General features: G+C 45.7%; 1 protein-coding gene and 1 long non-coding RNA gene across 2 annotated transcripts; one reads left to right on the top strand and one right to left on the bottom strand.

Annotated features, from left to right (window-relative positions):
• The first annotated feature begins 5,849 nt into the window (after nucleotides 1–5,849).
• On the top strand, nucleotides 5,850–6,691 carry LOC147691788 (uncharacterized). The gene is made up of 4 exons (XR_015299792.1): nucleotides 5,850–5,941; nucleotides 6,038–6,124; nucleotides 6,234–6,325; nucleotides 6,629–6,691. It is a non-coding gene; the product is annotated as an uncharacterized LOC147691788 (long non-coding RNA).
• Nucleotides 6,692–21,198: 14,507 nt separating this feature from the next.
• On the bottom strand, nucleotides 21,199–48,112 carry FOSL1 (FOS like 1, AP-1 transcription factor subunit). The gene is made up of 4 exons (XM_086938080.1): nucleotides 47,605–48,112; nucleotides 33,198–33,428; nucleotides 24,297–24,404; nucleotides 21,199–23,628 (listed from the first exon to the last, which is right to left on the bottom strand). The coding sequence occupies exons 1-4, from the start codon at nucleotides 47,761–47,763 to the stop codon at nucleotides 23,074–23,076; spliced, it is 1,053 nt and encodes a 350-aa protein (XP_086794206.1). The 5' UTR covers nucleotides 47,764–48,112; the 3' UTR covers nucleotides 21,199–23,073.
• Nucleotides 48,113–72,089: the final 23,977 nt, after the last annotated feature.

The raw sequence follows: 72,089 nt of genomic DNA on the forward strand, positions 1-72,089 counted from the left end.
TCTGAGTCACTCTGTCTGCCTCTTCCATATGTGTGAGTCTCCCTGTATTGCTTGTTGCATTTCGCAAAGTCTGTCTCTTCTGCTGTCTGCAGGCTCTGTCGTCCATCTGTCTATTGGTGTTTGTGTCTCCCAGTGTCTGTGAGTCACTCTGTCTGCCTCTCCCATGTGTCTGATACTCCCTGTGTTGCATCTGCCAAGGTCTGTATCGCCCACTGTCTGCGAGTTCGATGGTCCATCAATGTTTCTCTGTGACACAGTGTCTGTATCTCCCGGTGTCTGTGATACCCATGTATCTGCCTCTCCCATGTGTCTCTCTCTTCCATGTATCTCTCTCTGCCATGTCCTGGTATCTACCATTTGCATCTCCCAATGTCTGGCTCTTCCAGTGTCTGCGCGATCTGTGGCCCATCAATGTGTCTCTCTCTCTTAGTCTCTGTGTCTCCCGGTGTCTGTGATACCCATGTATCTGCCTCTCCCATATGACTCTCTCTCCCAGTATCTGCGGGTTCTGTGGTCCATCACTGTGTCTCTGTCTTAGTGTCTGTGTCTCCCATTGTCTGTGATACCCATGTGTCTTTCTCTCCCACGTGCCGTCATATCCCATATGCATCTCCCACGGATTGTCTCTCCCAGTGTTTGCAGGTTCTGTGGTCCATCTGTGTCGCTCTTAGTGTATGTGTCTCCCATATTCTGTGTCTCTGCGTTATGATTCCTATGTGTCTGGTCTCCAGTGTACATCTCCTATGTGCCTGCATCACCCAAAGTCTGTCTCTCCCAGTGTCTACGGGTTCTGTGGCCCACCTCTGTGTCTCCATGTGCTTGTTTCTCCCATGGGCTTGTTTCTCCCATGTGCATCTCCCATGTGTTCGCATCTTCCATGGTCTGCCTCTCCCAGAGTCTGCAGGCTCTGTGGTCCACATCTGTATCTGTGTCTCTTAGTGTCTGTGTCTCCCAGTGTCTGTGATTTCTTGTGTCTACCTCCCATGTGTCCACATCTCCCATGGTCTTTCTCTCCCAGTGTCAGCAGGTTCTGTGGTCCGCCTCTGTCTGTGTGTCTTAGTGTCTGTGTCTCCCATTGTCTGTAACTGCCTGTGTTTGCCTCTTCCTGCGTTTCCATTTCCCCTACATCTGTGACTCCCTTCTGTCTCCCAGTGTGTGTTCCTCGTGTCCATGCCTTCGCCCTCTGCTGTCTGTCTCCCAGTGACTCTCTAGTGGCCCCTTCTGTCTCCACACATGAGTGGGTATAAGTGAGGAGAAGAGCTGAAGTGTGATTGAGGACTGCACTATCAGATGTATGTGATTGGCAGCTCGGCAGACACCTCTGATGATCTTGTAAATGCTGCTTGGCAGCTGCAGTGGGTCCCTGCCAGTGCTTTGATTCTGGGGTGAATGCTCCTGTTAGAAGTAGGGAAGGGGGTGTGCGGTGTATTTGTGGCCCTGGGGAAACGTTCTCTTTAAAGCCAGAAACTTCAAGGTTTTTCTCCTCCATATTTGTTCATAATTATTGATTTTTTTTTTAGCTGTTAGATCTATGCAAATCTCTTGTTTTGTGGTTATTTTTTGTGGCAGCTAGTCTGAGTAAACAGTCGGTGTGTCTTTTAGATGAGGAGCGTGTGGCAGGGAGGTAACAGATTTGTCCAGGATCACAAGTGGGAAAGCCAGCTCTAAAACTTCAGAATCTTGGTTTTAGTGTCAGCAACGAATTTGTGTATATATTTTTACATCTAACTTAATCACTGAGCCACGTGTCCTGGCGTTATCGCATTTCTTAAAAACGACTATCTAGTTTTTTTTCCTTCTTTTGCTTTGGTAAGCTATGGCACATTTTTTTTCTTATTTCTATTGTTTGTTCCACATTTCCTGTAGCCCTCACCAAATAAGATTATTATTATTAATTCCAGATTTACATCACTGTGCTTCTCCTTTCTGGTCAGGCGAAATCTTTTGAGAAGCAGTATGTGGCTTTGTCCCGCCTCTCTCTTCCATTGACTAGCTCCATAAATGGAGGCTAGCCATTGGAAGAGAGATCTGTCAGTCATTGTCCGAGGCGATTCGTGGGCGTTCCGGTGACTTTTTCCCTCTCCGCCCCTTTGTTGCCTTCATTGCGGCGGTGGGTGTTGTCTTATTTTTTTTTTCCCCAGGATGTTTGCGGCCAGCATTTTTTTCTAGGAGCTAGGGCGAGCGGGTGGGTTCACGTAATGCTCCTTTCTCGTCAGGAACCTCCTGCAGCCTCTCCCTGCCCTGCCAGAGCCGAGGAGACACAGCCGTGGCATTTCTCCCCGTTCTTTCCACCCCCCTCCCAGTCCGATGCCTTCTCTCTGATCTTGCAGCCGTGGCATTTCTCCCCGTTCATTCCACCCCCTCCCAGTCCGATGCCTTCTCGCTGATCTTTTGTCATTAGGTAAATGCAAAAATGTGTGCTGCGATTGCCCCTCTTGCCACGAAGGACGAGGAAAAGAGCTGAAGCCGGTGCCGCGCCTGACGGTGGGCGAGGCCGGCCGGGACATAGAGAAGAGCCTCGCAGGCTCCATTTCCACTTCTCCCGGCTGGGAGGAAGCTATTGGCCAAGAGAAAGGCAGGAAGTCCACGGGAGCCTACCCAGTGCTCCTCCACCACCGGATTGTAGCCAGCGTCTCTCCCCGAGGCTCCCCCAGCGAGAGGAGGGCGAAGGAAGCAGACCAGCAGCCAGAGAGTCCCGCATGCCGGCAGCAGAGTGACCTTATCGGAGTGGGACCGGAGCAAGGAGAGGCTCAAGGGGCATAATTGAGTGAGAGCCTGAGAGGCTCCCAGGGGCATTTCTGATTTAAAGCCCACAAGGGCTCCACCTGGGCATGGTTGGTACCGAGTCCCCTGAGGAGGGACTCCCACATCTGGGCATAGTTGCTTTAGAGCCTGCTGGCTCAAACACAAATAAGACCCACCTGCACCCTAAGCCAATGAAGACTTTTACACTGAAGGGCATCCTGAGGTTCTTTACTCCTCCCTTCGGTACATAGGTGATGATGATGTTTTTACAGTCATTAACCAGTGACTGGGTGATGGTAACTTTAATTGCGACATGGAATATTTTATTTTTAGTATTTTACTTTTAGTTCCCTGCCCCCTCGCTGTGCTTGCTCTCCTGTGTGTGTGTGGCTCTGGGTGGGTGTGTGTGTGGCTCTGGGTGGGTGTGTGTGTGGCTCTGGGTGGGTGTGTGTGTGGCTCTGGGTGGGTGTGTGGCGCTCTGGGTGGGTGGGTGTGTGTGGCTCTGGGTGGGAGGGTGTGTGTGTGGCTGTGGGTGGGTGTGTGTGGCTCTGGGTGTGTGTGTGGCTCTGGGTGGGTGGGTGGGTGTGTGTGTGTGGCTCTGGGTGGGTGTGTGTGTGTGGCTCTGGGTGGGTGTGTGTGTGTGGCTCTGGGTGGGTGTGTGTGGCTCTGGGTGGGTGTGTGTGTGTGGCTCTGGGTGGGTGTGTGTGTGTGTGGCTCTGGGTGGGTGTGTGTGTGTGGCTCTGGGTGTGTGTGTGTGTGTGGCTCTGGGTGTGTGTGTGTGTGTGGCTCTGGGTGTGTGTGTGGCTCTGGGTGTGTGTGTGGCTCTGGGTGTGTGTGTGGCTCTGGGTGGGTGTGTGTGTGTGGCTCTGGGTGGGTGTGTGTGTGGCTCTGGGTGTGTGTGTGTGTGGCTCTGGGTGTGTGTGTGGCTCTGGGTGGGTGTGTGTGTGTGGCTCTGGGTGGGTGTGTGTGTAGCTCTGGGTGGGTGTGTGTGTGTGGCTCTGGGTGGGTGTGTGTGTGTGGCTCTGGGTGGGTGTGTGTGGCGCGGTGGGTGGGTGTGTGTGGCTCTGGGTGGGAGGGTGTGTGTGTGGCTGTGGGTGGGTGTGTGTGGCTCTGGGTGTGTGTGTGGCTCTGGGTGGGTGGGTGTGTGTGTGTGGCTCTGGGTGGGTGTGTGTGTGTGTGGCTCTGGGTGGGTGTGTGTGTGTGTGGCTCTGGGTGGGTGTGTGTGTGTGTGGCTCTGGGTGGGTGTGTGTGTGTGTGGCTCTGGGTGGGTGTGTGTGTGTGTGTGGCTCTGGGTGTGTGTGTGTGTGTGGCTCTGGGTGTGTGTGTGTGTGTGTGTGTGGCTCTGGGTGTGTGTGTGGCTCTGGGTGGGTGTGTGTGTGTGGCTCTGGGTGGGTGTGTGTGTGTAGCTCTGGGTGGGTGTGTGTGGCTGTGGCTCTGGGTATGTGTGTGGCTGTGGCTCTGGGTATGTGTGTGTGTGTGGCTGTGGCTCTGGGTATGTGTGTGTGTGTGGCTGTGGCTCTGGGTATGTGTGTGTGTGGCTGTGGCTCTGGGTATGTGTGTGTGTGGCTGTGGCTCTGGGTATGTGTGTGTGTGTGTGTGGCTGTGGCTCTGGGTGTGTGTGTGGCTCTGGGTGTGTGTGTGTGTGGCTCTGGGTGTGTGTGTGTGTGTGTGGCTCTGGGTGTGTGTGTGTGTGGCTCTGGGTGTGTGTGTGTGTGGCTCTGGGGGGGTGTGTGTGGCTCTGGGTGTGTGTGTCTGTGTGGCTCTGTGTGTGTGTGTGTGTGTGTGGTAGTAATTGCTGTCTGCTGAGCTCGTCCGTAGGGTACAATAGGTCTCACATTTGCGAGAGATTAAGCTAATGGCAATGTAAATGACAATGCCATTTATTTATCTGTTTTTAAAACCAACACATAAATACAAATTTTGTCATTTACAATGCCAATAGCTCTAACTTTTCCAAAGGCGAAACCATTGCATTGTAAATGCTTGTTTTGGACTTGCGATCACAGCTACAGATTAGGACTTTCGATTTCAGTTATCTTGCTTTTATCACGTCTTTAGTACAACAGCGGTTACCTGGAACGGAGGAATTCTTCCGGTTCACTTAATGTGGGTTTCTCGCATTTCGGCCTCATTTACACGGAGACCTTGTAGTATTGTAGTTTGTTTATTTTAGCATGAACGGGAGTTCCTTTTCAATTAATTATGCAACTCATGCTTGTTTCTATCGTGAAAGACTAACAACTACCATCAAGCACTACGTCCAAATTCGAGTGCCTCTTTATCTTTAAGCGCCATACATTTTTAACTGGTGGAAATTAGTTAAGCACGGAACGAGTTCTTTTTGTAATATTTATGTAAATAACGCCTACTACCATCAAGCACTACGTCCAAATTCGAGTGCCTCTTTATCTTTAAGCGCCATACATTTTTAACTGGTGGAAATTAGTTAAGCACGGAACGAGTTCTTTTTGTAATATTTATGTAAATAACGCCTACTACCATCAAGCACTACGTCCAAATTCGAGTGCCTCTTTATCTTTAAGCGCCATACATTTTTAACTGGTGGAAATTAGTTAAGCACGGAACGAGTTCTTTTTGTAATATTTATGTAAATAACGCCTACTACTATCAAGCACTACGTCCAAATTCGAGTGCCTCTTTATCTTTAAGCGCCATACATTTTTAACTGGTGGAAATTAGTTAAGCACGGAACGAGTTCTTTTTGTAATATTTATGTAAATAACGCCTACTACCATCAAGCACTACGTCCAAATTCGAGTGCCTCTTTATCTTTAAGCGCCATACATTTTTAACTGGTGGAAATTAGTTAAGCACGGAACGAGTTCTTTTTGTAATATTTATGTAAATAACGCCTACTACTATCAAGCACTACGTCCAAATTCGAGTGCCTCCTTATCTTTAAACGCCATATATTTTAACTGGTGGAATTTAGGCAAGCACGAAACGAGCTCTTTTCTTTATAATTATGTAAATAACGGCTACCACTATCATGGATAATTATCATCAGCTGCTGCATACGGTTAATTTGAATGCTCCTTTATTTACTAGCGCTGTATTTTTCCCTTTCTTTCTTCTATATTTTTAGCCACTATCCTGCTAACTACAGAAACCCCTTTGTCCTTATCATCTCAACAGTTGGTCTCCGACATATACTGACCACGTCTATTGATCTCAGGTAGCTGTTCACGTTCACAACCTCTAATAATACCGATAACCTTCAGCTGTGAGTGCAGCCACTGAAATCTGGTAATTTCTCTTTTTTATTCCGCAGTTCCTATACTACACCATATCTTGCCGCTTTAAAGTGGATTACACGTTATCAACATCAAGAATTATATCCCATGATATATTATAAAAGGTAAATAGTCTGTCACTAACTGCCCTTGGATCATAAGTAAGCTTGTCTCTGCTATCAAACCAGATCTAGTTACATGTATCGACCATAGACATAATTTTATATTTTCCAGGTCTCAATCAGATCACAACTAAGGAACCTGTGACAATCATATCTCTATTTCGTACCAGTTCAATCAAGATTATTGTGCACCTACTCCAACAGGTATTTTCACAACTGAACATATTCAGTTTTGTTTCTACACTAATGTGGTTTGATCGTTTAGAATATAACAACAACATATTGATCCAGTTATCTTTTCAAACAGAATGTGACTTTTTTATTTTAGACTATATGACAGCACTCCACATGTCTCTGTGTCGTTGCGGCAGCTTTTGTATTCATGTGACTTATCATAATATTTCTCATCATGTCAACAATTATTAAATGTATGTCAGTTTCTGTATTCATATGATGTGTCACACTAATTTGTAGGTACTTCTGACATAGAGATTATTTGTTCTCTAGGTACATTGTGATCTCACCACCCACTACAAGATAGCAGGTTGTTGCGTTATCCTGTTGTTAGTAGTAAGTCGACATCAATTTCTTTCACAACAACATCGTAGGTTACACATCTGACCAATAAAGTTGTTATAAATTATCTGTATATATAGAGATATGTCCTTAAACATTACTTGATCTTCTGAGTACTCTGCAATCTGTTGCTTTGAAATATGTTGATCTCTCAACTTGTTAGACACAAAACATGAATGTTGGACCTTGTTTGTTCTAGGCTATAGGCATTATGTGATGTAACCGCTTATGTTTTAACACTGCATAACTTTTCTATAGGCATTATGTGATGTAACCGCTTATGTTTTAACACTGCATTGTTTTGTATATATTGCATATATAAAGTATTTTATTTGACAATACAGGTCACTTCGGTATTATGTTTTTATAATTTTCCTTGTATGTAATTACAGATTTTAATCTTGTGGCTCCTGAAGAAGGCGTTTTCGCCGAAACGTGCGTCGAGTACTGTTTCCTCACCCTGGTTGTGGGCACCACTGGAATTCAGATGGTGTCCTTTTTATGTATAAAGACTATATATTGTGTTAATGTATGTATTGACTGCATATAATTTTACTGTACTGTCATATAAATTCATTTTTCTTGTTCTTTATATGATTTTTATCAAGTATATTAAAAACATGTTTATTTTTTAATGATCGTTTGATTATTTTTATATTGTGTGCCTTTTCCTATTACCACTGGGTCCACATAATTTGCCGTCTACCATTGAGACTACCTAGGAATTTTTTACATATATGTTTCAGGAGCATTTCCACGCTCTTTCCATCAGCATTTCCCAAGGCTTAGGTTCGATGGGAATTCCCAAGTCTATCTCCCATTTGGCGCGCAATCTCTCCAGTGGGGTTCTCAAGCCCTGTGTCAATCTGCGGTACAGACACGTGACTGCCTTAACCCGTCCCGCAGAGGTGTCTACATATTGGCAAGGAAGGAAAACCAGCGGCTCCTCTAGTCCACCCTTCCAGTGTTTGCGCACCGCAGTCGTCAAGGCCGCGTGAAGAAGGAAGTCCTGCGCCGGTAATTCATGTCTGTCCACCAATTCTTGGAACGGCAGGAGCGCACCATCTTCATACAGATCCCCGAGGGTGGAGATGCCGAACTCTTCCCACTCATGCAGCCGCTGCCAGTTCCCCCCATGCGGGGAGTTCCATGCAGAACCATATCGGGATCTCAGGCGAGTACGCCAAGCCACCTTTCTGGTGACGTAGGGCCCTATTCCAGCAGAGTCTCAGGACCCAGAGGTCCCCAGGGACCTCTCCCATCCGTGGCGGGAGACGAAGAAGGATCCGCGCCAGATGGTGCATCTCTGCGTCCCAGTCTCTCTGAGCTACTTCCAGTCCTAATCTCCTCGCTAGTCTTTGGGTAAACCATTGGAATTGGGCAGCATGGTAGTAGGCCTCAAAATCAGGCGCTGCAAGACCCCTCTCCCGTCTTGGGTGCAACAGGGTAGGCAGAGCCACCCTGCGCCTCCCCGAACCCCAAAGGAAGCCAGAGATCAAGGAGTTGAGCTGGGCAAAGTATCTCCCCGGTATCCAGAGAGGCAGTGTCCCAAAGTAGTAGAGCAACCGGGGAGGGGGGGGGGGGGGGGACGGTGGTGCTCATTTTCAGAAGTGCCACTCGCCCCGCGACCGAGAATGGAGGCTGGGCTCTAATAGACTGACTTACAGAACGGAGCATGTTATTGGATCGCTGAAATAATCTTGTGGGAGGTGGAATGACTGTATTGTCTTTGTTTTTGTCTAACACTTGGGATGTATTTGTTCTCAAAATGAACTAAGCGGCTGTACACTGCAGACATTGATTTTGTAAGGGGGATATTGTAGACACAATTTAATTGGGGACCCTGATTGGGGTCTATGAAATTAACATATACATGTAAGCTCTTGATTTATTGTGCTTTCTTTCAGTATGTTGCTTCCTGTGTTGTTGGGATTTTCTTCCACACGTAATTATCAAATTTTGATCTAGAGAAATTTTTATACCTCATTGACCGAAATACGGTTGGGCTGAGATCTGGACTGGGAGAGATAGACGTCCTGAGGAAGACCGGGGTGACCTTTTTGGCACAGAAAGTCGGTCAAAACATGTTGACATAAGCAGTACCAGGAGGGGTGTTTTGAGAACATAATTTCTCTCCTAACACGACCCATCCATATTTCTTTTAATCCTGGCTGTGGCACCTATCAATAAAGGTTCTGTTGGTATCCACAAGCCAGTTTTAAAGCACTTTTCAACACTGCACCCTGTTCTATCACTATTCCCAGTCACTGGGTGATATCCAATGATTTATCACTGTGTTTGTCATATTTATGTTGTGTTTCGTCATTGTAAACATTTTTTTTATTTTTCCCCCTCCCCTATGCTCAGCCCTGAGCGTGGCTACGCCGGGGCGTTTTGTAAGCAGACCCGATGATGAAGCATGTCACACACTTTTGTGTGTGAGTGAGGGCAGTTTTCAAAACAGATTTGTTTTGTCTGTTGTGTTGTTACACACATATTTTGTCCTTCTCACCCCTTTTTTGTGTGTATACATTGCTTCAGGGGTTTCAGGTGGTGGAGCGGTATTTATTGACCCTCACCCCTCATTTGTGAGCAGTGATACTTCCCCTACCTACTTAAAATGCATTAATGGTGTCACTGGGCTCAGTTACGTTTACTGGGGTCCACAGTTCTGGCCTCCGGAGTTTGGCTCTCCCCAGCTCTCCCTCAGGGCTCAAGTCGGAGCGGTGGTCTCCTCCTGTATGTATCAACTTCGGAGGATCCGTAAGGTTCGCTCCCTTCTTCCCCCGGCGGCACTCACCCAAACCGTTATTTCGCTGGTACTTTCCCGTTTGGATTTTTCTAATGCCATCTACCACGGTTTGCCGCAATTTCTGATACAGCGTCTCCAAGTTGTCCAGAACCAAGCAGCCCGCTTGATTCATGGAACCTCCAGATGGCAATCAGCCAAGCCTCTGCTTTTGAGCCTCCACTGGCTCCCAGTCGATCGAAGGGTCGCCTTTAAGGTGGCATGCCTCACTTTCAAAGCACTTCACTGTCCTGGTCCCGCCTTCCTAAAATCCCTCATTCACCCTCACTGTCCCACACGCAATCTGCGATCAGCTCATCGCGATCTGCTGATCACCCCCAAGAGCAAAACTAAGAAATTCGGCGGCCGCCGTTTCTCTTACCTAGCCCCTGTGCTTTGGAATCTCCTCCCTCTCCCAATTAAATCCTCCCCCTCCCTCTTGAACTTCAGGAAAATGTTAAAAACCCATTTCTTCCCCATCTCTGGTTAGATCTCGTCATCTATGCTCCCCCCTCTTCTGTTCTGTCTATCAGCGCCAGGAGGCTTCGGTGTCAGTGCGCTTTATAAATTGCATTTAACATAACATAACATAACTTCCTAAACCGGATCGAGTATACGTGGAATGTGGCCTCTTCCATACCCATGTCTATCTTAAACACAGACTACAAGTTTGTTAGTAAGGCTATTGATAACCGAATACTTAACAAACTGCCCAAAATTGTAAATTAAGATTGATCTGGGTTTGTAAAACCTCTGTAAATGTATGCAGCAGCGGCTTGTGCAGGTAAGAGCGGTGGGGTGGGGGGGGGGGGTTTCGACAGACGACGACAAGGGAAAATTAATAATTTATTTAATTTTCCCTCGTGGTCGTCTTTTGAATCCCCCCCCCCACCCCCCACCCGGCCCCAGCACTCCACTGCTCTTACCTGCGTAGGCCACGGCTGAATGCATGACTATTCCTTATTTGGGAACAACCTCTGTCACCCATACCAGGTGCAGAGGGAAAAGACTTGATGAGAGCTTTTGACAAGTTTAACTGGAACTATACGGTAGAGACTAGGGAAAATTATGAGAAAATAGTTAAAATTAATTCAGTAAACCCGACTACTTGAGAACAAAACAGAGTATGATATCAGGCCACAATTTATTAGACAGAGGTACATGACAAGGATGCCCTCTATCTCCATTGATATTTGCATTACTTTTGGAAATACATTTCATGAGCAGGGAATATGATATCACCGGACACAGTAATACACACATATATCAGCTTATTACTTGAATGGTTATCAATGGATTAACCAAGATGGACACATTTTGACTAAGGGTGAATTGTGTGAAATCATATATATGTCTGAGATGAAAGGGTCTTGATGAGGACACCCCACCTCACCTCCACCGCACACTTAAATGGGAACAGCAGACATTTTAGTACTTGGAGTCTGGCACCAGAGGTCTTTTTAGTCATCCCAGATTTACATTTATGATGCATTATTAAGTGGAAATACACTGTGTAATTGAACAGAGAAACTCCTTTGATTGTGAACTTTAAACGTACAACCTGGAGTAGGATTCAACTATTTATAATACCTGTGTATTTTCCTCTTTTAATTGGAATTATTTTCCTTGTGTATTGTCCCATTTAGTTTTGTTTGTATATATTTTTTATGATGTCTATATAATGATTTTTACATTGTTTTTAATTTACCAAAATAAAATGTACATTTTTTGTATGACTGTATCATGTTTATCATTTTCTGCTTCTAGTTTGTGGTATTGAAACTATTTGCTTGCATGCACGTTGAGTTCTGTATTGTGGTCAGCATATAAGTTCACCCAAAGGGGAAACTTTATTGACAGTTTTATCTTTTGGTACCCTACCCCTTTGGATTGTTTGGGTCCCTCTCTTTTGTTAGAGATGATGAAAACGAATGCCAGCGTAATAGGGTGTGGAGAAATGATACTAGATGGTTCTGTAGAAAGAGACTTGAACTTGATCGAGAGCCATCTCTGTTCAATCTGGTGAAAGCTATCGGCGATTCTTTAAGCTATATGCCATTTTCAGCCATTTCTGGAACAGCAACATCAAACAGTCAATCTTGTGATATTTCTTTATTTATTTAATGCTATTTTATATAGTGCAAACTTCGCCCAAAGGTGTCAGAGCACTTTACAATAGAACCAAGTAAATTACACAAGACAATTTACACACTAACAAGTTACATATACTATCAGGATTATAAAAACATTAAAGGTGTCAAAATTAGGTTAATACAGGTATAGAATACATATTTTCAAACTTGAGCTCAAGTGAATGCCAAGCGGCCACGAGGGTCATGAAATGTGTTGAATTATTCCTGGAAGTGTCTTTGGAATAGAAGGGTTTTAAGATCTATTTTGAAAGTCCGGATAGAGAAGGTGGATTGGAGGATTGGAGGAAGTGTGTTCCAAATTCTAGCCACATTGCATGAGAAGTATTGAGCCATAAGTCCTTCCTTTTTGAAAGTAAGAGCCTCGAGCAGGATGTTTTCAGCATTGCGTGAAATTCTAGAGCTGCCTAAGATTTTGAGTTTATTCGCCAGATAGCGAGGGGTGGAAGTGTGCAAGGCTCTGTGGGTGATACAGACAGCCTTGTAAATTGACCCAGCTATGATGGGAAGCCAGCGAAGAGAAAACAGTATGGGTGTGATGTGATCATTTCTTTTAACCCCATTTATGAAACGTGCCGCTGAGTGGAAGATGGATTTTACAGTGGAAAGTTGGGTTTTGGGGAGGCCAGCAAGGAGAGAGGTGCAGTATTTCAATCTGGAGAGAATTAAGGATTAGATCAAAGTGTTTAGGTCGTGCTCATGAAAGAAACACCAAACCCCCCAGAGAAGGCGCAGTTGATGACGTGCATTCTTGGTGATTCTTGGTGAGGGTATTGATATGGGAATGTAGGTTGAGCTTTTTGTCTAGGATGACACCTAGGGATAATTGAACAGGAGGAGGAGAGAGTGAGGTAGAGAGAAGAAGGAATTCAGGGGCATATTACCAAGGGCCTTATCGCCGCTTTAGCTGGAATTTTTCCCGCTAAAGTGGTGATAATTTCATCGCCCTATTACCTAGCTGTCGCTAACACCAGTTAGCGACAGCTAGTAGGAGATAGCGATCATCTTGGGGCCCACTTTGCATGTCAGCGATATTTATCGCTAATGACATGCAAAGTGGGCGTGCCAAGATGTTAGCGACTGTAAACAGTCACTAAAATCGCTATCTCCTATTACCTACAAAGGCGTACTTTTGGAAATATTCGCGCTAAGTGCGAATATCTCCGAAAGCTAACGCCTGCCCAGAGCAGTTCTTAGCCATGTTATCCAATGGTAGGTGGATAACATGGCTAAGAGCATTAGCTCGGTAATGCATGAAAATCGCTGACCTTTCAGCGATATTCATGCATTTCGGCGATTTTTATCGCTTTTGAGATAAACCTTGATAATAGCAAGATTTATCTGCGATAAAAATCGGCGGACCTCGGCGATAATAATATTGCCGCTAACCGTGTTAAGCGATAATTATCACTAAATCTTGGTAATATGCCGCTCAGTTTTGGAAGGATTCAGAATTACTTGATGAGTTGAGTTCCAATCTTGGATGGAGTTGAGAGTGGTGTTGAGGATTGAGATGTTGTGTGCGGAAGACACCTTAAGGTAGATTTGAGTGTCATCAGCATAGAGGTGATAATAGATCCCATATTTTCTAGGAGCTTTCCCAGGGGTTCCATGTAAAGATTGAACAGGGTGAGCGTGAGGATCGAGCCTTGAGGGAAGCCTTGTCCTACAGCCATTGATGTAGAGAGACAATTTGCTATTATGATCATCTGAAATCTGCCCGATAGGAAAGATTCAAACCATTTGAGCACTGTGCCATCAAAATCCATTCTTAGATTGAAATTGTTCAGTAGAGTGTTGTGATTAACAGTGTCAACAGCTGCAGACAGGTCAAGAAGGATCAGGAGACAAGACTCACCAGAGTCAAGTACTCGCAGGGCATCGGCAATCACTTGTAGCAGGTCTATTTCAGTGCTGCATCCTTGAATGAAACCAGATTGGAATTCGTCAAGTAGGTTGTTGTCCTTTATATGTTGGGAAAGTTGCTTCGCTACACAACTTTCAGTAATTTTAGCAAGAAAAGAGAGGTTGGTGATAGGGCAGAAATTGTTGAGTTCATTCGCATCGGCGAAAGGTTTTTTAAGAAGTGGGGTAACCTGTCCTGTTTTAAGGGCAACAGAAAGGGAGCCTTGGTTGAGGAAGAGGTTTATCAGGCTGGTCCAGTAGGAGAGAGTGTAGGTGTAGAAGTCAATTTCAATGTCACTAGGGATGGGTTCGATAGAATGTTCAGAAAGTTTTGTTTCTAGAATGCTCTTGAGGAGGGCATCTTCGGTGATGACGTCAAAGTTCTGCCATGAGACTATGGATTTGCGGTCCTCAAGGGGGGTAGGGTGAGTGATCTGATCCACAAGTGATTTCACTTTTTCAGCAAAGAATAGTGCAAATTCTGCTGCTTTCTCGGGAGGATCATCAAATCTGATGGTTGAGGGAGATATGTTGGTACTTTTGATAAAGTCAAATAGCTTTTTAGGTCTGTTCTTGGCAGAGTCGGGGAAGGTTCTGAAGCGCATTGCTTTTTCACAGAAGATGTGTTTGTGGTAGTGCGATCTTGCGTAACGGAGATTGGAGAGAGTAATGGTGGAAGGGGATTGTCTCCATTGTTTCTCCAGGTACCTTAAGTTCTTTCTTTCTCCATAGCGGGATTTATTGAACGATGGTGCTGAAGGAGTGGAACCTTTCTTTTTACATTGTAGTAAAGCAATATTTTCAATTACAACTGAAGGACTGTTGAGACAGTGGGTGGTAAGACCATTGACATCAGAGTTGGGGTCTAAGATTGGAAGTGGTAGCACAGACTGATATTGTCAAGGAGGAACCCTGTGCAGGTCTCTCAAACTGCTTTCAATGCATTTAAGGTCATGGGTGCAACTTCATCTGCAGTTCATAAAAGCTTTTTGTATCAGTGCCAGGATAATCTTGAGGCTGAGAGACCAAGCAGAGTGTGTTTACTGCAACCTAAGATCTTTCTGTCACTTCAAAGATCTTCTGGGCCATTTGCCAGAAAATAAAGAGGCCTTTTCTTGATCTGTTTGCCTGCCCAAAGAATACTCAGCTCCCCAAGATTTGCTCTTGATTTCCTGTTTCAAGATCCTGGGGCCGGGGATAGGGCTGCTCTAGCTACTCCTTGACCATATTGTCTTCTCTCCCTTCCCACCTTTCCCATTTATTCCTCATCTGTGTCTTTGAATCCAGAAGGAGAAGGCAGTGGTGATTGCAGTTCTTCCATTCATGCCTCACAGAATTTGTCTTTCAGAGTCTATGTCTTTGCTTCTAGCTTGATAATTTCTCGTGGTCCAGTGCTTAATTTTAGCAATGGCACTCATTTTCGGGGACCAGAACTTATTTTTCCTCATCAGACTTTGACCAAGGGCAAGAGAGAGAAAAACACACAAGGTGGAAAGAAGCAGAAAGAGAAAGACTGAGCAACTGTGACAAAGGGAGACCGCAGGAACCTGCAAGGGTGAGATGAAAAGGCAGGGAGTATCTGGTTTTGGATTAAGAGGCATCAGGGGGAATAAAGACTATGCAGACTTGGTATTCAGCATGCCGACACTCTGGCTTCTGAGGAAAACTTTGGGCCTTGGGACTTTTCTCTTTTACAAATTAAGCACTGCTCTGGTCCACTGGTCTGTTTGGGCTCCAGTGTGACTACTTCACAACACCTGCCTATTGATTTGGCGATTGAGTGGGTTGTGCTGCAAAACAGGGGTGTCCCAGAACGCCTTGCGGAGTGCATTCAGAGACCAGACATCTTTCCACCTAGACAGCATAGGCACCAAATGTGTGAACTTCAAAATTTGTATCCCCCAGTGTGATCTGTCTTCTATACCTCTCTTTCATTGTGAGGATTTCCAGTGAAATGTAGCAGGTTTAACCTTAAGGGCTTAATGAGCTGCTATTAAAGCATTTTGTGAGCTTAAGGAGGTCTAAGTGAAGATGAGTTTCTTGACTCCAGACTTCTGAATGAATTTTCTAAATCTAGACGTTTGGTACGCCCTGTCTTCCACTTTGTAACCTACTGATTGTTTTGAGATCTCTTAGGGATTTCCCTTTTGAGCACCTTGATTCTGTGGACTTGACTTTGTTTAAAGGTTTTTCCTTGTGCCAAAACCGTTTCCATGTGGAATTGATCAGCTTAGAACCTTGTTTTGCAGACCTCATTTCCTCAGAATCATAGAAGATGGAGTCATTTCGAAACCTGATCCTGAATTTAACCAGAAGGTCGCATAAATGGCTCATTATAATCCAGAGATTATGTTACCTGTGTTTTCCCTCTCCTTCTCAGGAAGTGGTCCTTTTACACTCTTAAATGTTATGAGACCAATTTTGATTTATGCATACAGATATAGACCTTTTTGTAGATCAAACTACCTTGCTGTCAATGTTGGTATCCTAGGCCAACTTCGTAAGCTACTTCTTTTTCTATTAGTAGATGAATCTAACTTGCCTTTTATTTACTTTGTCTTTCCTTGAGCTCCTCTACCCAAAGGCATTCAGGGTAGATTTACTAGGGGTGTGGCAACTCCCTGGGCAGATATTCAAGGGGTCTAATCTGAGATTTGTTGTCTAGCTGCTTGTGATTCTCCTCATACTGTTCTGTTGTCAACCATTACTGTATCCGAATTTAAGACTGGAAGATTGTTCTTTTGGAAAGTCAGTTTGTGTAACATCCGGTCTTAATTTGTAATGCATATCATCTTTTATGATTTTGACTCCCTAATAAATAGATGTTTTTGCTAGGTTAGGTGTCTCTTGGGCGTTTTGTACTTTCTTTCTATATTTTTGAAGGCCAGTGCAGTTTTGGTATTCCTCAAAAAAGAAATCACTTTGATGAAGATGAGAGATTTAGAGATAATGGCTGAAAACGTCCCTGTAGTCATCCTATCCTTAGTGCTACTCAACCTTGTCTCAGTTATTACGACTACCAGCCCTCCCAGACCCCTAGCCTTCAAATATGCTTGTTAGATCTAGAAGAGTGGTGGAGAAGTGTGGCTCAATGGTTAGAGCGGCAGACCCTGATGCAGAGGTTTGGTCTGGGACCAGGGTTCAATACCCACCTCGGCGAGTCTTCGGCACAATTTCCTCAGACCTGAAAATTCTCGCCTCGGTGCCTATTCTAATCATGGGTCCCACTCTGCAACTCTGGGCAATAGCTTGCTTAATCTCCCCAACAGCGCTGGGAGGCCTGGCTTCACCTTGGGGATGCCCAGGAGTGGACATTCCACAGGGAAAAGCCAGGAAGGGTTCCTAAGCGGTATACGGACAGCGCCGGGACACAACCGTTGGAGGTATCTGTGCGCTTTACAAATGGCATTTACAAGAACCTTGGTAAGCTATTCCTTCATACCGCCCACTATGGTAGGTACAGCTTAGTTGGGAGGCAAACACCAAAGACCCTTTTCCCATGTGGTGAGAACGTTTCAAAAGTAATAACTTTGACGAGGACAAATAAGGATTCTGATATTTACTGGAAATTTGGGGGTAGATTTATGAACATTTTGTACACTAACCAGCACAAAGTGTTTTTTTACCAATTTACTTTCCAGCCAGCGCAAAACGTGTTTTGTGTTGAAAGTACCCTACAAGTAACACAAAGCAGCGTAAAGCATTGCTTTGCATTACTCAGCACCAATGGGGTGTTACATGGGTGGTACATGGGCGTTCCCATGCAACCACCCATGCCTTTTGTCGCAAAACCCTATCTACAAACAATTTTAAACAGTGTTTAGCACCAAAAGTTAACGCCATCTGAAAGGAGGCGTTAAGAGGAGACATTTTTTCATGTCTCCCTTCCTTTCCCATTTTGCATGCGTTCTGCACTGTGCAGCACACATACAAAGTGAGAAAAGTATTTGAACTTGTCTAGGCATAATCTTTTGTACAGTAAGGGTGCCCTTCTTGTACAAAACATATGCTCGACTCAGATATGCTCCATAACGTTATGGCGCTAAGGTATGTGCCTGGCACATGGCATCTGAAATCAGCGCCGGCTCTAGGGAGAGAGGCATATTTCTGTAGATATGGTGCTCTCCTATTACCACTCTGTCAAGCAATGCAGCACGGTCATTTTGGGGGCTGCACTGCATTGCATGCCTTTTTTGGCAGTGGAGTGGAGTGGAGAAGTGTGGCTCAATGGTTAGAGCGGCAGACCCCGATGCAGAGGTCTAGCCCGGGACAGGGTTCAATTCCCTCGGTGCCTATTCTAATCATCCACTCTGCAACTCTGGGCAATAGCTTGCTTAATCTCCACAACGGCCCCAACAACGCTAAGGATGCCTGGCCTCTACCTTGGGGGTGCCCAGGAGTGGACGCCTCACAGGGAAAGCCAGGACGGGTTCCACAGCGGTATTCGTACAAGCGGCTTGAGACCCTTGCGGGTGAGTAGTGCGCTATACAAGTATCAATTTACATTTACATTTTTTTGAAAATCTGGCCCAAAGCACTTTTTTACTCCCTTCGCTGTAATATAATCTACACCTAGGATGACCAAGTTTATCATACTAGGTCCAGTACTTGAAATTGAAATATAAAACTGCAGGTACAAACAATCCCAGAGAAGTGAACTTCCCATTCTGAGGGTGAGAATCAGTACTCTGCCGTTATAAACCTTATACTCCTGCTGAGAAGTGTTTGCATACTCGATTTTAGCTAAAAAGACGCAGGGACTAGAGACTACCTATCCATTCAACCAGTGAATGTTGAATGTGTGGACACTGGATGGTTCAAATGCAGTAAACAAGCAGGTCCCTCACTATTGTGTATTTGAAATACCCAAATAGTAAATGCAAACGCCACCTTTCCAATCTTTCCAGATTAGTATTTTGTGACACACCCTCAACCGGAAAAAAATACAACACCGCCACCTAGAGGACATCTAGAAAATAGACAGGCTAAGCAGCAGTCATCGTAGTTTGAGATAGTCAAGTGTTAAAACCAGGCCTGGCGGAGTAATTGGAGTAATTTTGGTAATTCCACATTACTCTCTGATGCACAACTAGCAATAATAATTCGATTTAGAAAACGCGAGCAGCTGCTTGTGCTTCTGTTTATTTTCTGCTGCATTTAGCTCTATTTTCAAAGGGAAAAACGCATCTTCGCGTCCATTTTGGAGGCAAGTGTACATTTTGCTCTATGAAACTAGCGCTAAAGGCTGGGAGTAAGTTATAGGAAAATCCTACCCAAAGTGCCCATTTTTGATACGAAGGGACAATTTTGCGCTAAGAAAATAGAGCTAAATGCAGTATTACACTTATTGCGCAATTCTGAGTAATCTCATGGAATTTTCAGGCGATACAGAAATATGCGAGTTATGCCGACCTCTAGTCACAACGGGAAACGGCCATTACAACGAAGCCGTTTCCACGAAATCGTTAACCACGCATGCAGTACAACGCATGCGTGGTTACCACGAGAGCCTTTACCACGCATACCTTTACTACGAGGTTTGTAGTAAAGGTATATGTGGTAAAGGAAAAAAGTAAAGAAAAGGGGGGCTTGGGGGGGTCTCCCCCGAAATAAACTCACCTGAAGTCACGTAGTTTAAGAGAAATCGGGAAAAAACCTTCCGCTTTCTCTTAACGACGTATGACGTCACCACGCCACCAATCGAGGAAAATGTTATGAGTGGTAAACGAATTCCGTTGTAACGCATGCGTGGTAAAGGCATGCGTTGCAACGGAATTCGTTGTAATGTCATACATTCGGAAGGATGAACCATGTTGAGAAATGTGGATGAATATATCGAGGGAGTAAGGACAGCCAAGCGAATGGATGGACAGGTGGATAGTTGAAAGATGTTACATTAAGGCGGGTGTAGGTTGATGGGGATGACTTGGTGGATAGATTGCTCGATTTAGAGGGATGTATTAAGGTTTAGTAGATGATTTAACATCTATCTGCTGAGTCCCTTTTTTCAATATTGGGGCGTAATTCTCCCTTCCCATCAACCTACACCCGCCTTAATGTAACATCTTTCAACTATCCACCTGTCCATCCATTCGCTTGGCTGTCCTTACTCCCTCGATATATTCATCCACATTTCTCAACATGGTTCATCCTTCCCTCCTAATCATTTCACCATTGTCATCCATCACTGTCCTCAGCCCATTCAGATCTTTCTCTTAGTCTGCCATCCTCCATTACCTATCTCTCGTCCATCTACTTCCCTTGCTCCAATCCCCTTCCACCACTCCTCTTCCCACCCGCTGACACATCCCTCTTCCCGTCCACCTATCCGTTCCTTCATCCATCACTCTCTTCGCTCACCTTTCTCTGCCTTAAACCTCTCTCCTTCCCAACATATCTATACCTTGATCCCTTCCAATTCTTAGTCCTCCATTATACCCCCTCCATTCACCCTGTTAGCACCCTCCATCTATCCACCATCCTTTAATCATCCTGGTCTACATCTGTTGATCTTTGGCTTAACCGCCTGCCTTCTTGAGCCTATTCCTCCCTTAATCCTTCCCTGCTGCCATTAGTCCTAACTCACCCCCCTATATCCAAACGCCCGCTATCCCATCCACCTATCCTTCGGTCATCCTGACCTTCTTCTGTCTTTCCCCAACTTAACCTCCTCTCTTCATTTGCTTATTCATCCATTGATCCATCCCAGCTACATGAGTTCTTAACTAACTGCTCCATCCACACCCACTCTATCCATCCAACTACCCAGCCCTTGGTCATCCTGATCTTCATCCATCTGCCCCTTTCTTAACCTCCTCTTTTCCTACCTTCCACATATTAATAGTCCTCTTTACCCTGGCTGTCCATCCATTTAACCATTAGTCCATTCATGCATTCATCCATCTATTCCGGCCTTCGCGCCCTTTCTTCATTCACACGTTTCCCTCAGGACCTCATTCACTCAATCCATCTGCCTTATCCTAACCCCTTCGTGTCCATCTCCTTTCCCTCCTCTATGCACTTCCTTCTGTCCTCCACGTTCCATCTGTGAATCATTTACTCCTTCTACCCACCTTTCCCCCATCTCAGGCCCTTCATGTTAATTATTCTGTTCTCTCTAGCCATCTCTCTTCCATACCAGTTCCTCCTGTGTCCCTTTTTTCAATTAATCAACCTTACTTCACCCTCGTTTTCTTCCATTTCCATCACCACTCACCCACGAGACCCTCTTTTCCCCCAGGTCTTCAGATGTCCTTCTATGTTTATCTTGTCATTCCTTCTATTTCTAAATCTATTGTTTCTTAAATTTACAAAATTCTATGATAGTGAAAAAATAGTGCAGCAAAAACATTGATTATCAAAATATCATCAAAGTATTTATATATAGTTAAGTAAAGGTTTAGTATACTTAACGTTACTCATAAAGACCTTGACTATGTAGATATCTTCAAAGTATGCAAATGTGGAGTTAAGCATGGTAAATCTCTACCTTCATAATATTTTGGTAGTCAATATTTTCGCTATATCTCTGTAGCACAATATTTATGTCCCTGATATTCTGACACAAAACCAGATTGAACACTACAAAGGCCTTTCCCAAACCTGTTGGAGCAAGCATGAACCCCCCTTCCCACATCAGACAAAACAAGCCACTGCTGGTTTTCATTTTTTATTGTTGAATTTGTCGATAGCAACATCTTTGCCATCCCATCGTGCAACACGATTTCCTTTAATCGACTTAAAAAATATAATAAATATAAAAAAATACTTTCTATGACAAATAAATATAAACTTTTCATAATCTCCTGTCCTCTAGAAAGAGTGGGGAGCATTGTAGAGGTTACAGGTGAGCAATTGGGGACTGGGTGGTTCAGTGATTGCATCCTGGGAATTAATGCAGTGAATTTTAACAGTTTGGGTGGAGGGCATTCTTGGAATGGCAGTGAAGCATTCTGCGGGTTTCCATGTAATTGAAGCCATTGTATTCTGGTTAATTCTGGAGGTGTAATGTGGCAACTGTACTGGTGCATTCTGGGTGCATCAGCCGCTGGCTTATTATGGCTACGCAAACAGGTGTATTCTAGGAGTTTTACAGCGGTGCATGCTGGGTGCTGTAGCTCCCGGCCTCTTATGGCTATTTCAGCAGAATACAGGGAAAGTGCCTGTGGTCCTTTTCTGGGTAAATCCGCATCTGGCTTGTCATAGTTATTGAAACAGGTGTATTCTGGGAATTGCAATGGTGCATTCTGGGCCCTTCGGCTTCAGGCTTAATTATAGTTATTGCTGCAGGAATGTTAAGGACGTGTCAGTGTTGCATTTGGGGATTACAGCAGGCACAGTCTGTATTCCAAAATATATGCTCTAAGAAAGTAATCTGTGTGTTATGGTTATTTAGCAGCTCAAGTGCTTTGTAAAAAAAAAAAAAAAAAAAAAAAAGGGCCCTGGAAGTTTTCTTAGAACTCTACAGCTTCTCTGCTGGATGCTATAGTTGCCAATTACCAAGACTGAATAGCCTTGGTCCCACCTCAAGCCTCTTTATTCCATCACTCTACACTTCCGGTCTCTATCTCAGTTTCGCACATTCATTATCAACCCTTTCTCCATTGTCGCTGTCTTCCTATCTTTCTCTTCTGCCTTTCTCGCTTTTGTTCAGGGTCAGAATCTGATGATGAAATATAGATCCTGGTCTCAAAATAAATGGTGGTGTCCCAGATCTGCAACAGCCTGCAGAGTATACATTAAAGGGGCCACTCACTGTATAAAAAATGCAGTTCTCGTTTCGCAGTCCTTCATCGCTATCAAGCACCAACAATTGGCATTCTAGAATGTTGCTTTGTTTGATGATGTCATCTTGGGTTTGAAGATGCGCTGTGACATAATACGCTGGACGGCATCTTTTAACCTGGTTATGGACCTCCTCATTATTTTAAAAATGCAGTGTGCACCCACGTTTTTAGCTGGTGTCTCCTTTGTATTTTAGGAGATTTATTTAGGTTACCTTGACATATTTGTCATGGATAAGACTGCAAGGATATTCTGACATGTTCAGAGGTGCATCCTGAGTATTTTAGCTGATGCATACTGAAGGTTAGGATCATTAAGGCATGTGTTCTGTACATTGTCAGCATGTGAATCATGAAAAGAAGTTTATTTTTGGTAGATCCAAAACAGCTTATGTTTCCTTTTTCTTCCTATATCTTTTATTAACCAAGCCTAGGTTGAGGTTCATAGTGTCTACAGGCAGATATGTTTTCAAGCATATGTGTTCTCTACGCATTGCACTAAAGGGATAGGAAGAGGGCTCAGTGTGATGTTGTAGGGACCCATCATTAATGATATTCTGAGTGTGATCCGCAGTTCCTGGCACTGGGATTCCTTAGAAACTACCATGTCCCCAGTTGCATGTGCGTGTGTATGTGCATTAATGAGCCATGGAATGCAACATAAGGAAATATTCGAGGACACAGAAGACACATTGAAAGGTATCTCCTCCCTCTGACTGGCCTGATGTTCCCACCAGCTTGCTCGATTGCCTATAGTGCCAGCAAGGTTGGTGAGTTTAGGGAGTCCGACGACTGGTCCCCACTGCTGCTGCTCCTGCGGTGGGCAGTGGAGCACGGTTCCCTCATGACAGATGAACTAGTGCAGGGCTCAGAGTCCTGGAGACTTGGGTAGGTGAAGACCATGCTTGGCGTGAAGGGGGTGAAAGATGGTGTGGTCATTAGTGTGGGTGTGTGAAGTGACTCTGGTTCCAGGAATCCTGCCGAGAGATCGATCCGGGGCACAGGCTTGGCAGAGTTCCGGCGCAGTTGAGGTCTTTGAGAGCTCTCGGTGGTGGGGTTACCTGCTGCACTGGAAGTCCCTGGCACTTCACAGTCTGGGGTCACTTCCTGCTTAATGGCGATGGAGGGTTGGGAAAGGAGGAGGGAGGACAGTCCACTGGTCTCTGCGTCATCGTCAGAGTCCTCAGGGGCCTTGCACACTGGTTTATGAGCCTCTAGAATCAGCTCCAGCTTCTCCTTCTGCTTCTGTAGCTCGGCAATCTCCTTCTGAAGGACAGACTTTTCATCTTCCAGCTTATCGGTTTCCTGGGAAGAAAGAAAAGGCATTTTAGGACTTGAGGCCTTCAGATCCACTAAGAACCTTTACATTCTCATAGATGTTTGGGATTCTCCTATTCTCTAGATCATCTTCCATTGTACCAAGTCTACCACCACCCTAGTCAGGAGTGTGATTACTCCTTTCTGGTTAACTTTTTCTGCTCTGCCCTCACCTGGGTCCACACTCACAACCTGAATCTAACCTTTGATCCAGTCCCACCTGCGCCAATACTATCTAGCACGCCTCCCCAAGTTCTCCTTTATTTCTGCTCACAACACTTAACAGACAAGCACATCTCAGACAGCAGCTCAGCACAATCACCAATCAGTTAGCTACTGGTCTGGCCGGTGCCTTGAGGATGCGGCGTGTGGGCCTTGTAGTGTCTTCATTCAGGGAGAGCTACCGTGTATCCCTTCTCAGCACTACTCTCTGCCAGGGTGGGCACCATTGCAGTCTGGGATGTCAATTTCAATAGGCTCCACCACACAACCTCCGCAGGTGTGTAAACTTTGTGTCCACGATAGACACCTACTTGTATTATATATTGTGGGCCGAATGTCGCACATCAGCCAACCAACAGGACTGCTGGTTGATCGTTCATTCTTGTTTTTCAGGCCTCCTTTATTGCCCTCGTGGCATCATACCCAGCACTTACCATCTGCAGATAGTCAGTCAGCTCCTTCCGGCGGTTCCGACACTTGGCTGCAGCCAGCTTGTTGCGTTCCCGCCGCACTCGCCGCCTTTCCTCTTCCTCCGGGTTTATCTGCAAACACAAAAGTAGGACCATAAAATCAGCAGCTAAATTAGGATTCTGATTGGAGTCAAAAACACTGCACATCAACCACAATTCCTGTAACTGTGACCTGCAGCCTTATCTCAGGATCTCATTTTTAAGCCTTACAGAATTGTGGGACGGACCAATAATGAAATATTTGAGATACAGCTCTACTGTTTAATGAATTAGTGACAGTTCTACTCTCTAAGGACTGAGAAATTGATCAGCTGTCTACAAACTGAAAGATGTCTCTTCCATCCAAAGATTGCAGTACAATTCTCTCTACTACCTTGCAATAGCTCTGTTCTATCAAAATTAATGTAACCGCATGCATAGCTTGGCTGTAAGCATAGGAGATAGTTCCACTGGTCTACAACTGTAATATCTGTGATAAGTGACAAGTCACTTTGTTGTACAAGACGAGTTCTACAAATAGTCCATTTCTATATATGTATTGTCCTCTGGAGGCATTTGCTGAACGCTGTGTGTGCTTGTTTTGCTCAATCAATTAGCTGAACAATGCTGTGTTTATGTTTTCAAAATGGATCAGTTACACATGTCATGGTGTACTTCCCTAGGTGGTTAATCTGACTTGTCTGTGAGAAAGCGTTTTGTGTTTCTGAAGAGGGACTGGGTGAATAGTGTATTATGTCTGGTCTTCGCTTAGTTACGTGTATTGATGTGTATTTGTTTCCTGGCTGAGTCAACTGTACAGTACTATTTGTGTGTAATGCTCTGGCTGTATCAGCTGTACTGTACACGGATTATACAGTTGCACAGTGCGCAGTGCGTGTACTATTCCAGCTGTCTGAACAGTACAAAACAGCACATAGGTGTTTTTGCATTATTTTGACTGTGTCGACAATAGGGTGCTTTGTGCATCTTAAGTTTGACTGCATCTAGTGTACCTCAAAGTGTTTGTGATATGTGTGTATTTGTTTTATTTTGGCTGTATTAACTCTAAACCATTATTAGGCATGGTTATTTTGGGTAAGTCATGTGCACAGCCATGTGTGTTACTTCATTTGTGTTGGCTTTGAGGTCAAGTGTGTGCGAGTGTGTGTCTTGGCCAAGTCTACTGTATTTATGTATATTGAGCGATGTTTTACTTTGGCAGAATTGACTACATGGGCTCTGTGTGTTGGGAGAACCTTTTACTTTGCCACCTTTGAATGGCACACGTTTGCATGCAAGTGTGTGTGTGTGTGTGTGTGTGTGTGTGTAAGTGTGTGTATGTTTGAATTAATTTCTGTGTCCCTAGTTGAGTGCATGTACGCAGATTTGTTTGTCTATGTCTATCCAGTAGTGTTTGCCTTTATGTCTGAGCTGCAGTCTGTGTGTGCTCATCTGGATTCTCATCCACCTGGCATCTGCACCCAACAAATGTATAACTGATGTAGGTGACGAGGAGATGCAGCAAACGTCCACGTAAACTGCTCATTGACCTCACCTATTCTCATATTCAGGGTCTCAAACACATTAACCACTCAAACTCCACCCAGATGTCGCAACATAACGTGGGACCGATAGCGGAGTATGCTATAAGAGAAGCATCCGGGAAGTATGTAGGTAAGGCACATACAGACCATTTTAGGCGTTTCAATTCACACAGTGCCACCATGCATCATACAATATTGGCTCCCATCGCATGGTCACCTGGTGGACACCCTTGCAGAGAGCAGGTTTCCAGCTAATTGTTTGGATGCTTTGAACAGCTGAGGTTCATTACAGGGTGTGAAACCTCCCCAAGACATTAGAGGCAACCTCCAAGCCTTTTTTTTGGTGCTGGAGGGGGAGGCGGTGAACTTAAAAGTGCCTCAGGCTGTGAGTGGTACCAAGCCATGCCCCCCTCAAGCCCCGCCCTCCTCAAATGGTGAAAAATGTTCATAACTTGGCAGGTCTCTTCATAACTTGGCAGGTCTGCATTCTAGCCTCTATTCTGAACATGAGAACTCCTACCTGCATGGCAGGCTCACTCTGAAGTGCGCTCATACGAGCCTCCCCACATCATAAGCTTCTGAACTGGTCTCACCTTTTTTTCCCCCACTGTTTTATATATCACTGACTAGACCCAAAGGTAGCCCCGCTTTACATGAGCACCAGTTACATTACACAAGGACGCATTAATTTTTTGTAGGCACTGGGAGATTAAGTCATTTGCCCAGAATCTCAGGATGTTGAGCCAATGCGGAGACTCAAACCTGTTACCCAGTGCCAAAGTCAGCAGCTCTGGACATTATGCCACACCCTCTCGCCCAACCACTACCGAAAATGGCTCCAACCACTCTCATGCAGGTTCCATATTTAAACTGATAGGACTAGGCAGGCTCCAGTCCCAGACTGATTGGCCAAGACCTACAGGCTCATGCTTCAAACTGATTGGACAAAGCATGCAGGTGTCAGCTTCAAGCTAATTGTACAAGGCATGCAGGCTTTGGCCTGCAGGTAGTCGTCTATGAACAGAGCAATGCAAGCCTGCATTGGCGTACATCTCCTATGCGCGCTGCCAAAGGATGGGTGAGGATGCCCAAAGCTCGGCTCAGAAGCCTGTGGCCAGTGCTATTGAGTGTCAGGCCTCTGTTACGCTCTATCAGACTCTGCCTGACCCTTTATCTCAGACTTGCCGGTCCCTGTTTTCCCCCTTTGAGACAGTTTTTCAGTCTAATCTCTTTCTCCTTATTTTCGGTTTGTGTGTTTTCTTCTCTTGCTGTTGGTAAATATCTGATGAAAAATGAGTTCTGGTCGCCAAAAAGGATGGCCAGTGCCCCAACCGGTAACCACTGGCTTAAATCAAGCATTGTTCCTATATAGTAATACTGCATAACATAGGTCTGTCTGTGCAAGACACTGAGCATCTAAGTATATGTTACTCTGGAGGCATCAATTGCACTGCAATGTGGGCAGTGCTTAACTGGAGCCAGTTGTTGCAAGTGGGGTCAACCAGCGCTCATTTGTTTGGACTGGCACTTATATTTTTTCTCACTAGAATTTGATCCAGAGCAACAAGACTAAGGGTCAGATGTATGACTGTTTTTTGGAGGTTGTAAATGGGAATTCAGCCCATTTGCGACTGCAAAAAGGGTGATGGTATTTACAAACACTATTTTGCGAGTCGGTGACTCGCAAAATAGTGTTTGCGAGTCACTATTAGAAAAGGGCGTGCCAAGTGTGTCCCTTCCTAATAGCGAGTTAGAATGGTATGTACCATTATGCGGTCGCAAAAAATACAGTTTGCCACTCGCAAATGGAAAGGGGTCCCCAGGGGACTCCTTCACCTTTGTGAATGGATGCAAAAAAATGTTTTGAGAGCAGGCAGTGCTCCCAAGGACCACTGCCTGCTCTTAAAAAATGAAACTGGAACGTTTCATTTTTAAATGCACCCCGTTTTCCATTAAGGAAAATGGGCTGCATTAAAAAAAAAACTGCTTTATTGAAAAAGCAGGCACATCTCTGTGAGTGCTGGTCATTTCTAACGGGTTTCAAATTGCGACCTGCCTCATGAAAATTGATGAGGCAGCTCATTTGCGACCCAATTAGGAATCGCAAACAGTGTTTGTTGTGCATTCCATTTTGCGAGTCGCAAATTGCAAGTCGCAAAACGTAGCAATTTGCGACTCGCAAAATGGAATGGTCGTACACCTGGCCCTAAAAAACGCAAATAAAAAAACACAAAAGAAGGAGGAAGAGAAAAATAGAAAAACAGTGACAAAGGGAAAAAGAGGGGTGAAAAAAGGAACTGTGTATGTGAGACAAACGGACAGGAAGTGCCTGTGGTGGATCAAGAGGCATGTGGTGGACTCAAGACAACACAGCCTTAGCATTCAGCATCCTTGCCAGCCTCTGAGCTAAACTCAGGGGCCCGGCACTCCCTTACAAATTAGGCACTAAACATTTGCATGTATGTCTGTGTGTGCCTTTGTTTGTAGTAGGCTCTCTGAATCAAGACTAGAGTATGAATGTGTTTGTCTGCCCATTCGCAGCACTTCCAATGCCTCGTTTACAGCATGTAAATTAGTGGAATCCCTGTTGGGTCACAAGGTCAGCAACCCCGACATAATACGTGTTCACGGCAGCCTGTGATCTGGGCCCACCTCGGCGTGTATTCACCTCAAGTATTAAGGGAAGATCTGCCTGCTTGGGTGACCCCCGACAGCGTGTGAGGGTAGGAGCCAGGGCACAAGTCCTAAAAAAAAGAAGTGGGGGGACGCTGACGTCACGACAGGAAGTGACGTCACAAAAGGTGGCTTGCACCATCAGACTTATTGCCTCCCCTCGCTCACCCCTTAGATGTGATTGCATCAGAGAAGCCAGCGTGTGAGCAGCATTCTGAATGAGCTCCGATCTCGCCCCAGAGAGGCCAAAGTGTGAATGTGTGGCTCCATTTGCTCCAGTTATCGAGCTCCCGGTAAAATAAGTGGGAGGACGCCGTCCACCCGCGTGGTACCCCGACTCGAGCCCTGGTAGGAGCAATAGCGTAGCAAGGATGCCTTTGGTCCTGGTGCAAGCGAAGAGCGTTGTCCTTTTGACTGCTGGTGGGGTGGTAAATGCAACAATTATCAGGGCTCAATGGGCCTCGGTGCCACTGCACCTGCTGCACCAATGGTAGCAACGCCCCGGGGTGAGAGAATCACTGGTGCATGTGAGGCAGTCTGTGTGTCTGCGAGCCATATGCAACCTATTGCAGCTCGAGATTGTAAGTGGAAAGCGTTTCAATGCGGAATGAGCGCACGAGAGCTTCTAAAAGTTGGCACGAGGTGGTGTGCCTGTCACTCTGGCTGCGTTGTCTGCGCGGCGCCGCGCGCTGCCTCTCCAGTCTGCGCTCCCAGGGCTCGGCAGGAGGCGCTTCCTGTGAGTAAAACGCCGCTCTCAGAGCCAGGCTTTGTTCTGGTGACTCAGCGCCTCGATGCCTCACAGCACTCCTCTCAGGCCGGTATCCCAAAAAAGACTTGGCGCGGTGTTGGATTATTTTTCATTGAGGGGGCCTCCCGCTACACCTGCCCCCTCCCGCCTCTGACTCAGGCCGGGGTGAGTCGCCCCCGCCGCACCCAGCGCTTTCGCAACCTCTGCGGTTTCCTGTGGCCGATTACTCGGGGCCAGCCACAAGGGAGAGTGATCCGGGGGCTAGCTCGTGGCATCCAAGCCCCCCCGAAGCGAAATGGATAGCAAACTCCAAAGAGGAGCTATGCCAGTGGAAGACCAGCGCAGATCGACACAGAGCCGAGCAGGAAAGATTTCAGCACCTTGGACCAAAGAGGGTGGGGCGGCATTGGGAGAATGTGGTGGTCGCGCAGTGTGCTGCCACAGGGAGCGCTGTTCTCGTTCCTTGGAGTCTGACATTTTAAATCCTCTTTGAGCAGCTGCATCTTCCGCCCTTGAGTTAAACGTGGCCCGGCTAGTTTGAGGTGGTGGGGAGGAGAAGGACGCACCGCAGTTCTGATCACAAGAATAACAAAGAAAATTCTGGGACCTGAAGAAGGGGAAGAGAGGAGAAGAACAGAACTAAAGACAGGCAGCGAATAATCAAAGGAAGGAAGAGTGCGGGAGCAGCAGGAGGTGGAAAAAACGGGGATGGAGGACGTGGAAAGGAAAGGGCCCAGAGAGAAGGAAAAGGAAACGGTGACTAGACAGGAAGGGGTAATTAGGGGGGGGGGGAATATGGAGAGAGGGAAAACGTCCCTATCTCCCTACCTGTTCCTAACATTAGCCTTCATGTGTCCCTTATCTGCATATTACCAGCCCGTTTCCACGCCTTTCTCTTTCCATCCCCACTTAATTCACACCCAGGTATCCCCCAGATGAGTCTGTCATTTCTCTGTCACCAACCTGCGTCAAACCACTTTCTTCCCCTGTTTGCACCCAGTTGTCCCCCTGTTTGCACCCTGTTGTTCCCCTGTCTGCACCTTATTCTTCCCCTGTTTGCGTCCTATTCTTCTGCAGCATCAGTCCTTCGCTTCCCACTGCCATGATCAAAGTCCACTGTAGGCGCCTTGACTTCATGAAATCTGTAGCTGTCGGTTAGAAAACAGCAGCAAACCTGTCGTGCCAGCCGGGGTGAAATGAGTTCACTATTATAGACGGTGCCTTGGAAGTCCAAACCCAAGGAGCATATGCAGAACAGAAAGACCACCTGTCTGAGGGAACCCATGAGAGCTGCGATTGTCTGACAAGTGCTAATTCTCAGTATCCCTGTAATCTGGGCATACTGAGCATTCTACTTCTATAGAGATTATCAATGCATACCATCACCATCAACAATTAACATCCAAAAACCTTGACCTTTACTTCATTCATTGACGGAAAAAAACAAAAAAGTTATGGAATGTTGAAATAATCGTAGTCTGTGTGAATTATACTGGGTCGCTTTCTAATCCATCATTTTTTGATTAGTTAGGGAGAGGTGCAGCGCAGCGGCCAGAGTGGCTGACTCCGGAGCGTGAGGCTCACAGTTCGATCGCTGCTGGCAGCTCAGCTCAGCATCATGTTACTCTGGGCAGTAGGTCACCTAGGGCCAGATGTAGGTAAAATAGATTTACCGATTTTTAATTGCCGAATTTTACCGATTCGGTAATTAAAAATCGGTAAATCTAAGGGGTGGATATGTAGGTATTACAGATGTGCTGGAATACCGATTCGGAAGTGTTCGGTATTTACCGATTCGGTAAATTCCGAATCGGTAATGCCCATTCATTCCTATGGGCTTTGAAGCCCATAGGAATGAATGGGCATTACCGAATCGGTATTTACCGAATCGGTAAATACCGATTTTCACAAGGGTGCAGGGGGTGATACTTTGACACCCTCTGGCACCCCCAAAACAGGCTCGGGTGCCATGTGGCAGGCATACATGCCCTAAGGGCAGGTACATGGCATAGGTGTGCATGCACACATGTGCATGCACACCGGAATCAGTATTTTACAATCAAATTGGATTTGATGGTAAAATACCGAACCGGTAAGGCCTCTGGGACTCTGAAGAGTCCCACCTACATCTGGGTGCCTCAGAATCGGTAAAATTACCGAATTTTTATTTTACCAAATCGGTAAAATTACCGAATCGGTAATTTTACCGATTCAGTAAAATAATGCCCCCTACATACCTGTCACCCATTTACCGATCGGTAACGGCCAAAATCGGCTGTTACCACTCGGTAAATGGCCTCAAACGGCCACCTACATCTGGCCCCTAATCTTCCCGACGGCCCCAGTGCTTCAAACCCTTAAGGGTGATATGTTTGCACTTTACAAATATAAATTAATAGTGTGTATAGAGGCAGGGACCGGCCATGTGTAAATCAGTCTTCACCCAGCTCCAGTAAGAACAATGCAGTCAAATCTGCTGATCCCTGTCTGCTGTGAAGAGGAGCACAAGTACCACCAACACCCAGACTTGCTTTGGCCTTTTTGGGCATCATCGGTACGATGCAACTGGGGCTACTAGGCAGAGCGGTCAGCCTTGAAGCTGGGGGACAGGGTGTGAGTCTTGGCAGGGACGCTCAACATCCTGTGATACTGGGCAACAACAACAAAATTAATATGTCCTTGTGCTCGAAAAGCATGGTGGCCATTTACGGGCTGTGTCTGTGTAGTTCAGATGCTGCCACCGGCCCAGTGGGGGACTGAGCGCCCTTTCCAGAGGCAGATGGGCCTCTATTACCTCCCTTTTACCAACGGACAGAGGTGTCATTTCCAGTCTTTTGCTGTGCCCGCCCATTAATGTATGCAGATTAAGCAGGGGGCTGGAGCAGAAGTGGCCTTACTTACATTCAGGTGTGCTTCACTATTGTGAACTAATCCGTAAACAAAGACACCTGGCAACATTTGCATTTTTTTTAATTTTAGTAAAGTTAAGAAAACATGCCTCTTTCATACAACCCCCTCATTCTTTTTATAACACTTAAAACATTGAAGCAGTGTTTTGAAAAAAGACGCAACCCGCAAATGTGGTACACTTTTTTTTAGGGTGCCTGGGCCAATTTCTGATCCCAATCCAACCCCGGTGTCAAGGTTTCAATAAATAATGTTGCACAAAAAAAGCACAATGATCCCTCAGACAGCACTTCCTGAAATATTATCAAAGGCCACAGGATGTTTGATTTCACTTCTCCTACTCATATGATTTAGACAAAATGACACCACTAGTTATGCTGCATCTTATTGGTTGTTCAAGCCACTTGTCAAGTCACCCCACACAATGGCGCCGGGTATGGAACAGGGGGTGAGGGGGAGGAGAGAAAAAAAAGAAAAATTCACTTACCTCTCCTATGTCGACTCTCCTCTGCTCCTCTTCCAGAAAGCACCCAGGCTCCCCTAAGCCAGTCAGCAGTGTCGTGATCGGTCTGAGTGCCTTGGTTAGGTGCTCAGAAGGGAACTGCGAGCCTGTGTATGTTCTCCACCCAAGCTGTGTATTACAGCCGGTGGAGAACATGCTAACTGCGAAAGACTGTTTGGCCGGCCCAGGACAGCCAGCCAAACCGTCATCCGCACTTAAGTGAACATACCACTCCCCCCCACTGCTGGCTGTGATGTGGGCCAAGTCCTGCCCACCCCAAAACTGGCTTTGGCAAGGAAAAATAAAATGAAAATAACAGGGAGTTATCATCATTTTGTTTTTCCTTATTTACACTGCTTAAAAGCAGTGGGGCAACGCTCCTTTGCCTTAGCGGAGGAGCCGCCGCTCACCCCATATGACATTCAACGTGCCTTCTCACACTTTTCTAATAGCCTCCACCTGGTAACATGTAGGAGACAGTGGAGGTGGTTTCACATGTAGATGGTACTCACATGTTCACTGTGCCTTCGCCTCATTCCCATGGAGGGCCCGATGGCTCGGATCACCCCCGGCCGGGCCATTGCGTAGTGTGGGAAGCCGTACGGGCGAGCGTAGGGCGCCGCCGAGGTGGTGATGACGGTGGGCTGGACCATCCACTGAAGGTTCTGGCTGGTGGTGATGGCATCCAGGGTTGGCTCAAAGCTGCTGGCACTTGTGCCCACTCCCTGAGGTAAGTCGTATTTCTAACGGGAGAACACAAGTACACAGCGTTAGACATCAGACTGACATATTTATTTCCACCTAGAAGCTGCACATGACATGTATACTATTAAATCGGTTGCAATAAGACCTCAGAATCTTTGACTGCATTGCATGAATGTAGACAGAGGAAAATGCCACAAGTAGTGGAAGGTGCATCACACAGCTTTTGACCACCCTTAGACTACAGAAAGTCCCAATTTGTGCAGCTCTGGTCATGGCCACTTAGACCAGGAGGAGCAGCTGCTATGCCAGTGGCAACAAATGACACATACTGAATCCTTCGAGCCACTACAGATCCAGATAACAGTTGAACTGGGCGGTCTCACATCTAAAACCTGAACACTCCAGGAAAACCTCTATACATCATCTGCACCATTAGTAAGGTCTGGGAATGAGAGAACTTTAAAAAAGGCCCCTAAAAGCATCAAAGAGGTCACCAGTTCTGAGTTACAAAGAGCAACTTTCTCTCGCTCCATAGACTAGCAGGCAAGTAGACTCTTCTGAAGGTCACTGGAGTTTTGTGGATCTTAAGGACCAACTTATGTGGCAGGTTTGACGACATTATGCGGCATAATGGGGAAATTACATGGCACTGTGTGCAATTAAAGTTGAATTAAGCAATGCATACAGAGGAATTATCTATTTTGTTATTTTAATACACATTGATACAAAAAGGTCCCTTGTGCTAGTAAAACTACCTACCTGCTTAAGAAAGAAACCTATAAACATTCAGCAGACTTTATTCCAAATAACATTTACCAGCAATCATTGGGACTTTTAGGACAGTACAGAAAAATATTTTTATTAGCACTGTCCTTTTATACCTCCAAGGGTAAGATAGATTACACAGCATTACAGGGTTGCATGTAGCTGAAGACAAGCCTACATACACCCTCTTCTTGTAATAGAAGGCTTGACTCATTTATGTGGTACATCCCAGTGATGCTCTAAAACTGGCCTTGAGATTTGGGTTCAACTTGTAGAGTAAAACAGAGCACATGGAAGCAGAAACTATCATTAACCCCACCCCTGCTGATGACGGAACCGCTCCGTCATCAGCTGCGGTGGCGCTGTGCTGATGACGGAGCAGTTCCGTCATGGCCCGCCCGACGCTCCTGCGCGGCGCGAATTCCGCGCCTGCGCTGAGCGTTCTATTGAGTGGGCGGAGCCATGACGGAACCACTCCGTCATAAGCACAGCGCAACCGACGCTGGTGACGGAGCGGTTCCGTCACCAGCATATGCCCGCCGCATTTCCGCCCCGCCCCTTCTTAGCACTGCGGCGGAATAGCCGCCGCAGTGAAGGGGTTAAAAGAACACCCATGCAGAAATGTCAACTTGAGTGCATCTCTTAACTTGAGGCACTCAAATATTCAAGGCACTGGACATTATAAATAGATGCATCACATTGTGACCACATTTAAAGCATTGGATGCCCCATAAATTAATAGTATCTTTGAGAACAAGGTCTGTAAAATCACTGTTCCTCTGGGAAGATTGTATACAATAATTGCCCTATGGTGTAAATATAAATGTCTGTGAATAGTGATACTCCAGATTTTTATGGCAAATCAAGGAACAATATATCCACCCCGTTTTAAGGGTTTCTTTTGCTGAAAAGCTCCTTTGCCAGAAAGGACTCCTTTTGGAAATCAGCATCTGTCCCTGGAATATAAACAAGTTCTCACTACAAGGACAGACCCGCTCACAGTTCTATTTTCCCACCAAGGTATCAAAATCATTGTAAACTAGACACTCCGACCAACATCCTCTGGCAAGCGTTTCTCCCTGTAGGAAATGAGCTTCGGCTCCCAGGATTGGGCAACCAGACACATCACTGCTTTTAAACAGGAAATATCTAGCCCCAGCAAAGACATTCCCTTAACCACATTACTCATATCCATGCAGGGAACAGCCACAGTGGACGCTCCCTGGGGTGTAAGACAGGGCCATGCAATGCAGGCCCCTCCCTGCCGGCCACTGGTCTAGGGGGTGGAAATGGGCCGCAGGCTCTTCAAATCTTCACGCTGAAAGTCTGCAGGGCGTGCCCGAGACATTTTAACCTCATCCATGCGGCCCCGATTTCCCCCGGTGCTGATCCCCAATGCAAATGGGTGTGGTCATGACGGAACGGTTCCGTCATTAGCATCGAAAGGGTTAAGGCATGGGCAAAGTGGGCAATTGCCCAAGGCCCCTAACTTCCAAGGGCCCCCCAGGGAAAGTGAACTTCCTCTCTGTGTCACATCTTTCTATTCTCCATCTCAGCCATTAATGTATTATTCAATAATGCTTAGCATCATGAGTTTGATTAGCAAAAAATGGATAATAAAATCCAAGCCGTTTCCACAGGTGCCCATGAAGTATGTCTTGGCTAGGGTCCCCGAAATTCTTAAGATGACACTGGGGCGTGCATCAGGGGCTCTACATATTAGAGGTTGGCGAGCCACCAAAGGCTTGAGGCAAATGCTTGCCTCTGCTTCTGCCTGAGGTTCTCTTGAACTTTCAGTCCCAAAACAAGCTAGGCTTTCATATTTATTTGAGTTTTATATAGTGCTAGCTAGACCCAAGGGTATCAGAGCGCTTTACAAGACATGAGAACAGGTTCCAAACAGCGATAAGATGGTTCGTAACAGCGATAAGAGGGAGTAACGACTTTGAAGTGTTATGGGTCGATCAAAGTCAGGGATCAGGGTCAGCTCCTGACTGCCACCTACTCCAACTTCCTCAATTCAAGACAAAGCATTAACCTTTTTGGGAGAAGTAGAGAGAGAAAGAGGTACCCATCTAGTGGCGGAATTGCACAATGTAACCATAAAACCTGAGCTCAATCCTGACTTCCACGCTGTACCGAAATGTGTGATCCTAGGCAGATAGTTCTCTTGTGTTTGATTATTAGACTTAATTGTTGATGCCTGTATAATGAGAATCTGGGCCATATATAGGGTGCACATGGCAAATGACTTGCTTCTTAGTTCACTGATGGCATTGCAAGTAAATGGCTCTCAATACAATGATCTAATCGGATGGCCTGTGTTGAAACGCCTCTTGCATGTTAGCGAAATACACGTCTTGGAATTTTGAGGGGACTTTATCATACGTTTTCATGATGCTTGTTGCACGAATTATTTGTCAAACATGTTCATGTGTCAGCTCGTGTACGGCCTCTTAGAGCCAACCAGTCCATTGGCTCGGCTCTGGCTCGACTCTCCCAGTTAAGTTGTAGGCTCGCTCACCCCCCTTTGCTACATTCTTCGCAAAAGGGCCCCTCCCCTGCCCGGAAATCCGAGGCACCTCCACGGCTGACTTGAAGGGCTGCGGAGAAGGGACCGACTTTTTCGTTTCGAGTACAGAACCAGTCTTCGTTCCAACTACATCGAAGCATTGAATTCCCACATCGCCGTACATCAATTCTCATGAAGGATTCCTACAGGACCCACTAGATGGCGCTATAGGTCCGTAGTCGAAATTGGAACTAAAATCAGCACTTGCTAAAGTTAGGGCAGATTTGAATCAAGATCTTCAAGACGCGTTCGTAGCTTTGGCATTTCCAGCTGTTGTGACACAGTGTGCGGATAAACCCACTTAGTTACGACCTTCCCGGGCCCCATCTGGCACTTCCACTGAACCCCATAACCCCTTCGCTCGTGAGTCATAGGATGGTGACACACTCCATCGACACGTGGGGATGGAACTCTACCAGGCGCGCTTCATTCGCAACTAGCCTTGGTGCCCGTCCAAGGTGAGTCACCTACCGTGACTGTGCAGTCGCATCTCAAGGCCTGGCACCGCCCCAGGGCACCGCATGGCTGGCATCTCCGCGCCTCGCATCTGCCCGGCAGAAACGACGCGGTACAGCTGCTAATGGTCTCCGATGACACGGGGCGGGTGAGCCGGAAGGAGGAGGTGGCAGGGGAGGGTGATAAGATGATGTTCCAAGGCCGCGTATTTCAACAAGCGATAGAACAGTTTATTCGAGTACTGATATGCTGGGAGCTTAATTGAAGGCGACAGACTTCCAGAGGAAAGGGAGAAAAGGTACCCCCTAAAAATTCATCATAGGTCTGGGAAAAAGGGGGAAGAGACAAGAAAAGTATACATACATTCCCACTTGACCTGTATATCTTCAAAACACGTCAAGTGGGAATTTATTTTTACATTTCTTGATGGACTTCCAGAGGACCACTAATGATGGCGGAGGCCTTCTGCCCCAATGTTTCAATTTTTGTCTTTCTGTTTGCAGGGTTGGATTGGGTTCAGGAATAGGCCCGGGCACCCTAAAAGAAGTGGCCCGTATCTGCAGATTGCGCCTTTTCGGAAATCACTGCTTCAGTGTTTTAAGTAGTATGAAAGAAGGAAGGGTGGGGAGGTTCTCTAAGAGAGGCATTTTTTCTTAACTTCCCTGAGATAAAAAAAAAAAGAATCAAATCTTGCAGGACTCTGTGCACCGATTAGTTCGCAATGGTGAACTACACCTGAATATGAGTGGGGTCACTTCTGCTCAGGCCCCCTGTCCGTGCTCACTCTGCATATATTAATGGGTCTGTCCAGCGAGAGACTGAGAATTACACCTCCGCCTTTGGTAAAAGGGAGGTAATAAAGGCCTATCTGCCTCCAGATCCTAGGCTCGGTTCTCCCTGTATACTTGTTGGCTCGTCCATCTCTAGTAAAAGGCCCTTAGTATTTGCCATCTCAGCTGAGGTCTATAACTCAGGTGGAGTGTCTTTAACTGCTGGTGGTAGCCTGGGTAATGGAGCATAGTGCTATATTATAGCCTTATAGCCCACCGTAGCGGGCTATACCGGCAATTAAAGGCCCGCTGAATCGTTAAAGGCCCGAGCCGAAGGCGAGGGCTTTTAACGAGACAGCGGGACTTTAATTGCCGGTATAGCCCTGCTACGAAGGGCTATAAGGCTATTAGAATGTTCTAACAAATTAAACAAAGGGTTCTCAAAGCTCGAGGGGATATAAATCCCCTCGAGCTTCGAGAAGCCTTTGTAGAACATTGGAATGTTGCTCTGCGGGCCTTTACCGGCCCGTAGAAGCAGGGAGCACTCCATTGTCTGCAATGGAGCTCCCAACATTCCAATGTTCTAATAAGTTGTAAAACATTGGGTTGAATTGTAAAACAGGCAGTCAGGTACTGGGCGAATGGCCTGTAGTTAAGGGTCACCTGTAAGTAATGTTTTTCCTGCGGTAAATGGCTTTTGTAAAGTTTTGTATTTATACATACAACCTGACTGGGGGCCAAAAGCTGAGACCAGGAGGACATTTGTCACGCCACTCCTCCCTGTAAAGGGCCGGCAATGTCTCCTGCCAGGCCGGTCCAATATGTAGGAGGCTTGCTTGGGCCAGCTCTCAGCACACTGGTGTGATTTCATAGGGACCAGGCAGTGTGAGGTAGGACTGAGGCCACCACTGGAGAAGAGGTTCTGTGAGGGCTGCAGTGTTTGTTCCATGAGCCTGTAGGTGGGTTTGAAGATGGTTGATTTCAGCAGTACTGGAGGTCTGGGAGTGGGCGGCAGTGGCGTAACGCCAAATGATGAGTCCCCACCCTGCAGAACATGAAGAGTAGCCCCTTAGTCTCCCATATCTCACAGATATTCATAGGTCTTGGGGAAAATGGGTCTTTCTAGAGGGTTGAGGAGCCCCTGAAGGGTAGGGCGGACCTCCCTGTTCCTCAGGGGCTGCCGTACTTTGCGTTACACCCCTGGTCAGCGGGGGATGGACCATTGACTCCCCGGCCAGATGGTTTGGCCAGACTGTGTCCTACGCTTCCTTTTTTATCCTTGGAAGACCCAGCCAATACATGATCCCATGGGGAAGAACCTTACATTTCCAATTTTTGTGCACCTTTGTGGGGGAGTCTCTGACTGTCCCTGGGAGAATCCCATGTTTTTTTCCCAAACGTCAGACATTATTTTATCTTTCTGTTGTCCCTGTAGCATTGCACCTCTATGTTCAAAGAACATGGGGACAATGATTCAAGCTTTACGGCTTTCCGCGGTGGAAGGTCCTGGCAGTGCTAAGTAACAGAAGTAAAACAATAATTGAAACGGATCTCAACCAGGTCCTATATATGTCTCCTTACCTTTACAAGTAGAAACACTGATCTCTTGTTCACCATGTGTGCATTTACCCTTTGGTAATCAAGGTCAGTGTTGCAGGCCCGGTTACGTTTCAAACATTTTACTTGTATGTTTCCCTACTTCCTAAGAATATTTACTTTTCCAAGGTGTGCTTCTGTTCTTTCGTTTCTCCGGAAACATGTGATTCTTGTACAACGCATACTGCGCACTGAGTCATGTCTGGGTGAGTTCAGGTTGTGGATGGGTGTTTATGACAGAGACTTTAGGCAGAGCGAGTTTCTCACCATGCCCGACAGTAGGTCATAATAAAGGTGTGCCGACTACACACTCAACCATCTCTTGGCCTCCCTGCAGAGCTCACAGAGAGATAGTCTCATATGTGCCAACTGTAAGGACCATTTTATGGAAGTGCATGTTTGAGATTGCATCGACAACAGCATGCCGCAAAGAGATACCATTTAGGCCCATTGATTGCCGCCCTGGGAAACTCTCAGCATTGCCAGCATCACGAGTATTGCTCTCATACTGAGGAAGCCATATCCTTTGTACCAGGCCACGAAATCCAAGCCTTGCCTATGACTAAGACGCCGATCCTGCGTTATGATATTCGGATTCCCATGTAAATTACAGGCAATTGTTTTCAGGCACCTTATCTGTCAGTCCTGATGATGATCCAATATCCTACTGATAAGGATCGAAACGCCGTCGACATAGTTGTCAACCTTATTCACACTGATTCTCGCATTTAATGTTGTGTAAAGGTGACCTCTTTATATTTGTTGTTTCACAATTTATGTATTACTTTATAGAAACAACCTCAAACTGCCTGAGCCTTTTACTTTGTTTGTTTGTTGTATATGTGGGTCCACGGATACAGGCTTGTATCCCACTGTTATTTGACTCACAATTTTGTTCTATAGTTCAATTATTTTGCATATTAAAATTGCCTTTATCCGGCTGGATACTGGCTTAAATATAGCACTGACTGGGGCTATATTCATTGTATATACATTCTTCACTATCCTAGGGACCACTGTCTCCTATAAAAAAATGTTGAGGTATACAAGCACCACTGTCGCTACAGTCACAGTGCAGAAGGAAAAGAAAATGCAGCAATTGTGTGTTGTTATGTGTAAGAAAAGAGATGGTGAAGTGGAGGAGACAAAAAAAAGAGTATGAAGGAGGAGTGAGTGATAAGAAAGAGCAGGAGATTAAATGTGAGACATGCAGATGGGAGTACTTCAGAAAGAGAAGAGAGAAATTAAAGGAAGTAAATGACCAACACAGAGAGGGAGTAACGCGGAAAGTGATGAGAAGAATGGGATATGTTACTCATTTACCTGATACTGAATAAAAATCAATACTAGCAGGCACTGATAAAGCCAAATGGTCTTGCTTGCTTCATGTGAATCAGGGGAACTGGGTTCGAGACTCGGCAACAACGCTGAACATCCTGTGATTCTGGGCAAATCACGTAATCTCCCTGTGCCTAACAAAAAAATGAGTCTGTGTCCTCATGTAACGCAACTGGTGCTATGTAAAGCGCTCTGATACCCGATACCTTTGGGTCAAGTTTGCGCGGTATATAAATCTCCGTAAAAATAAAATGTGTCTGCGTTCCTTGTTGTGTGATGCATTCGTATGCAGAGACATTCACATACTGGTCAGGGGGCAAGTCTTGAAAGTAGAGGATTCCTGCTCTCATTTTAGGATACACCCACAGTTACAGAGGTATGCCTCATATAAAAGATTCCTAGTCACACTTCTTTTGGCGATGCCCTATTTATAGATTCCACCCACCTTTTTCATCCGACTTAAAGCCGGTGTGTGGATGGAGTGGAGAGGTGGGTGGAAGGGTTGGAAGGGGTGCGAACATAAAATACATTTTTAAAAAACCACTTAACTGCCTCAACGCATTGCACCCCTCTCTTTGCCAGGCACATGCTCCCAGAGTGTACTGCAGCCAATCCAAACACTGCTTTCATGGTTCTGAAAGCAGTGCCAGCATTGGCCTGAGCGCTGTTGATTTGCGCTCCCAGTTAGACTGGGAGCCTGTGCCTGCTGCCTCCAACCCACCAATGCAGCTGGGTTTGAAGAGAGCTTCAGTGCGCATGTCAGTTTGGGCATGTCGGTTTGGCCGTCCTGAGACAGCCAGTCTGACCGTCATGCGCTCTGAATAGCAGTGCCCAACACTCCCCCTCCAGCCTATCAACACCTTGGCCCCACCCCTAAGCCTCAGCTTTGAGAGAAAAATAAAACGGTAATAAACAAGGGTTTATTATTGTTTTACTTCTCATTAATTTTGGCTTCTGGCAGGTGGAGCGACGCTCCTCTGCCATAGCGGAGGAGTCACCGCTGCTTAAAGCACCAGCTCAAGTACCAGTGGCATAACGCACAACGATGGGGCCCCCCTGCAGAATGTGACGACATCTCCCAGATCGCACAGACATTCATTGGTCTTGGGCTCAATGGGGGCCCCCGTCCACCACGCTGCAGGGGCCTGCTGGTGAAAGCAGAATGGCTTTCCCCAGCGTTTAACTAGTTCTTAGTCCATGCCATTGAACCATTCTGCAAGACATACAATGGCATGACTTGGAGGGTGAGGGGTCCCCTTCTGCAACAGGAAACTCTGCCCCCCCCCCCACAGCTGTGGGGGGCCGCTCTTACGCCCCTGTCAAGTACAAAGGCCTAGTTAACAATCGTACTATTTGGTGCTCTGTCATGCTGCATGCCTATCAGCTGCAAAACTGCCAGCATGACCAAGAGATAGCTCAGTGAGTTGAATGCTCTTCACTTTCTCAAACCATTTATTGTCTGGAACTTCATTCACTCCATATTTCTCCAAAACGTAAACCGGTGACACTGACCAACACATGATTTGCCAAAGGATGCTATCCACGAATGTGGGCCACTTTTTTGGGGTTGGCCTGGTATATTTTGCTCCCAATCCGATCCACGAAAGCGCAAAGAGGCTCTCCAACCATCCAGCTTCTGAGGCACAGCCCAGAACGTCTGTTCATGGAAGATTACCCCGGCATGTCTGTAAAGAAACATTCTAAGAACTGGAAGGCACAGATGAGTGGCCCTAGGGGTCTGGGAAGCAGGTCAAACACGACAAGAAGCGTTGGCCTCTCTGTGCAATGTCCAGGAGCTGCACCGAGGGCCTGAGCTCCAGACTCCTGAAGTTTCCATTGTGAGTTCCCATTACACCATCACCCACATCCATTACTTTAGGGTTTGCTTGGCAACAACTGATGAGGAACGTGTCCATCTTTTATTTCTGTGACGCCCAGAGTTGCCCTCTTTCTCAGTGAAAAATAATAGCCATCATTCCATGTATGCTCTATTCTCCTACAAGGTACAGAAGCTGGATGATGAATATGATTTTGTGTAAAATGCTCTGTATTCTTTTGAAAAGTCTCAATTGTTCCGCTTATAGGTAAAATAATAATTTAGGAATGAAAAAAAAAATATTGTTAGCTGTCCTTCATGATTCTCCTGTATTACTTTTATATTTCAGAGTGTGAAAATGCTGATTTCCCTTTTTTTTCTTTTACAAACCTCGACATGAACATATCTGCCTTGTGAGTACAATACTTTGCAGGTGTCAACTCTAGTGACATTGATTTTATTGATTTGTAATAAACTGCTTTTTTAATACAATACACATGTTTTTTTATGATTTTTGGTATTTTAATGTTTTCACTATATGTTTAAAATTGAGTAATTTTGTATACTTTTCTATTAAGTCGGCATTGTGAGTTATGAGGGTAATACACTAAAGGGCATCTTAATAGTTGAATTTTTTGGGACTTCTCAATTTCTTCACTTCTATTCTCCTTGTCCCTAATTGGATTATAAAGGAGACCTCCCTTGCCTTTTGTTAACTCTAGTGACACCTACTTTTAGTGTAAATGTGTGCGGTATCTGGCCATGTTGTGAACGCTGTGCTCGCGGAGTTTGTACGCTCTTCCTGTTGGAGTGATGGAATATATGGTGCAGCTGTGTTCTCTGTGAGTGATGGGGTCCAGGAATCAGTGAGAGACGAGCTGAGCCAGGTGGAAATCGTGACTCTGGTTGGGTGGACATAAGTGAGCTTACTGTAGGGTATTACTTGCACCTGTAAATCCTTAATAAATACTTTTACCTGTACCTCCCTACAGAAGGACATTGAAATTCACTTTCAGAGATCATCCCTATTAGCATTTTTACATTAATTTAAGCTCGTTTTTACAATAAATACGCATCACATGAAAAAAGCTTCTCCCAATCATATATTTTAAGGGATATATTTGGCGGTAGAAATATATTAATTTAGGAGGTGCTCTTTTATCTTGCCGGGACAAATGCAAAATGAACAATTGATGGATGGATCTAAACTGGGGTGGCCTGGTGAGCAATAGAACGATGGATTTAACCCAGATCTCTTGACTAGGGGTGAATGTTTGATTTGTTCCGCCTCCCGTCCATCATTTGTGTGTCTTTTGCTTTTACCTTGTAGAGCCTCACTCGGAGGGTGGGAAAGGGTGCAAATTGGGAAATCATTCCCAGAAGAGAAATTACTTCCACAGGTTTGTGGAGAGATGCACAAATCCGGGCACTGTTCATTTAACAAAAGAGACTTCTAAGGTCAAAGGCACACTGGTTGCGTAAGGTTGAGCCTATCACGGGTATCTTCCTATTAAGCCACATACACCCGTAGGGAGGGGCAGGCTGAGCTGTAGGCGTATGTTAACATAGGAATGCTCCTGCCAAGCTATGTACAATATGCAGGACAGTCTGCGACGCCCGTTAACTTGAAATTGCGACACTTTTAAATACACCTGAGTCAGTTGACGCGCCCAAGGCACGCGTTAGGCTGGACATTTAGTGCATTCCATTCCTGCTTGAATCACAACAGGGAAGCATATTTATGTGGTCCATGCCCAGATGTAATGTTATGTTCTGTGTTTTTTTGTAGAGCATGACAATGTCCTTGGCCTCTTGTTGCTGGGTGTCTGGTATGCAGACTCTTGTTTGCTGGGCGTGATTTATTTGACTGTTTTGTTTGGCAGTTGCGTGTTTACAGGGTAATGGACAGGACTCAGTGGCAGGCGGGGGTTGCGTCAATCATGCAACCATCCAACTCTTACGAATAGATTGTGTGTTTCTGTGATAGTGTGCTTGGTAGACTCATAGTTCCTGCACATTAAACTGACATCTTTTTTTTCTTAGTGTCACTGTTTTATTTTTACCAGGGTTGGTGTGTTGCCAGATTGGTAGGGGCGTGCCTCCCCACTCTCAGGGCCTGATTCACAAAGGTAAACTTAGACCTGATGTCTACATTTAGATCTGAAGTCTAACTTTTAACTAAAGTCTAACTTTAGACCTGAAGTCTTCAGGAGTAAAGTTAGACTTCGAGTCTAAAGTTAGACTTCTGGTCTAAAAGTTAGACTTCTGGTCTTAAGGTTAGACTTCTGGTCTTAAGGTTAGACTTCTGGTCTTAAGGTTAGACTTCCGGTCTTAAGGTTAGACTTCCGGTCTTAAGGTTAGACTTCTGGTCTAAAAGTTAGACTTCTGGTCTAAAAGTTAGACTTCTGGTCTTAAGGTTAGACTTCTGGTCTAAAAGTTAGACTTCTGGTCTAAAAGTTAGACTTCTGGTCTAAAAGTTAGACTTCTGATCTTAAGGTTAGACTTCCGGTCTTAAAGTTAGACTTCTGGTCTTAAGGTTAGACTTCTGGTCTTAAAGTTAGACTTCCAGTCTTAAAGTTAGACTTCCAGTCTTAAGGTTAGACTTCCAGTCTTAAGGTTAGACTTCCGGTCTTAAGGTTAGACTTCTGGTCTTAAAGTTAGACTTCCAGTCTTAAGGTTAAACTTCTGTCTTAAGGTTAAACTTCAGTCTTAAGGTTAGACTTCCAGTCTTAAGGTTAGACTTCTGGTCTTAAGGTTAGACTTCTGGTCTTAAGGTTAGACTTCTGGTCTTAAGGTTAGACTTCTGGTCTTAAGGTTAGACTTCTGGTCTTAAGGTTAGACTTCAGGTCTTAAAGTTAGACTTCAGGTCTTAAACTTAGACTTAAGGTGCAAGTTTACTTTTGTGAATCGGGTCCTGAGTGTCTGCGTAGTGTGAGGATGATGAGGTTGTCTCTGTATTAGTGTTGTGCAGCTCCTGTCTCTGTGTTAGTGTATTCTCAATATGCAGGACTAGTTCTTCTCTGTCTCATTGTCTGTGCAGTCCCTGTCTCTGTTTTGTTGTGTGCTCAATGCGTGCGGCTTGTGTCCTCTCCATTAGTGTCAGCGCTGTCCTTGTATTGTGTTGGTGTATTCCTAGCATAAGAGGGGTTGTGTTTTTTTTCAGTCTTAGTATATCTCAGTGTGTTTTGTTTTTGTGTTGTTGTGTTGCCAGTGGGAGTAACACGCGTCTTTGCACTTTGTTGCTTTAGCCTGTAAGATCCGTGTAACCTGACGAACAGCTTTCCTATTATGTGTCCCATCCTGTGAAACCTGTCGAATCAAAGGCATTGCAGGGATGGGTATGCCTGAAGAGCTTTGCTGTCTGAGCTCAGAGCCTGTAACACCTGTGCAACCCAAGGGATATAACCACGGTGTACAGACAGAACCATGGATTCTGTAGAATCAGAGGCACAGCTGTGATGGCCAAGGTAGGAGACTAGAACATCTCTATAAACAGGTGAACCCAGGTCATGCGGTTTATGTGCATATTGGATCTCTGCCTCCTTTAGAAGGGCACTGTTGTCTAGAGAAGAAATTTCTGCTGCGATGCATGTGACTTGTCCATTAAAGTCTTATATTCTGCATACCGCTACAGAGGATGTGGCTAACGACCAGAGCTGTCAACTGTGTAGCTGGGGAACCAGGTTTGAGTCTCGGCATTGGCTCAACATCCTGTGGTTCTGGGCAAATCACTTAATCTCCCCGCGCCTACCGAAAAATGAATGTGTCTTCGTGTAATGCAATTGGTGCTCATGTAAAGCGCTCCAATACCTTAGGGCTGAGTTTGGGCTATATAAAACTGCAACAACAAGTAAATATCCAGTCTGGGCCAGGTGCTGCATGTTAATAATCACACAAATGCTCTGCTTGTGGTAGATGTGTGACCCCACTGCTGTGCCAGAGCCCCCCATTGTGTGTTGTCAGAAGGCCACATAAGTGCTTGCGGACTCCAGTAGCTTCAGAGACGCTGCTGCACCCCCCCCCCCCCTCCCCGGTGACTAGGGCACAGCACAAGCTCTCTAAGACTCTCCACGGTTCCCAAAGGGGCGAAAGCACTTTGCAAGAAGCACTTAACATAACACAGCATAGCACTGCACAGCCTGACCTAAGCTGCTGTCCTATTGCCCAGTGCTGGATTTCTGCCAGCCCGTAGTCATAGCTTAGGGCCGAAGGATGTGGCACAGAATTCTAAGAGTACCTTTCACCACATCCATCCAGATGGAAGGCATCCCTACTGTGAGAACATGGTCCTTGTAGGAGCATTTCTCTTTTATAAGACCCAAAACAAGTGCGTCGAGTAAACGGAACATCTGGTATAATACCATTCTCCGAGGCGAACATGTCTCGAAAGCACCAGCGTGTCCCCTATGTGGAAGTCTTGTTTTAAGAAAGTTCCCCTTTAACAAGACCGCGTCTGAGCCGCCTGCCCCATCAGTTCAAGCATACAAGTAATCCAATGGTGGCCTCGTGGCACTAAAGACCAAAGAACCAACTATACATGGGCCTGGCACGGATGCATATCACAATATCATCAGTCATTAAATATATGCACGTAATACCAGCTCCACCATATGGACTGCCAACATATCGTCAAGGTAAGGATATACCGGGAAGTATAGATGTATTATCCTCCACTCCACAGCTACTTCCCTGGACTACATTGAGGAGACGACATTATAAGTGCAGGTAGATATTACAACTCTGACATGATGGTAGAACGCCCTATTTGATCATATCTTCCCACAGCCCCGGCACGTGCCATCATATTGAAGTAGTTATTGCTCTCAGGACTGTCCCCTGTCCACAGCAGCCCTCCACTGCCCTCCCTGTGGTAGGCGAGGGTCTCCTGAACACACTCTTACCTGCTGGCCAGACGTCCCGGGGGCGTTGATCCTCAGGTCCATGCCTCCAGCCCCCATGGTGGGGGTCCCCGCTTGCGGCAGGTGCTGGGGGCTGCTGCTGCTGCTGCTGCTGTAGCCCGACCTCAGGTTGGAGAAGTTGCCAGTGTGGTCCCGAAACATCCCAGGCCACTGGCGGTGGGGGTCCAGACCGGAGCTGCTGTGCTGTGTGCGTGGGGCGCCCGTCTCTGGCCCGGTGTTTCTGGGCTGTTTATGCTCCCTGGATCTTGTCTCTTGACCCCGCTCTGCTCAGTGTCGGGGTGCTGCTGGGTCGTGCCGGGTCTGCTGCTGTGCTGTCCGGCTCTCCTCGGTGTCCCTTCCCTGAGTGCTGTTTGTTACTCCTCTGGGTGCAGATGCGCGTGTGTCCGCCTTGCCCGTCTCTCCTTCAATGCCTATCTCGCTCACATGTGCTGCTGATCCACGCGCCTTGCACCTCCTGTTCCCCCCGCCTACTATGTCACTTTCAGTAAGTGAATTACTCACTCCGCTTTCCTTATTTTTATGAATGGAGCGCTGAGGGAGCGTACCAATCAGATTTTGAAGGAGGGAGGGATCACATTCAGTCGATCCTTCCTGTAAGCCTCGCCAAACCCCTGACTAACTGAAGTAGTCCCTTGAGAATGTATGTCCTGCTTGCTAAGCCCATAGCTTAAAAAGAACGTCCCTTGAGTGAAAACTCCCCGTAAGAGAGACATTCACCTCCCCTCTTGGTACAGTCTAGAATCGGTGACTCATCGTGACGTACATGTCCATATATGGTGTTGTTTCCTCCTGGGGTTCCCACAGCTGTTGCTGTGAACGCTGCTGGTCTGTTTCGCTTTGCTGCGCCAATTGCTGTAATCATACGTGATGTCACTTGCAGGTCACAGGTTCAAGCACTGTAAGTCACGGGTTCGAACGCTAGCAGGCCTCTGCGCCACGAGAAGGAAGTTTCGAGCACCTGCTGGAAATCACTGACCCTGCCTAAACCTCCCTATTGCACCTTCCGCAGACGTTACGGTCGATTTTTGCAAAATAAACACTGGTAAAGCCAATAGGTCTTGCTGTGCAGCATGACTGCAAGTTTTGAAATAAAAAAATGGAATGACTCGATCGCGTCTTAGAGCTTAAAAAAATGAAAATAAATACTTTCGGCCGTGCTGCTGCTGTGCATCAAACATTGTCAAAACCGAGAGGTGGTGTAAGCAAGACCTATTGGCTTTGCCAATGTTTTTTTCTGGTGGGATAGGAGGGAGGACTGGAAGCAACGATGGGAGGGTGGGAGTTCTGGGAACTATACAAAGTAGGGGGAACCAACAGGGGCGGCCTTAGGCATGTGCAAGCTGTGCACCTGCACAGGGCCGCCAAACCCCAGGGGCCGCCACGCCAATATATATCCTTAATATAAAAATCCTCTGAGGATGGATACATATTTGCGTGGCAGCCCCTGGCAGGGATTTGGCGGCCTCCGGCTCTGTTCCACTTCCAAGCACCCTGACCCCCCCCCCCCGCCCCGCCTGGACCCCCTCTTCCGAGGCCCCCTACCTACGCTCCCTGCCCAGGGCCGCCATGAGCCTAAAGCCGCCCCTGGAAGCAACACCAAATGGGCAAGGATCAATGCTGGGTGGGAGAGGCAAGCACCAATGGAGGAGGGGGTACGGAACAAGCACCAAGCCAAAAAAACCAGCAAAAACAAATGTATCTGATCTTGTGTAAGGCAATCCAGTGCTCTTGTAAAACGCTCCAATTCCCTAGGGGGGATTTCATGCTACAGTAAAAAAAAAAAAACTGTGAAGCAGATGTGGGGGGTGGGGGAGGGGATGGACGGAGAGAGAGCAGGAAAGGAAGAGAAGCCTTCAAACACTTGCTCCCTTATGTAAAGTGCTTGCACAAAAAGAATAAACGTAGCCTGCCATGGAAGCACAAGCAGCGGAAGGGTACTTACTTGGAAGGGACTCAGTACTTGGGTCATGCACCACAGCCGGGACAAACACTTAACCCCTTCACTGCGGCGGCTATTCCGCCGCAGTGCTAAGGGGGCGGGGCGGCCGCGCGGCGGCCGCATGCTGGTGACGGAACCGCTCCGTCATCAGCTGTGGTTGGGCTGTGCTCATGACGGAGCGGTTCCGTCATGGCCCCGCCCGCTCAATAGAACGCGCCGCGCAGGCGCGGCGGCCGGGCCATGACGGAACCGCTCCGTCATCAGCACAGCGCCATCGCAGCTGATGACGGAGCGGTTCCGTCATCAGCATAGAAAGGGTTAAAGAAGAAGTGAAGCCAGCATGCAGTGACTGAAGAAAAGCAAGGAAATGAGAGTGACAAAGAAGCCAATTAATGGGCCGTAATTGGTAGGCTCCAAGCCTCCTGTAAGCTAGCAAAGTGTCTCCCAAGCAACACACATGCTCTGTCTAAGGCCAGACGAGACCTATTTATTTTTATTTATTTGAAAGGTTTTATATAGCGCTGGCTCCACCCGAGGGTATCAGAGCGCTTTACATCAGCAGAGGTAGTATACAATAAAGAACATTCATGGCATTTAAAACAAAACACGTTGTACAGGTGCATTATACAGAAAAATAAGGGGAGGCAAAACATGAAACAGAAAGAATAATGGGAGAAGTTAGGGGAACATAGTGATAAGAGGTACATATGGATGGAGAATGGCGATGGGGAAGCCAGTTGCCGGAGCCCTGGTATTAATAAAGCTAGTAAATGTAATAGTATGTCACAGAGGGTTCAGAGGGAAAGATAGTAAGTGGGAGGAAAAGATAGGTGGGGGGGTGAGGGTACAAGAGAAAAAGGAGAGGGGAGTGAGTGTGGGACGGGGGAAGTTAAAAGAGGAAGGGGGAGAGGTAGTCGGAGAGACTAGGTATCTGATAAAAAATAAAAAAATCCCCAAAATTTGGCGAGTAAATGAATTTTAAGTTCTTTTTTGAATCTGGAGTAGGAGGGGTTGCAACGGAGGTCTTTGGGTAGGGCATTCCAAATGGATGGGGCCTTACCAGAGAAGGAACGGGATTTCGCAGCAGCTTTTTTGAGTAGGGGAGTATGAGAAGAAGAGTGTTGGTGCTTCTCAGTGTTCGGGCACAGCCAGCTTTTTTAAGTTTTGTTGAGAGGTAGGATGGGGTATTCTGGTAAAGTGCTTTGTGAGTAATACAGGCAATTTTATAGGAGGACCTGCCTTCTATGGGGAGCCAATTGAGGGATTTGAGAGCAGGGGAGATGTGGTCAAAGCGTCTACAGTTTGTTGTTAGCCTGGCTGCTAGGTTAAGAAAAGATTTTATGGGGGCCGGGCGGGTTTTGGGGCTGCCAGAGAGGAGGGTTACCATAATCTATTTTAGATAGGACAAGAGACTGGATTATCAATTTAAAGTCTTCATCAGGGATAAAAGGTTGAATTTTTTTGAGATGCCGGAGAGTGAAAAGTGCGCTTTTTGCTGAGTTCTTGACATGGGAATTGAGTGTGAGATTGTATTTTATAGTACAATTGGGTGTCTACCTCATAGAGGTGCTAGTTGATTTTCTCTTGTTTGAGTATCCGGTAGAGGGGTTCCATAAAGAGGTTGAAGAGAGCGGGGAGAGGATGGATCCTTGAGGGACACCCAGGGAGACAGAGGTAGGACTAGAGAGGCAGTTTTGAATTTTAATTTGTTAAGCTCTGTGTTGAAAGTAAGAGGTGAACCAATTAAGGACAGTGCCACTGAGGCCGAAGCGATTTTTGAGTGTGTTGAGAATAGGCATGAGCGGATTTTGCGGATTGGCAATCCGCGAATTTGCGGATTTGCGAACTCGCAATCCGCAAAATCCGCGAATTCCCGCGAATTTGCGGATTTTTTTTTTTTTTTTGTGTTCGCCCGTGTTTCTGCCAGTTCGCGAGGGTTTTTACAATTTCGCAATTTGCGAACTTACCTGTCGGGTCGCAAGTTTTGCGAACTTGTTGTTTCTACGTGTCCAACCTGTTTGGGACACTCTTCTTCATCACTGCCACTCTCTGTCACCACTGCCACTCTCTGACTACTCATGCCACCCTCTGGCCCACCCATGCCACCCTCTGTTTCATCACCACACCCTCTGGTTGTCCAGTGTACATTATTTTCGGCAAAGCAAAGCACACCTTCCCTGCCTCAAGTGACCTGAATTAATTTGGGGCTGATTAATGTGTCACAGAATATTTTTTTAGCTGGCACCTGCTTCCTTAGTGCGCCCTGATTAGTGATCTTTTGCACTTGCTAAGTGCTTTCATTGTTGCAAAATTAGTTACAACACCTGCCCTGCCCCAACTGACAATAATGAATTAGGGGCTGATTAATGGATTTTAACTTCCAGCCTGGCTCCTGCTTGTCTCCCTTAGCTGTAATTCATGACCTTTGTGGCATATGTGTAACTATTCTGAGGTTCAGAGCAGGGTCACATAATAGTTTCAACTGGCAACTGAACTCTGGAGGGGCCCCTCAGGAAGCACTACAGGAAATGGCTACTAATGATGTGCCTGAACTTTTGAACCTGGTAAGTAGTTACTTTCAGTTTTGCTTAGAACGTATTTCTGCAATTTCGCACTTATTCGCGGGGCGCGAACTCACGCGAACAGTGCGAGCAGTGCGAGCAAAATCCGCTGCTCGCGGATTTGCGGATTTTGCAGGAAATTCGCAAATCTCGCGGATTGCGGATTTCCCGAAAATCCGCAAAATCCGCGAGCGGAACGGATTTTCCGCCCATGCCTAGTTGAGAAGGGTTGGGTGAAAAACAGTATCAAATGCCGCAGATAGGTCAAGAAGGATAAGAAGGAAGGTCTCACCCTTGTCCAGTGCTAGGTGAATATCATCAACAATATTGAGAAGCACAATTTCCGTGCTGCACCCTTTGCAGAAGCCAGATTGAAGGGGGTCCAGCAGGTTAAACACATCAATGTGATTGTCCAGTTGGAGGAGGGCTCATTTTTCCAGGGCTTTGGAGAGGAGGGGGAGGTTGGAGATGGGGCGGAGATTATTAGCGTCATTGGCGTCAGCTTTGTGATTTTTGGGGATGGGAGTGATTTGCCCGAGTTGAAGGGAAATAGGCACACACCCTGAGGAGAGGGATGCGTTGATGATGTTTGTCCAGTAGGGGACGATAACATGTTTGAGTTCTTGGATGAGTGCGGAAGGGAGTGGGTCTTTGGTGTGGGAGGAAGGTTTGAGTTTGGCTAAAATGTTGTAGACCTCTTGTTCAGTTACAGTGTGAAAATTAGGCCATGAGGCGTTGTTTTTAGTCAGAAGGGAGATGGGTTCCGTAGGGGTAAGAGAGGAAAGGGGTGAGGGGGGTAGGGGAAGTGTTCAAGGGGAGAGGGGGTAGAAGGGTGGCAATCGGGGGAGGTTGAGGGGTGAACGAGGGGGGGGTCTCGAGGAAAGTGCGGTCTATTTTAGCAATTTTTTTATTTTACAGAAAAAGTTAGCAATTTCTTTGCATTTGCTAGTGGAGGCCACAGGGTAAGGGGGTGGAGGGTTGGTTAAACAGTGAACAATTTAGACTGGTACCTCTCATGGAATCCCTTCAACCCCCTGCCTTGGCCAACTGTGCCTCGTTCTTCAACACACCTTCCTGTTGCCAATAGAGAACGCCTCCTTTTTAATTGTAAGGATAAAACACAGAAAGGATGTTACCGTGCCTGCTACAGATATCTGCATTCAACCATCAGAGCATACTCAGCATTTCTTCCTTCTGAGGGCCCAGCGATAAACCAAAATTTTCGCTACATTTGCCATTGAAATTATACATTCTTTTGTTCTTTGATTCCAATATAATGTAATTACATATCATCACTTCTTGAGCATGTTTAAATTAACAAAAAGTGTCCTAGCCTTTGAAATAAAGCTCTTATAAAAAGAAGAATGTCTTTTTTTAATGACATTTTCTTAAAGGTCAATTTTCTCAAAATACAACGTCTTTTCCAACGTTTCCAATAAAAAAAAGTTCCAATTTGGATGAATACATAGCACTTTAAAAGGAATCTGCATTATGTTGTTATTACTCGTTTAGCATCGGAATCTTTGGGCTTTATAAAGCACTTTGAGGTTGTGCAGTCTCATGGAGTAACATCTCAGAGCACATAGACAAGTGCAAACATTGACACTTAGATCCACCAAGCTGTCCTTTTGTGCACCTGTTGCACACTATACACTACATTATCCGATCAAGTCGCATTTTACATTAAATCGCGAAGCCAAAAATGTGTTACCCTGGATAGATCTATTTAGTGATTTGGCTTGAAAAATAAAGCATGAATGGTCTTTTATGCCAATTTTGAATATTTTTAAAATGCGATTGTTACCAGCCTTGTTTGCTAGTCACCAAGAGCTCTTTGCTTTGTTCCTCTCCAACACAGCAGTTTTGCAACAACACTTGTAACTTGTACAAAAGGTACACCATCCTCGTGCACTCAAGTGCCCATCTCCACAACATCCATCTTGGTTACTTACCCTCTTTTATGTTCATAACACCCAAACACATGAGAGGGAAACTCATGATCTTTACAGCTTCCCTTAACTTATCTTCACACATCTACACACCCATCCAGAATGCAGTGAGGGCTCCTCCGCTAAGGCAGCGATGTGCCTCCCCGCTGACTTATTACGATACGTTATTATCATTTTATTTTTCCTATCGAAGTGAGTGGCTCTCGGGGAGGGGTGTGCTCGCCAGAGCAGGGAGAGGAGTGGTTGGCACTACTTAAGTGTGCATGACTGCTTGGCCGGTTCTCTCGGCCAGGCACACAGTCCTGCACACTTTACATCTTCTCCACCAGGCTTGCTTTACACAGCTTGGTGAGGAACATGCAAAGCCTCCCAGTCCCCTTCTGAGCGCGGTGGTTCGGGGCTCAGACCAATCACAATGCTTCATTGCAGCGTTGTGATTGGCTATGCGGATCCCAGGTGATTCCTGCTCCTTCCTGCAGCCGGCGGAGACAGGAAGAAGAGGACGGAGAAGAGGCGGCAGCTGGCTGGCCCAGGTTAGTGATTTTAGAAATGTCATTCCATTCCGCATCCACTCCTGCCTCACAACTCCCAATCGGAAGCCATCCTGATCTCTTCATCTCAGTCATATCTTTGCATTTCTGCATGTTCTCTTGTCAGTGACTGGTCAGATGTTTTGCTCTATCCGTCTACATTACACTTCCTAAACCCTTTCACAAAAGACAACGCAAACCTTAAATTCTCAAATCCAGACCCTTCATAAACCTACTTATGGAAGACCCAAAGCATACCCTGACTTCTCTTTACCACAACACAAAGCTGACATTATAACTGTTTTACACATACCCAATACTTCTCTTAGACCCATCACTGACGTCCACACAGCGCTTTCATCCAAAATCGAGTAATCAAAAGCTAACAGTCCCTGATACTTCCAAGACTAACTACTTGCAGGCGTGCAGTCAGAAAATTTCCAGAACCTCCAACTTAGCTGAGGGCCTTGAGGCATTCAACGCGTCATTCACTGCCCACAAACGCTCCATATGTAAAGCAGTTCAGACAATGAATCAACAAGCATCTCTGAAGCCAACAAGGAAAGCATAACTAATCAAATCACCCGTATATTGAAACAATAACCTTCCCCATTTCAGTCTCAATCGGAAACGCAACCTGCATTAATTGATTCTTCTTACACACAAGACTGACATGCAATATAAAAAACATCAACGTCCAATAATCTACACAACACTTCACACATTCACCACCAACATCACCGCTCCTGCCACCACCGTCCCTGCCCGCTGCCAACAAGCTAATTCCATTCAGCCATCCCTCAAAGCAATCATTTGACATCAACAATCTCCCACCTTCCCATGCCAAATCTCTCTCCCATCAGCTATTACCGCCAACCTAGATAACTTTAACATTTCCCTCCCAGCAGGCACTTTCCCATCCTGCCTAAGTAAGGTCAAACCCCTCTTGCTATAAAAAAAAGCCCCAATCTTACTCCTTTATCTCCTCTTCCTCAGCATTGACTTAGAAAGTGGTGGTGATCCAACATTAAGATTCCATTGGTCACCACAACCTTAAGGCTTAAACATCTAATTTCCCCCCTCTCCACAGCGCCATAACAGCAACATAATGCTGTCCCTATCTGCTGTCCCTCCAAACCATTTCAGTGGACGCTATCTCTTTAAATCATCAAATGTTACTCAATTTATACCGGATATTGACTGTGGATGGTCTGTGCTTTGGTGGTAGCTAAGAAGCAGAATCTGTAAGTCTGGAAGTCCTCAATTGTGCCATATATATAGGGCTTGATGCAAGATTTATCTGCACTTTCTAAGTATGAGAAACTTTTATCTGGTAAACTGCCACTTCTGGACAAATATGAGAAATTATGGTCTTCTAATAATGACTCATAGCTTTACCACACTCTCATCAGTATGCCAATGGGGGACCATTTTACCTTAAGGAGTCATCAGTATACAACTCTACCTGGGCACTGTCTAATCCAGGATGTCTACCATCTAACTCAAATGAAATCCAACTAAGAATTATTTCTCAGTAGTTGTTCACTTGAATCATTAGTCAAACTATAGTTAAATCTGTATGTCTTGAATGCCTCTCCCATCCAATTCCCCTGCAAGCAGTGCCATGTCTCTGAGAGTCTACAGCACCCTTTGTCTCTAATTCACGGAATAAAGGAAAAAGGAACTCGCTTGTACGTGGAATCAAATCAATTAGACATAAGCCTTTCTCAGAGTCCTCCATTCAAGCCCTTGCCATGTTGTGCACTGACTCAGAGGATGATGTATTCACCGGTCTACCTGACTCTGCTCTTGTCTCACTAATCTCTGCCTTCAGTTTGGCAGTGCTCCTCATTACTGGTCAATGCATATGCAGCCATATTACCCATACACTTGAGAATGTCCACCATCCTTCCTCATAAGAGTGCATTAAATTGAAGTTTCTCTGTATCATATATAAAAATTTAAACACAAACAATTTCCATAATCGACTATGTGGTTTGATAAATCTGTTGGGGGAAAAAAGCTGATTCTAAGACGACAGGCCTTTTCATTCTTTGCCCCCTTCATCAGCTGTATCCTCTCTTGGAAAGTTCACTAATTGAATTAGAATTAGAATTGAATTGGAGAACTTTTGTTATTCACCTCCCATTCTGCTAATTTCTTCACCTTCTCTCTAATCCCTCAAGTGAATTAATTAAGCCTCTGCACATTTACTTCGATAAAAATGTGTATGTTATGTGAAACTTTACTGAGGTCAGTAATATCAACCAACAATAAATGTTCACCTACCACTAGTTCAAGTTCAAGTTCAAAACAAGCTTTATTCGATTTTTTGTTAAAATCATAAAAGCATTTGTACATCCATATTTACATTTTAAAAACACTTAAAAATATCATTAAATTAGACAATACAGTACTGGAATAGCTTGTATGAAAAAAGATCTTTACATCAAAATTCATTAAAAGTTGCTAAAAAGCAGGCATTTCATTAAAGCCATCGTCAGTCCAGGGTAAACAAAGTGGCTTAGAGCATAGTTTTTCTCCATTTTACAACAGTTTTTAAAAAACATGAAACAGCGTAAACTACATGGTTATCTTCTAGCTGTAGCATTTTCATGTATGCGGATCTGCATTTACAAATCCCCCAACGTTTAAGGAAAGGTATCAAATATTCTTTCCTGGGGTTTGAGTAAAACTTGCAGAAGAACATGATGTGAATGTTAGATTGATATGATGTACTGTCACAAGGACATATAAGTTTGGTGGTAGACCAATCATTACAAGTAGGAAAAGTGACCATACGAAAAAAAGACCCCAAGCGTAAGCGGGTCAACAGCATTTTGGGGTAAGGTGTCTGCACCAGGGTTAGGTAGGATTGGAGTCCCTCCTTCGGGGTAATTTCCTGATAGTTAAGCACTGTAGTTTTGGATTTTTCGCTATTCCATCTGATGGTGTCTAAATGGATAGTCATCATTTTTTTCAGTGCTGTTCTGGAGATCCCTTCTAAGGTACTAGGGTTATCAAAGAACTCGGGGTGACCCAATTCAGTGAGTAGGGTTCTCACATAGGATAACCATTTAATGTTGCCTACCCCATCCAGTGCTAGACAATCTTTAATGAGGTCTCTATTCAGGTTGGCTTCCTGCGTAGCCCATACCTTGTGCCAGAGCAGGATAGGGGACATCTTAATAATGTCACCAATATAGGTGACTCCCACCTCGATGTGTGACATATATGTGAAAGTTGTTTTGGGCATTCCCAATAGGTGGCAAAGAAATTGATTTTCACAACTCTGTAGGGAATGATCTTTCTCAATGCCCCATAACCCTGCACCATAAGTGGCTGTGGATACGCACTTTGCTCTGTAAACCTGAATTAATTCCTTGACTGGTTTACCACCTATTTTATCAGAGAAAGAGCCCAAAGCACCTATAGTTCGACTAAAAGCCAGTTTCCGGGCTGCAATGGCGGTTTGCCAGCGGCCCCGCCTGTCGAACAAGATTCCCAGGTAACAAAAGCTATCTGTTGTTGCTATTCTTTGATTATCCAGGAAAATGGTGCAGGGCCCTATTAATCTTTGGGGCACAGGGCATAGTATAAGTTTTTGAGATGTTAACTCTTAGGTCCCTGTCCCTCATGTAACTGTGAACTTATCTACAGCACGCTGTAGGCCAATTTTGGTCCTGGACATTATAGCCACGTCGTCGGCATAGAGTAAAATGGGCACAGGGGAGCCATTAATAGTAGGGTAATCATTAGATGAGGTTGACAAGTGCTCACCGATGGAATTAATATATAGTGTAAATAACAATGGTGCCAATATGCAACCTTGTCTAACCCCTCTAGAGATGGAAAATTTCTTTGAACATTCCCCCTGTCGGCCGTACCTCACTCTGGCCCCTGCATCTTTATAAAGTTCTTTAATGAAAGTGATAATGCAGGCATCGATACCAATATCCCGCAGGGTAGTCCAGAGAAAGTCATGATCAACACAATCAAACCCGGAACTAAGATCAATGAAAGTTACAAAAAGTGTTCCGTGTTTGGCCTGGGTGTATTTGGAAATAAGAAGGGACAAATTTAAGCATTGTTCTGTCGTCCCTATTCCCTTTCTGAACCCATATTGGAGATTTGATACAGTTTGGTGGTTTTCCTCCCAAAGTTGAATTCTTTTTAAAATTATCCTTCCCGCCACCTTCATAAGGCCATCTAACAAGGATATTGGCCTATAGCAGGCTGGGTCATCTCTGTTACCTTTTTTGAAAATAGGGACCACAATGGCATCTGGCCAGGTAGAGATGAAGGGAGTCTATCAAAGAAAAGTGAGGTGATTTTTTATTTTAGTTTTTCTAGACGAAGTGGTACTAGGCTCTCTCTTAGAGGTGCAAAGACGAGAGCACAATGTGCTTGTTAAAATACCCCTCACACACTAAAAAACCGTAAGTGTCATGCTTCATCATAGGGGTCTTCCCGCCCCTAAAACGGGACGGGGCGTGCTACGACCAAGCGACTACGCGGGAGCACTTAAGTTGTGACAGTGGCTATGTGTGGGTGGATGTGTATCAGTGAAAGTGTAGGGACCTAACTCTAGTGGGTGCAAAAAATACAAAAAAGTTAAAAATTCCCTGGCTTAGTAGAAAAAAATACACTTTATTGGTTTCTCTAGCTGGGAATGTTAAGAAGGGGTTGTGAGGTAGAGCAATAGCTAGCTACCTAGTCGACATGTTTCGTAAGCAGACCCCTACTGCTTACTCATCAGGACCGAAAACCTGGTCCCTACATCTAGGTACTCATTTCTAAATAGATATGCCTACTGTCCTATAAACAATCAGCAAAAATTAGCTGGCTGTTTAGGCTTCGGGGCATGAGTGGGCCCAGGTGAAGCAAAAAATATATATTCAAATGCTCCTCCGAGGAGCACGGGGGCAGGAATAAGGATTTCTAGACCTGCCGGACATTAAACCGCGCAGATGCCCCTCGCCTGCATACTCATGGGGCTTTGAACACATTCTGCCAAAAGACCATAATAGGTCCATTTTTCATTTGAATATATATTTTTTGCTCTTCTTAACATTCCCAGCTAGAGAAACCAATAAAGTGTATTTTTTTCTACTAAGCCAGGGAATTTTTAACTTGTTTGTATTTTTTGCACCCACTAGAGTTAGGTCCCTACACTTTCACTGATACACATCCACCCACACATAGCCACTGTCACAACTTAAGTGCTCCCGCGTAGTCGCTTGGTCGTAGCACGCCCCGTCCCGTTTTAGGGGCGGGAAGACCCCTATGATGAAGCATGACACTTACGGTTTTTTAGTGTGTGAGGGGTATTTTAACAAGCACATTGTGCTCTCGTCTTTGCACCTCTAAGAGAGAGCCTAGTACCACTTCGTCTAGAAAAACTAAAATAAAAAATCACCTCACTTTTCTTTGATAGACTCCCTTTGGTTATACTAAGCTCTGTTTGGAGGACGACTCTATCAATACCTCTACGCCCCCCTTTTTGGTTTGGACAGGTAGAGATGAACCCACACTGGTTTCCCATGTTTAAAACATTTGTAAGCAACGGTGCCCAGAAGTCAGGTTCTGCTTTATATACGTCCACTGGGGTACAATCCGGTCCGGGCGCTTTATCAGATGCACTCTCCCTAATAGCGTCATATACTTCCTGATGGGTGAATAGTATATCTATAGGAAATGGGTTAGGTTGAGAATGAGCGCCAGGATTATTAAGCATTGCCCTTGCTGTAAGTGGACATAGGGACTGCCCTGGGGTTGGTGTACCTGTGCCAGGAGTAGGGTGGTTATACAGTTGCTTAAAATGTTTTACCCAGGTGTCGCCAGTTTGGCTATATCTATGGTGTTATCGTTGTTGTTCATTTTGTATGAGGATTTAACCACCTTCCAGAAGGCAGAACTATTTCTCTGTCTCGATGCCTCCATTAGGGACTCCCAGGCCTCACTTTTCAAATTAAATTTCCTAACTTTGATTGCTAATTTGTATGACCTCCTAGTCTGGCGAATGTGGTCTAGATTTTTAGGTACTAGGCGTAGGGCCCTTTTTAACTCTTTCAGGGCAGCAGTGCATCTGCTGTCAAACCAGCCTGGAGATTTTTTAATATTCCCTTTGGGTATTGGAACCATAACATTTTTAATTGTTTGTTGGATATTATAAAAAGCGGCCATAACCTCCTTTGGGTTATTATTTTCTTCGAGGCACACTGAAATATCAGCTGCGCACGAAGAAACAAGGTTTTGAAGGAAGCCTAGGGGTTGGATCTTTTCCCATTTAACAACATATCCATTTTCTTTAGTTAGGTTAATCGTAATCGGGTAGGCACAAATAGTGAGTTTTCTGCTTTGTTGCCCCAGAACATTAAGGTTAAAGATTAGCGGACTTTCCCCGTTTCCCAGTGGGTTATGAGCCCAGGTGTAATGGGGGAAATCAGAGTAAAATCTATTGTGGAATTGCAGCCACGACCGTTAAAGGTTGGTTCAAAAGGGGCAGGTGGTAAGCAGACCTGGTTGACAAAAGACAGGTCAAAGTGAAAAACGATTTCATTAAGGAGTGTCCTCATCTTGGTGTGGGTAAAGTGTGTGGGACCATCCTCCCCGTAGTCTGCCAGGCCGCATAAACCTAGTTCATAATACGGGCAGGTGGTACAATTGAAATCCCCCACCCAGATAATCAATTTTTCCCCCACAACTTCTTCTCCCAACATCTCAATAGAACTCAGGATTTCTGCCATAGTATGCCCCAAATCGATGCTTGGTATATTATTATAAAAATTCACTAAAATAATATTATACAAAAGGCCCCATTCAAAGGTTAGGATTTGATAGTGCTGACTAGACAGGAACTTATGCACTTTAACATCCCCCGTTGTTGTTGATACGTATGTACAGAGACCCCCCTTATTACGGCCCTGAGTCGAAGGGGTGGCTGGGGTGTGAAAAGTTTGATAACCTGTTATGTGGATTTCATCCAGGAGCCAGGTCTCTTGTAAACAAAGAATACTATGCTTTCGGATGATGTCCACCCAAGTATTAAGAGTGACTTTACTTGCCAATCCTGCTACATTCCAAGAAAGCAATGTATATGTATGGTTAATATTAATGTTAATAAGTCCGTCCTGGATAAGTCCAAGATTCCCATTGGTGTATGAGGTGGAAGAGGAAGGGGTATACTGCGGGTTCAAAGTAAGAGGCAGAGACGATTGAGATTGTTCTGAGGATAACAATTGGTGACATTGATCTGGGACTATTATCTCCTTATAATCCCTAGCTAAGTGTGGCTCTGGCACTCCAGTTATCTCTAACACTGACACAGTTTCTGGGGACCCAGGTGTAACATCATTGGTCATTCCTAGCTGTGATAATTGCTTATTATGATGGGTTATTGACAGTGTTTCGATTACTGGGAGTGTCTCCGCCTGCTCAGAATGGCGTGCCTGTCAGTCTAGATCTTCAAGACCTGGTAGTGCATCGTATCTATTAACTAGGGGGATTTGCCATTGTGGCACATATGAGGGGCGAGGAGCAAGGTCTATGTACCCACCCCATACACTGGGATGTCTGTCAGGCAGTCTCAATCTTGGGTTGTCCCTCGGAAACTGCCATGGGGGTCTCCTAGGCCCTAAATTCATGTTCAATAAGGAAGGAACATAGGGGCGTTCGGGGGGATTATTGAAAAAATTCCCATCATGCAGTGGTGTCATTAGTGACCGAGGGTAAAAATAACTCAGGGCCCTCGTAGCAATACCATTTGGACCCCGCGTATCATACCAATCAGTAATGTGTGTAACCACCCTGTGGTCCCTAAAGTTGATTGCAATCACATCCCCTGGAATGTCTTTAGGCCTCTGTCCTATCCACCCTAGTCTCCTTACGTTTGTTATCTCTCCATTAAGGTGGGGCGGCAGAGGCCTGTTGTTTCTGAGCCAGTGGGTGACCTTGTTTTTTAAGTCAAAGTAGCCTTCCCGCCTACCTTCTTGGAGCTCAGGGACCCCTGTGAGTATAATTACAAAGGGGGCCGAATCGGGTGGTAAGTTTATATGGTGATGCGTATTATGGCTTTTGATCTGCGGGCGTTCAGCTTTGCTCAGGTTTCTTGTTGGTTCAGGTCTTGGCGGGGGGATATTTTTATGGGCAGCTTTAAGAGTACCCTTATCCTTTTTCCCGTTTATAGTCAACCCCCCTGCCCCTATGGGAGTGGGGGTTTCAGCTTCTGGTGCTGAATTCGGTGGATCTGTCCTAGTTTCTTTAGTTTGGGCAATTTCCTTAACCCTCTTGGTAGGAAGATTTTCTTTTGTGTTATGATGCGCCTTATCAGGACGTGTCGGTGGGGCCGCAGTATGAAGTTTCTGACCTTCTGTAGTGACAGGTTGTTTAATACGATCAGATTTTATGTGAGATGCAAGATCTTTCAAGAGTTTGCCATTTTTATTCGCTAGTTCTGTTAGGTTAGAAAGATCATTGCCCAGTTTTTTCACCCTCTCTAGTAGGGGCATAATTAGTGATTTCATAAGGTGCTCTATGTTTTCCACAGTGCAAGGAAATACACCGTCTACTGGTACGGGAGGGATAATAGTGTGTGTGATCTCGGAACTTTGCTGGTTTTCCCTGGGGTTGTTCAATGGGGTCTTTCCTAGGATAATTTTTCTGGAAAGTCTGGGAACTTTCGTGGTTCTCCCCTTCAGGGGTGGGCCCTTTTTCCTCTTCAAGTGTACTCTTATAGGTGGATTGCCCATTACGGGTTTATCTATGTTGCCCTTGGGAGTTGGTAACGGCAATTGCAGTAAAGAGGGCTCAACTGAGGATAAATCTGAGGAAAGCTCTAAAGGAACCTTACTGGGGGAAGGACTATTAACTGTAATATGAGAAAGTGAATGATCTTGGAATATGAGCGGGACATCTATATCTACAGGTTTATCTGTCTGTACAGTTTGTGTGGGTGAAGGTATTGGTGATATACTAGTGTCTTTTGAGGACAGCTTACTTCTTTGTGAACCAAACGATAATCGTCTTTCAACAAGGGCAATTTCATGCTCTAAAGCTGCAACCCTCTTAGTTAAGTAGACGCCTAATGGTCCTATCACATTTGCCCTTCCGTGCGGGGTGAGTAAGTTGGTGGATCCCTTGCTAGACATAACAGTTCGTAGAAACGGGTGGGCCAACTAATAATCTTTAGTATATGCCACTACCAGCACTAGTTCATCAAGGGGTTGTTCATCCGAGAATTACCTCAGGATTTGAAGGTTCAAAATGGGAAAAACAGTACGTTATAATGTTCCTTGTAATCTTTATGGTAAGATTCCTTACTGGTAAAGCAGCAGATGTTAGAGGGGTGGGCCGGTCTGGTCCTGGATGGTCTTGGACGGGCTTAGACGGGCCCGCCCTTGGTCCGGGCTTCGTCCGGGCGTCCCGCTCGCGTCCCGCGTTGCGGGCGTGCCCCAGCTTTGTAGCGCCTCCAGGCACTAATTGATGACGCGCTCCTGAAGCGCCGCGACGATGATCCCTGGGAAACCGAGTTCCTCCCAACAGCGGCCGCAGGTGTTGCTAGTGCGACGGCGGGAGGTCTCGGCGTGTGGGACCCGGCAGTCAGCCGCAGGCAGGCAGGGGAACAAACGGGTGAGTCCTTGGTAGACTGTTCCTTCACAGCAGCCCTTTCGTGTGCAAAAAGAAATGCCCAGATGGTGGGCGTACCCCAGCTTTGTAGCGCCTCCAGGCGCTAATTGATGACACGCTCCTGAAGCGCCGCCGCGATGATCCCTGGGAAACCGAGTTCCTCCCAACAGCGGCCGCAGGTGTTGCTAGTGCGGCGGCGGGAGGACTCGACGTGTGGGACCCGGCAGTCAGCGGCAGGCAGGCAGGGGAACAAACGGGTGAGTCCTTGGTAGACTGTTCCTTCACAGCAGCCCTTTCGTCTGCAAAAAGAAATGCCCAGATGGTCAGGCGTGCCCCAGCTTTGTAGCGCCTCCAGGCGCTAATTGATGACGCGCTCCTGAAGCGCCGCCGCGATGATCCCTGGGAAACCGAGTTCCTCCCAACAGCGGCCGCAGGTGTTGCTAGTGCGATGGAGGGAGGGCTCGGCGTGTGGGACCCGGCAGTCAGCCGCAGGCAGGCAGGGGAACAAACGGGTGAGTCCTTGGTAGACTGTGCCTTCACAGCAGCCCTTTCGTGTGCAAAAAGAAATGCCCAGATGGTCGGGCGTGCCCCAACTTTGTAGCGCCTCCAGGCGCTAATTGATGACGCGCTCCTGAAGCGCCGCCGTGATGATTCCTGTGAAACCGAGTTCCTCCCAACAGCGGCCGCAGGTGTTGCTAGTGCGGCGGCGGGAGGACTCGGCGTGTGGGACCCGGCAGTCAGCGGCAGGCGGGCAGGGGAACAAACGGGTGAGTCCTTGGTAGACTGTTCCTTCACAGCAGCCCTTTCGTGTGCAAAAAGAAATGCCCAGATGGTCGGGCGTGCCCCAGCTTTGTAGCGCCTCCAGGCGCTAATTGATGACGCGCTCCTGAAGCGCCGCCGTGATGATTCCTGTGAAACCGAGTTCCTCCCAACAGCGGCCGCAGGTGTTGCTAGTGCGGCGGCGGGAGGACTCGGCGTGTGGGACCCGGCAGTCAGCGGCAGGCGGGCAGGGGAACAAACGGGTGAGTCCTTGGTAGACTGTTCCTTCACAGCAGCCCTTTCGTGTGCAAAAAGAAATGCCCAGATGGTCGGGCGTGCCCCAGCTTTGTAGCGCCTCCAGGCGCTAATTGATGGCGCGCTCCTGAAGCGCCGCCGCGATGATCCCTGGGAAACCGAGTTCCTCCCAACAGCGGCCGCAGGTGTTGCTAGTGCGGCGGCGGGAGGACTCGGCGTGTGGGACCTGGCAGTCAGCGGCAGGCAGGCAGGGGAACAAACGGGTGAGTCCTTGGTAGACTGTTCCTTCACAGCAGCCCTTTTGTGTGCAAAAAGAAATGCCCAGATGGTCGGGCGTGCCCCAGCTTTGTAGCGCCTCCAGGCGCTAATTGATGACGCGCTCCTGAAGCGCCGCCGCGATGATTCCTGGGAAACCGAGTTCCTCCCAACAGCGGCCGCAGGTGTTGCTAGTGCGGCGGCGGGAGGACTCGGCGTGTGGGACCCGGCAGTCAGCGGCAGGCAGGCAGGGGAACAAACAGGTGAGTCCTTGGTAGACTGTTCCTTCACAGCAGCCCTTTCGTGTGCAAAAAGAAATGCCACTATATTTTAAGGGTAGTATATATTTTCTATTCTTTACTCCACCCTTATTAACTTTGCTGTGTGACATCCTACATGGGAAATAGTAACCTAAAACGCTTAAGAAAAATCTATGCATGTGTGTGCAACATCCACGCTGTGGTCCACAAATGTATCATCCTATTCAAAGTGATCTACTGTCTGATGACGCTAGTTGCATGCTACATGAACATCCCAAATGAAATCAGTGTTTAATTTGAACCAGTGGTTTCCGATGCTCTGCACCGGCATTTAATTGTCAATACCACACCTATGACAGTCTGCCACTTGCTGGCGCTGCTCGTCTAATTCAGAGATGAGAAGAACAATGGTTGTTTATGAATACAATATGCATTGAATATTGCTAATACCTACTTCCCCAGGCATGCCCTTAGTTTTGGGGACCTGGAATAATCTGAAGTGTCGCACTTGCAGACGAGAGAGTTGTTTGGTGCCGTCATTGACAGCTGAAGGGCATGGATGGTGCAAGCTGCAGTGGCCTCCTGGTCAGGACCCAGGCACTTATTATTTTACAAATAAAGCACTGAATGAAATAATAAAATAATATATATAGAAAGCAAGTGTTCCTCTCCTGCCCATTTAATGCTTCCGGTAGGCTCAAGGTCTGGCGTAGCAGTGGGAGTTGATCCTATTGAAGTGACTTCGCTCTGGGAGACTTCTTTCTTCAGTGGCATCATATTAGGAACTACCCCAACCGCAATGACAGCACTCTGGAAGCGGTTCCTTCCAGACCCGGAAAGGCCTTATATTCCACTAGGAATTTCCCCGGTGGGCTGGAGCTCATGGAGGCTGGTTTTGAAGGCCAGGGGCCTCTGTCACTTTCCCCAATTCCTTGAGGTTAATTGCAACAGGCATGGAGAGACTTCAAAAGAAAGAGAAAACCTGGGAAGTAGCAGGAACGTAGAGAGAAAACAGGAGAGAGAGGAGAGAAGGAGAGAGAGAGAGAATGGATGGTTGGAAAGATCAACATTGTTAGAGGAGAAGACCAGTGTGGGACTGTTTAAGCATGTATGTCAGGGTTGCTTTTGGTTCCCCAGTCCAGCTGCCATCCCTACTGCTAAGGCATCAAAAGCTGAGGCTTCGCCACAGTGACATCATACGTAGAACTGCCTTCACTGAATTAGCCTCAGACTGGGACTTACCATTGCTGTAGGTGCCCGAGTCCTGTAATGCCAGCCACAACATTTTCTTTTTAGTTGTGGATAGGATATCAGATCACTCGGTACCTCAGGACTAAGACTGGTCCTGCGATACCGAAATGGTAGATGGGAAAAATGCTCCCTTGGCCAATCAGAGAGAGGGTCATCATTTTTACATTACTCTGCAGCAGTACCAATCATCCAAATATACCTAACTTTTAAACCCCTTCAAGCACAACCTTAGCACCTTCTTAAATGCTAATATTTTTAAAACTAGTTGATCAAATTTACACCAAATCATAGAAACCATGTTTTCTGATTAAAGTTCACATTTTTTGTCAAATGTGTTAGAATTCTGGGGGGCGTGGCTTGCAGCCAACGAAGATTGCCGCAGGTTAGGTGAGCTCCAGACCCCCAGAGGCCGGAATTAAAACCTGTACAGCTATCCGTGCCTATGGCTAGGCAGCAACGGCTGGAAAAAATGTCGGAACCACAGCGGTGCCCGAAGAGTGAACCGTGAGTCTGAGGATCGCTCGCAGACAATGTCTTTGCGGAGTGCTGGACGCGGTGCCTGTGACCGCGAAACAGGCCGGGGACTCGAGTACGAGCCTGCCCAGCGAGAGCACCAGGCGGCAGCGGCGCAGCGCCAGTGTGGCGGAGGGCCGGGTTGAGCGTTGCATCCCCCCTCCCAGATCTGGACCGCTAATCAGCCAGACATAAAGGTACAAAAGGGGGTGGTGATGGATGGAGCATCTGAACCAATCAAACACTCACACCCAGTCAACAGATCTGGGTTTAATCCATCACTGTTCTTTAGCCCACTCTGCCACCCCAGTTCAGACATGGCCATATGCAAATCAGTCTGACCCTGTGCCTCATGGGAACAGTCCAGCCCGAACTGCCAAGCCATGCCTTCCCTGGACCGGAAACAAGCTTCCTAGGACCGGTTTCTGGCATTTCAGTCGTCTTCAGCCAGGCTTGCTTGAATCTAGTGGCAAATTGAGCAAGGGACCCATGTCTGAGCATACCCTGCTAACTTATGGCGAACAAAGCGGTACAAAAGGGGGTGGGGATGGACGTAGCATCTGAACCAATCAAACACTCACACCCACTCAACAGATCTGGGTTTAATCCATCACCGTTCTTTAGCCCACTCTGCCACCCCAGTTCAGTCATGGCCATATGCAAATCAGTCTGACCCTGTGCCTCATGGGAACAGTCCAGCCCGAACTGCCAAGCCATGCCTTCCCTGGAACGGAAACAAGCTTCCTAGGGCCGGTTTCTGGCATTACAGCCGTCTTCAGCCAGGCTTGCTTGAATCCAGAAAGGTACAGCACCCCGCAACGCCAGAGATCGCTTGCGGCTACTCTGGGCATACGTGCTAACGACTGTGGTACTGTGGAGGCGGGGACATGCCGGTGCCGTGGATGGCGCAAACACGAGCCTACGGCAACAGTACAGGTGCCCATTCACCCTCACATCCTGCCCTAAAAATAATGCCACACTGCTGAAAATACGGCGCAGATGCAGCACTGAGCCCTTGAAGAGTCTTGTGCCTCCAACTCAAGTAAGCTGCGAACACATTGGCAGCCACTATCACACCACCGGGCGCCTAGTCATTGCAGGAGCCTCAGTTACTGCTCCAAGGTGACACGATCCACGAGCAGCACAGTATTAGACCCCCCAACCTTGGCAGAAGCGACACCACACAGCTGATGGGAAACCCGACAGACCGCGGCCAACCCTGAGAGGCGCAGGCAGGCGGTGGTGAGTACCACCCGCTGTTACTTGGTAACACACGATCGTTACACCTGGTCAGGGCACCATGGGGGGGCGTTGGCTAAAGAGGAACCCAACAGAACAGACTGGATAAATATGCATATTCCAAGCCTGACCCTAATGAACCAGAAGGGGCAGCTGCAGACGACACAATGGCCAAAGGCCCCACGCCAGCTAAGGACATCACTCTACAAGACATCATGGCTACACTCAATAAGGTCCACGCATCGCTGGAATCCCGCTTTGACACAGTCACCACGGAACTCTCCCTCATACGTGCAGACTTTCGAAACCTTAACTCACGCGTGACGGAGGTGGAAAAGACAACAACAGAGCTGAGCAAAGACACACGCGCACTTAAGAACCAGGTGAAACAGCTAGAGTCAGACAACAAGCAAATGGTGGCAAAGCTGGACGATTTAGAAGGCAATCTAGCAAAAGAAGGGTTGGAGCAAGATGCCTGCACCTGTTGTAGTCAGTGACTTTTGAATAGTGTGATGGTGCTTGGGAAACCTAGGAACACAACCCTATAAGTTCCTTTCAAGGACAGAGTCCTAAACAAACAACATAAGCTGTGGAATCAGCACCCATCAACAAAGTATTTCTTTGTAATTGCAAGCAATGTCCTTTAGAGCAATGGTAAACATCCGTATCAAATGAACAGGTCCGAGCTTGGCAATCGTATATTTTCAATCCTTTATTTTGTTTTCACAGTAGAAAAATGATCCAATTCACAATGGATTTTCTTTTTTTCTAGCCAACGCGTTTCGTCTCATCAGCTGAGACTTCTTCAGGGCTCAAACACCTGTCTTTATGGTATGTAGTATGACATTCGTTACTTTTGAATCCATGCCGTTCGCTTTAGCAGGTCACCATGCCGTTTCCAAGTCATTTCTGAATATTCATCGGATATGACAGATCTCTTACAAGTTTTCGTGCATACTAAGAACTCGCCAGCTCATACTACATACCATACATGGTATGACGGAGGAATAGCTCTCCTAAACATCCAGACCTATTATTGGACATCCCAACTAACGGTAATTAACAACTGGCTACATGTCCCTCACACAGACCCGGCTTACGGGCTAGATAGGTTGGGACTGGGTGACGAAGGCCCGCACCATGCACTGTAAAACAAGCCGCAGACCCTGCTAGGCCCGACGAATCACACGCTCCAGATATGGCATACAGTGCATGAAAAACTGGGATGGCACAACAAAATCACACAAGCAACACCGCTTTTGGTTATGGACAGATTGGGTAGGCTGGACAAGAGTAAGGGTTTCCAACATTGGGATGCTATTGGAATCTCCAGGGTCGAGGATCTCTGGGTACGAGGGAAGATGCTTACCTTTGAACAACTCCAATCCAAATATGAGATGGCACAGACGGAAAGATTCTGGTATTACCAAATAAAACATGCCTTAAGGGGCAGCAATCCCGCCCGCCACCACTATGCCCGAGGCCTCACCACTAGATGACTGACTGCCTTACGGAACACCTGGCTAAAAAGGCAATTTCTATGACATACCAGAAAATGATTAATTATGCACCTGACCCCATGCAAAAGCTCTGTGATAAATGGGCCAAGGAGTTGGGAGAATTAAACAATTCAGACTGGCAGGACGGTATACAGACAAAATATTGAGTACAAAATATCGAATTACACAAATATCGACTTCAAAATATAGAATGGACAAAATATCGAATGGACAGAATATAGTTATCAAAAATATAATTTTTAAGGTCAGTAATGTAATATCGATTTTTATAAATATAGAAAGTCAAAATATCGAAGTATATCATATAGGTTATTAAAATTATCGAAAAAGTGTTTTGTATGTTAGTACATGAGTGGAAAGTGTATATTTTTTGTAATTTATTTTGAGTAATTAATTTTATGTTATTTAATTTTTGCGTAATTTAATTCTGTAGCGGGTTGTGGGTTTATAGGGGAATAGGGTGGGAAGTAATTTAATTATAATTAATGAAATATGTTAATTTATTTATTGGTATTTCTTTTGAATAAATTGTTAATTCATTTTAATTGGTAATTAATTAATTCTTAATTGGTAATTAATTTGTATTAATTGATTAATTGATAATTATGTGAATTGTATTAATTTATTTTCTGTAGCGGGTTGTGATTTATAGGGGAATAGGGTGGGAAGTAATTTAATTATAATTATTTAAATATGTTAATTTATTTATTGGTATTTATTTTGAATAAATTGTTAAGTAATTTTTAATTGGTAATTAATAAATTATTAATCGGTAATTAATTTTTATTAATTGATGAATTGATAAATATGTGAATTTTATTAATTTATTTTCTGTAGCGGGTTGTGGGTTTATAGGGGAATAGGGTGGGAAGTAATTTAGTTATAATTAATTAAATATGTTAATTTATTTATTGGTATTTATTTTGAATAACTTGTTAATTAATTTGTAATTGGTAATTAATAAATTATTAATTGGTAATTAATTTTTATTAATTGATGAATTGATAAATACGTGAATTTTATTAATTTATTTTCTGTAGCGGGTTGTGGGTTTATAGGGGAATAGGGTGGGAAGTTATTTAATTGTAATTAATTAAATGTTTTTATTTATTTATTGGTATTTATTTTGAATTAATTGGTAATTACATTTTATTTTTTTATTAATTAATTGTAAATTGGTAACTAATGTGTATTAATAGTTAATGAATGTTAATAATAATATTTTTTAATTTATTAATTATTATATTGTATTAAATTGGTATTTACTTTTAATTAATTTTTATTCGTATTGATATTTAATTTATATTTATTAATATATTAAATATTTACTTTCTCTACTGTTAAGCTCACTAGAGTGGGAATAGTAATTTTTACCCCTACGCTATCCAACGTTTTCCCTACTGTTGCACTCTCTGGAGTGGGAATAGTAATTCTTACCCCTACGCTATCCAACGCTTTCCCTTCTGTTGCACTCTCTGGAGTGGGAATAGTAATTTTTACCCCCACGCTATCCAACACTTTCCCTACTGTTGCACTCTCTGGAGTGGGAATAGTACATTTTACCCCTATGCTATCCAACGCTTTCCCTACTGTTGCACCCTCTGGAGTGGGAATAATTATTATATTGTATTAAATTGGTATTTACTTTCAATTAATTTTTTATTCGTATTGATATTTAATATATATTTATTAATATATTAAATATTTACTTTCTCTACTGTTAAGCTCACTAGAGTGGGAATAGTAATTTTTACCCCTACGCTATCCAACGCTTTCGCTACTGTTGCAACCTCTGGAGTGGCAATAGTA

The sequence above is a fragment of the Lissotriton vulgaris genome, chromosome 9 (genome assembly GCF_964263255.1).
Source record: "Lissotriton vulgaris chromosome 9, aLisVul1.2, whole genome shotgun sequence".
NCBI lineage: Eukaryota > Metazoa > Chordata > Amphibia > Caudata > Salamandridae > Lissotriton > Lissotriton vulgaris.

Coding starts and splice junctions, on each gene's coding strand:
- FOSL1 (XM_086938080.1), bottom strand. CDS start 47,763: ATGTTTCGGGACCACACTGGCAACTTCTCCAACCTGAGGTCGGGCTAC. Junction 33,429..47,604: donor CCGGGACGTCTGGCCAGCAG/GTAAGAGTGTGT, acceptor TTCTCCCGTTAG/AAATACGACTTACCTCAGGG. Junction 24,405..33,197: donor GGCGAAGGCACAGTGAACAT/GTGAGTACCATC, acceptor TTGTGTTTGCAG/ATAAACCCGGAGGAAGAGGA.